The 60,948-nt window shown below is 34.1% G+C and overlaps 1 protein-coding gene across 1 annotated transcript; it reads left to right on the top strand.

Annotated features, from left to right (window-relative positions):
- The first annotated feature begins 348 nt into the window (after nucleotides 1–348).
- LOC126975897 (anosmin-1) lies at nucleotides 349–31,327 on the top strand. Its single transcript, XM_050824012.1, has 10 exons — nucleotides 349–484; nucleotides 1,819–2,004; nucleotides 10,171–10,357; nucleotides 18,437–18,635; nucleotides 25,376–25,560; nucleotides 26,326–26,468; nucleotides 27,201–27,342; nucleotides 28,725–28,869; nucleotides 29,951–30,026; nucleotides 30,918–31,327. Exons 2-10 carry the CDS (start codon nucleotides 1,855–1,857, stop codon nucleotides 31,080–31,082), a joined length of 1,392 nt encoding a protein of 463 aa, XP_050679969.1. The 5' UTR covers nucleotides 349–484; nucleotides 1,819–1,854; the 3' UTR covers nucleotides 31,083–31,327.
- Nucleotides 31,328–60,948: the final 29,621 nt, after the last annotated feature.

Here is a 60,948-nt window from a genome sequence, read left to right as displayed (position 1 = left end):
TATGTGTGCAAGTTTATTGAATGAATCTGTAATTCCGCATAAGAATGCGCCGGCCGTGTAAATGTCTAGATAAGATAAGAAACAATGATAAAATATTGTATCAATAGAACATTGTAGCGTACGACAAATCGTTGAACTTCATAAGTTCATAAGCACTGACATTAGAAAGAGTGAAGAACCGCCAGCGAATAAGGAACGTACAGGAAGCCATGCATTTTTTAATTAGGAAGTAGTCGCGGAAAAGCAACCTTATGTCATTGGCTTAGAGTGCAGACTGGACACGGGAAAGTAGTGTGATGGGTATTAATGAAGTAACACTGTCACCAGTGCGCACGCCGCATTGCGTACGCGCAACTCTGAGTCAGTCTTAGCGCGTGCTTCAGTCGGTGCATACGATACTATACTGCCTCCGAAACGTTCGGGTCGATGACTCGTTGCGAGTTTTCATTGACAAGAAAAATTATTGATGAGTGCTTATGTTGAGGTGAATGGTTTTTAATATATCGTGAACAAGTTTAATGAACCGAACGAAAATAAATACGTGCATCGGTGTATATAAATTTTATTTTATCATTTTATTGTAGATGCAAAAATAAATGACAGAAATGAATAAGTAATAAGTTTAGTAAGAATGGTTTAGTTATTGCTCATAGGCCAAATCTTATAATATGCAAAGCTATTTTATATAATTAAAGGTTGCAAGAGAGCTTTAAGAAAAAACCTTATATTTACTGAATCAAAGTTCTTGTTTTAAGTCAGAAAAGTGTGCGGCGTGCATATATAACCCATAGTCTATAAGCCCAAGGGATATATTAATATTAAATAATATGCAAATTGCAAATAAAAATATTTAAAAAAATTATGCGAATAATGAAATACCTGTTGATTTTTAATATCATTAATTTGTGAAAGATATTATTAATTTTTTTCAATATAATTAATCATTTTCGACAGTCTTATATATAAAAAATAATAATAAAGCATTCTTATTGTATGATGTAGATAATAAATTATAGTACATTCATGTTTACTTCTATACATATAATCGTAATTTTAAGTTCATACGCAGATTTTCACTAATTGACATTGTGATAGTATTAGTATGAAAATATGTGACATTTTTTCATATTAATACAGGTGTATTAATTCTGGCTAATCTTCGAAACAACTGTACTTAATTTGGATGAAAATTTCACTGACAGATATCTCATATATTAAGTATAGGTAGTTCCGGCTTCCTTATTTTAGAAAAAGAGATGATTTCGCGTAAATAAATCAAAACCCATCAAATTTACAAGAAAATCCCCTTGAAGCATAGAATGTATTATAGAAATAGAATCACTTTATTAGCAATAAAAAACACTCACACAAAAACACAACAATCTACTATATTAATTAAAATCTTATAATACTTAATTAAATAACGCAACAATAATATAAAAAATTAAAAATAAATAAATAAAAATAACAGTGTCAGCGTGATTCCCTGCTAAAAGGAGCTGACTCAGTATATAAACTTCATAAATAAGTGTATACTATTTAAATAGACAGTTAAAAATACCTGAAAGTATTATTTGTAACATAAGGAACGAATCCCTCAATATGCCAGACTCATCCTTAACCATTTTTATTAAACATTTAGAGCTTAGTTTATATTAGTACTATAACTTTCGAAGTGTAATAAAAAGTAACATCTCTGTGTTCCTCGAACACTCGTATCCTGAACCGCTACTAATCTTATTTTATCTCTCTCGGACTTGATATACCATTATTCCGTTTTTATTACCTTTCATTAAGTCTAGATTGGCAATATTGCAGATTTAACAATTACAAGCGAGTTGAAAATAGAACAAGATGAGAGCGTGTGTTTTCATCCTGCTGTTTACATTGTTGCCAGTCGTGATATCGAAGGCTGGGAGATATTCGCGGCTGCAGAGTGAACCGTTGTCTAAGACAAGATGTGATTTGCTTTGCATTGATGCCAGCAAGGAAACAAAAACTAAGGTTAGTTTGTGGTTTCTTATTATATTGATCCCTTGTAGATTTATAAAGTGAAAATAATAAAACAGTTACATAGGTTATATAAACTTATACCAGAGAATAAACTGAATATATCACATCTTAAGCAGTGCAGTCGATATTAATACTATCGTTGTGCTGCAGAAGAGGGCTAATCGCGCTATTTATAACCTAGGTGCTAAAGAATCATTGAGAGAAAAATTTGAAGAAATAAACATTTTGACTGTTGCTTCTCAATATATTTTTGATAATGTTCTATATGTTAATAAGTACATTAGGGATTTGCTAGAAACTGTGTCAAATCATAATGTTAACACGAGTAACAAACATAAACTTGTTATACCTACTACTCGGTAAGTCCACTTAGTAAGTCTGTTATTTGGCGATGTTTATGCTTTTTCAATATGATCCCAGAAAATGTACAAAACAAATGTGTTACGAAATTTAAAAGAATTGTTAAAAAACGTTTGTGTGGGAAAGGTTATTATAGCATAAATTATTTTCTTAATGATACCACAGACTGGGAATGAAGCGGACACCCTCAGGCTCTTTAATTATAAATGTATATTGTACGATATGAAATTGTAATCCATATTTTTATAAAAAAGCCGTGTTTCTTGCGCCCGTTCTTCTAAGGTCTGAGGCAGTCTATGAATAGTCTAGGCAGTGAATGGGTGGTAGTTTTTGACGATCAATAAGTCATTTTCAGTCCTATTTTGAATAATAATATTTGAATTTGATTTTATCGCTGACAGCACTGTCAAATACAATGATAATTTGGAAGTTTACCAAATATCAGAAAGCCTAGCAAATAAACGCGGGAAACGTTTTACGTCCGAATAAACCAATCATAAGCAAAATGTCTATTGGTAAGACTTTATACCAAGTTTATTTATAAGGCCGTTAGTTTATGACTCTCCACAGTACTCGAAGATAAAATAAACTCGGTTAGGTGTATATTCTTTTGGTGCTGTTTCTTCCCAAATGATTTTTTTCATTTTAGTTTTATCGTATGAAAGTGAAGTTAAAATAATTTTAAAAGAATAACTACGTTACCTTTTTATTATAAATGGGTGAACCCCTTTTAAAAAAAATATTCAGTGAAAGGATACAATATTAACACATCTTACTTTCTAATTATAAACAAACATGGTTTTAGCGTGTCCGACCATATATAAGTAGTAAACTAGTGTAATATTAATCAATCTAATTTAGCTGGTTGATAGTCGCATGGCTGAGCCTGAGAATAGGAGAGTGGTAATAAATATATGTTTTCAACAATAGAATAGGAAAGTAACTATCATTCTTTCTCAAATTTCGACTTGGAACAGAAAAATTTAGTAGTAAGTTAAGAGTTTACTTCAATCAATATTACTCGATAGAAATAGAAACATATATATTTATCACATAGAGTGACAATAACATAACATATTGCAACAACACTTGGTAAACACTTGGTCATGAAGCTACATCAGTTCTTAAAGGAGCTATGACATGATAAGAAACTACCAGTTCAAAATAATATTATTATATAGATGAAACAAAAATTTTGTATGTAAAAATATAATCACATAATATATCAGTCGAACCAAATAATGTCGTTTTTAATTTTTTTTGTTTTTAACTTTAATGATGTAATGGCAGCCTTTATTATTAGCCAGTAGGACTACGAGCGAAAGAGTTTGGGATTAAAAGACCAAAGGTTTTTTTTGGAAAATCTATTCCAATTAATCTCCTGGAATCCAAGTGGATTCTGAGATAAAACTTACCAAAGCACTACCATTGAGATAATAGTATCTGCATGAGTATCTATCTATATTGATAAGTGTTTATAATAAAAATAATCATTAAATTCTGTTCACAATTGTTGCAGAAATCAGGTAATATACACATCAAACTTAATATTTTTAGAAGCTGATCCTTTGAAAAGAGCTCTATATTTGTTTCATTATGAACACATTTTTATTATTTTCAAACACTACATGCAAAAGTTACGATGGTATGACGTAAACTTCTAAAAGTAAGAGATGTACTTAAAACTTTGCTAGACCATAATATATAAAAAACCAGTGTCGTAATGTTGGTTTCCAGTGAAACTAATGAACGGATTTTAATGGGGATTACTTCATGGAGTGCTGTTTGGTTCAACTTGAGAGATAGGATTGTTTTTATTTCGATTTGGGACCCATAATTATTTTTATTTCCAATATTAGTCTTGTATGGACATATTTTCTATGAGAAAATTTTTTGACGCACGGTTTGACAGTTAGCATATTATACGAAATAATTCTTGATATTATGAAACATCTGTTAGGTCATCTAGTTTTTCTATAGAAAACTTGTTCTAAGAATAGTATTAGTTCAGCATTAGCAATTCCTACGAGGAAACAGTTTGTAGGAACGAAGCGACCGCGAGGGCCTTGATACACCCCAGCAGGGGAATCATAATTCCTCCTGAATGACACAGTGCTTTGATCACATCTACTAGGAAAATAAAAAAGTGTGTACTTTTGTACGCACGCAAGAAGTTACACATCTTTGGCGTAAGAAAATATAAATCCTTAACAAAATAATTATCTAGTGCTATTTTACGATTGTAGAAGGAACAATATTGTAATAAAGAACGTATTAAATACAAACCAATAAAAATATTATAATACGCATAATTTTGTTAGGTGACGTTTATTAAATTATTTTTATACAATTACAAAGAAATGAATTTTTGCAACTTATTTAACAATGTATTAAAACATATTTAATTCTCACCCGTTGTTTCAGTAGACATAATTATGAGTTACAAGAGGTAAGTGGCTGAAGTATTATACAAACTATCTAATTAACGTCAGGGTGTCGAATTTGCGTGACGGTGTCCGCGCGCATCGTAAAATTCACTCTGATAATTTTTCCCTAAGTATAACTAAGGATTTTTTTTCTTTAAATAATTATAAAATTAAATTTGATCGAAAAAAGCTATTTGAAGACTATGAAAAGCATAAACGCATTTACACAAAACATATATTATATTGTAGCTGTATGTAATGGAATGTAAAAAAAAACTTTTTTTTACCTGTCACTTTCTATTGAAGCCTTTTCCGAAGTGGGGGTAAATAGGAAATTATATACCCTAACATTTAACATTCAAAAATATCACTTATCGAAATGATTAAAACAATTTTGATTTGATTTATGTCGTACTTAGAATTATAAATAGTATAGGTGCGTATTAGGTAACGAAATTATCGCATAATGACTTTCACTATTTATATAAAGACGCTTCGCAAATAATATTGTCCCAATAACTATCAAACCGTAATCACTTAATACCACAACGAATTATTCACGATAACAAACGTCACTACAAGCAATAACCCGTCGCACATAATATTATAGGGAAAGTAAAATGTCTCAAAAAATTCTAGAAATATTTGTGTTTAACTTAGCAATAACCTCAAAAGTATATTTATTAGTTATCATATCAAATATTCCGGCGATTTTGACCAGATCGTCGGTCTATCTTGTGGGGCCTACCAACACTGAATCTTCCGGTACGTGGTCGCCATTCGAGGACTTTACTGCCCGGTGGGGCATCTGTCCGTCAAACTATGTGCCCTGCCCACTGCCACTTCAGTTTCGCAATCATTTGGGTTATGTCGGTGACTTTGGTTCTCGTGGGGATCTCCTCATTTGATCTCGCAGGGAAACTCCGAGCATAGCCCTTTCCATTGCCCTCTGAGTGACCATGAGCTTCCACATCACGCCTATAGGTAGGCAGAGCTTATCACAGTTTTGTTTTTCATAAATTTTTATTCACAGTGTTTCCAGGTGATTATAGCATAGATCCCTTCAAAACTATGTACTTTGACAAGCAATGATCCTGATACATGATTGATCAAAAATTTAACAAAATAACGGGATAGACTGACGTTGAGTTATCACCGACTCCCAAGTTCTCCTGCAGGAGGTGTTGCAACACCAGAAGCATACTCGCTTTTGAAGGCGCCCATATCTTGGAAACACCGCGAAAGGATGCTCAATCCATAACGTGGCAGAAAGTTCGTTGAAAACGGCACTGTGGAGGAACGTCACACATCCTGATAGTGAGGATTATATAGTGCTTAAAACTATCAAATCCATTTATCTTGATAGTGTTAATTTGTGATTGACGCATGTATCCGCTGCGAAGAATTACGATTGAGCACATAATTGTTTGATTAATATTTTTTTATCGACGAGCGGCGGCTCGCGTACATTCGTTGGCGTGCCAATATTACCATTGAATCGAATTTTAATCACAATATTATGTTTTCTGCACAGACAATAATTTTAAATTAAACTAACCTAAGTTACTCCTTTATAACATCAGCTTTCTGCCGTAACTGTTACTGCGTAAACATTTGACCAGAATTGGCCTCACTTGAAGCCAGGTGGTAGTACCTCGAGCGATTGATATTACTATCGCATTAAAATACTCATATTTAAACGTACATTTCCCACTCCACAGACATACGATATCGGCAATTCGTTGCCCCGTATCCCGTATATCGAGTATTATTATAAAAATCTATTAAGTGAATGAAAAGGATATTTAAGTACCGAACAATCCCTCTACTATCTACTCTCATGGCAACAGTAAAGCAAGATATCAAATTTCCTCATGTCGTTAAGCCAGTGTATCGAGCTTTTATCATAATTTACCAATAACATTAAAATTATTTCGATGTGTTGATTTTTTTATAGATCGGATGCAGCTATAATCAAGAATTCTCTTGATTGTATTGGAAAAAAATAAAAAAATATGTATTTATAAACTATTTGTAGATTCAAAAATCACGATATATAAAATGAAGCCATTCTAGTACTCCAAGCAACATTTATATTATATTTTAACTCGCCTTGCGCGCTATTTATCAGCGTGAAGTTTGGTAATTTATCTTAGCCTGTTATTGAAAAACGCAACATGGTTTTTTTTATGTATGGTCTTTAGTATAACAATGTATAGCATTGCTTTGTTATCCTGTTATTGAAAAACGCAACATGGTTTTTTTTATGTATGGTCTTTAGTATAACAATGTATAGCATTGCTTTGTTATATTTTAAAAGGCATACATGCATAAAAGACATAAAAGACATTTATTTTCTCAAAATTGATTCCTTTAGAATTCTTTTTGATGTCATTCTGATAACTACTAGATACTACTACCGCTTCGGAAACAAATGGTCAAATTAAAATGATACCCCTCACTTCTGAGATTAATCACACAAATTAAATTTGAAAACCAAATTCGTTCGCTCGCGCTCCGTGCGAGCGCTCTTCCATTGAGCTAACCATTCGAGACAGGCATCGTTCATAAATTTTATCACTTATTTATAAAGGTTATCACTTAAAAAATAACAAATTGTTTACATTTAAAAAGCGACATCTCAAGTCAAATTCCTAATCGGTATGAAAATGGATATGATGTAGGTATATATGTATGGGATTGAGCAGTTTATCAAATGTAAAGTAGATCCTGAAGATGAAGCCACAACCTGAAAGTTGTCCAAGACATACAAGATTTATAAACGTCACTCGAACGGTTGGTTCAGTGGAAGAGCGCTCGCACGGAACGCGAGAGATCGTGAGTTCGAGTCCCGCATGGTTCATCAGTTTTCAAATTTAATTTGTGTAATTTATAGCATTGTTTTGGTTTTTATTGAATAAGCACAGAATATATATGATCCTATAATGATCTCTCTGTACACGATAGTACAGTAATAACCATTATCCAGTCGAATTTCCGGGAATTTGCGCGTAAAAGTTATTTGATTTCCCAATACGAACGACTGCGGTAGAAAAAGTTTCTCTTTGTGCTTCTTTAGGGTCATTACGTAATATAAGATAACCAGAAATTATAAGCAAATACATTAAAATTAATTAATTAGCTACAGACAGACGGAAGTAGATGATTTCCTAGTTTATTATGGAACCAAAAAGGGCTTCATCACGTTTTTACACGGTTTTTATAAGCTTCACCTGTATGTATGTTTGTTTGTAACCGATTCATTTGGGCATGATTTTGACCCACTTTAAACGGCCAGATTTCTTTCAAAATTCGTTGATTTATCGAGGACTGTTAATTTATTCTTCAAAAATCTTATTTTTCAATTTGCAAAATAAGATTTTTGTTAATTTATATAATTTACATCTATCGTGTATAAGGCAGGAATTGATGTTAGTTTTAATTTTTTAGTTCGGTTTTCTATAAAAAGAGTGTTTTTTAGTTTTTTTAACTACTATTATTATTAGGTGTACAGCGTTTTTAACGTATGTAACGGTGTTTGTCTGAGGTAGTTCTCGTATTGCCTAGACATATAATTAACAGAGTCATTATGCGAAACATGTACAGTTAACATTCCTATTGTCTAATTATAATAGCTATACAAATAGTTACTAATAAACGAAATTCACAAGGAGTTATTGTTGCATTCACGATGTGTTAACCAGTAGGACAGTTAGACACTTTCGTGAGTCATTTCTGTTTAGGTGGGTACATCAAAAAAATAGACGTTTTATCTATTCGCACTTTGCTTTTTATGGATAATTGCACCAATAGTACATTTTTTGCCCAGATAAATGAAGAAATATTTCTCCGAGAGTTTTCCCGCGGTAATAATATAATTTAATAAGCTATTCTACTATATAAACCTTCCGAAATTGGCAAGTGCCCTCGCGCCGCAGTATATCAAAGATTTCTTATAATTATGATTATTTGAGTGAATAAGATAAATAAATTAGAAAGCTATTGAAACAAGCTATATGACCATGTAAAATAAACAATCTTATAAACCAAATGAGGAAAAGAACAGAACAGAGTCAGCACTTGGTCAGGGCGTAGTGAGCCGTACGGCACTTTCGATTTTGGTTTACCTGAAAAATCATGCGACATATTGCACTTCACGATTTTGGAAGGTAAATCTGAAAGCTCGGTATTTACTACTTACATTTTATAACTCAAGAAAGACTTTGCTGATCCTTATGAACGTCGGAAATGATAGGCTATATGATGTTAATACATCTTAAGGTAATCATCTCAAATTTATTTTTAATACTTAGATTTTAAATGCGCTGGTATGTCAATAGCTGCTTTCAATATTTGATGTATAAGTTAAGATTATTTAGAATATAGATTTTATTTCGTCCATCAATCACTCTTGTTCGTGCCATTCAAAGTGTCAATCTTAATTTTCAAATCCATATAGCAGTCACATCCATACAAATATGAATAATGACATTATATTAATGTTTGCATCCGAGTCACGTTTATATGTGCTTAAGTATTTTTACTGCATTAAATATATTGTTATCTGGTACGCATAGCCTATGCTTATAATTCCTAATTTGGGGCTAGACAATGTGTGTGAAATGTATTAATTATAATTATATTATTCATTACAGTCATGTAATAAAATTACTAATTAATGTAATATATTATTCATTATTCATGGCGGCCTTCTTACATAGAGGTTCTGTTACTCGTGCTACAAGACCTTTTTTTCAGTAAATCCCCGATTTGGTCTTAGAATGTTCATCCATGTCGATCTTTCAACCAGGCTTGTGTTACTAATGGCACTTTTTGGTAGAGGGATTTCGTATGAGTTCGCGTCACCGACATGCTCATGACTGGCGCACTCGATAAATAATATTAAAAAAATAAATTTAAATATATATTATAGTTAGACACTTTGTAGATGGGTGAAATCTCTTGAGTTCGCATCACCTAAATGCTTTTTGCAGTATATCTGTAGCTATACAGCTGACGTATTATGCAACATTAGTGCTGTGTATATCTTATAAGTGAAATTGAATAGATTTAGTGGAAGATTCAATGTGTATATACTATGCATTGATGAAATAGTGTTTCTGTTTGATTAATACATTATTGAAAATAAATTTTAAAAATAAATTGAATTTAATAATTGTATTGTTTTTAAATTTTAAATTTTAATACTAAAAGTTCTAAGGTTTATCGGCAGTCTCTACTGCTATTTTTTTTATTGTTTGTCTCTTTCATGAGTTTATTTTAAGTCTTTTGTATTTATCTGTGCCTACTACACGTTTCAGTTAATAAATATTATTTTTTTCTTTTTTATCTTGTTTGTGTTTGTGTATAGTGTCGAACGGAATGCCGTGCCAAGGAAGTAAAACCAGGAACATGTCCCATGACGGAGAATCCAAGATGGGCAGCGGCTTGCGTGGAGGCTTGTAACAAGGACTCCCAGTGTGATGGGACCCAGCGCTGCTGCAAGCTTGGTTGCAGCTCTGCTTGCAAGGAACCTGTGGATCTTTTAAACATACCGGGTAAGAAACTTAATTAGAGTCACCATCCAATAATTGTCTAGTGCTATGTGAACGACTCGATCACCTAGCGCTGCGTACAGACATTGCTTCATTGTGTATCTTCTATCAAATTTGTTATGGGGAGTGGTCCGAAGAGCTGTTTCACCTCATTCCTACCGCCGAATTCCACCTTCGACCAACATGCCATAAATTAGGATATGATCCCCACCATCTGGATGTGTGGCGATCCTCCACAGAGCGGTTTTCAAGGATCTTTCTTTGACGTACTACAAAGCTGTGGAATTAGATCCTTGTGCGGTGTTTCCGTGACGGTACCTTCAAAGAAAGCGCGTAGACCATATATTAAGGCCGACAACGGTAATGTGATTCCTCTCGTATTGCAAGAGAATGTAGGTGGCGCTGATTTCTTAACACCAGGTTACTCGCATGCTCGTTAGTCCTACTTTTCCATAAAAAAATTCAAACCCATTCAAAACAAACCAATTCCATCGGTGATGTGCCTATTAATTTAAATAACTTTAAGTGACGGGCACAGGGGCCTAAAACGTTATCCTGATACGTGACTTTATATCAAGTTCTACTCGTACTGTCACTTATTAAGGTAAAAAACGGCTTAATAGCAAGCCGAACAAAAAGTGGAAAATAATATTTAAAAATGGAGAGTACGATCTACAACGATATAAATTCAACGAGAAATTTTAATTATAATAAACCACTTTTAGCCCTTTATTGAATTAGATATCTTCTTCTTTTTCATTACAAATCAGTACCAAAATTACTCGATTTATTGTTCTATCGTATGCGTATCTATTTTTTTTTTACTATCCTCGTGATCATGGTAAGAATGCAAAACCAAAATTTCTGTTGTCATTGGTATTCGATATGTCTTGAAGATGATGATGTGAAGATGAAGATACACATGAAGCGTGTTTAAATATACAAATTGAAGTTATCATCATAATTTATGAACCAACCGTTCGAGAGTCGCATGGATCGTAAACTTTGGTCTGTCTTGTTCAACTCTCAGGTTGTGGCTCCATCTACAGGATATAACTTTACAGTCGATAACCTGCTCAACCCCAATAATTGCATATTAGGAAATAGACTTGAAATGTCGCTAATTCAAATCTAAGCAGTTTGTTATTGTGATATATGTATCGTTTCTGGGATTAATTATACAAATTAAATTTATAACCAAAATTTATCAACGATGCGGGACTCGTGCCTCTCGGGTTCTCTCCGAGTGCTTTTACGAACTTGGCCAACCGTTCGAGTGACGCGTATTTGAAACGTATAAGAATAAACAACTCATATAGATTAATTCTCTCGAAAGCAATTTGTTAGAATATGAAGAGCATGATTCCAGGGTACTACTTATCGGTTAGTGATTCTTATCAACCCTCTTCTCATACATCAAGAACTAGAATTATATTACCGGCATGCGGGGTAGCTTCTCCCTTAATACATATACTATTTTAAGGAATCCGTGTCACTTCTACATCGGTGCGAAAGATCGTCCATTCGAAACTTTAGTTGTGTGTAAAAATGCCACTCACGAGAAACCTATGTTTTAGACTTATTGATTTTATTGGGAAATATTTGAATACAAAAGACACCAAATTATAATTGATACAAAACACCTGGCCGAGACTGCCTACGCTTTAACGTTAATTTAAATTAATAATTTAAGCGCATTATGTAAAAAATTCCATGTACCGGAAGACGTAGTGTTGGTAGGCCGATGGACCTGGCCTGGCCTACAAGATGGACCGATGATCTGCTCAAGATCGCCGGGGTAGGTTCGATGAAGGCAGCGCAGGATTGCCGATCGTCGTGGAGTTCTTTGGGGGAGGCCTTTGTCCAACAGTAGACGTCATCCGGCTGATGATGATATGAAAATTTCGTAGAGTTCCCTCACCTTTACAAAATTTCGACATAAATATATGTCTCAGACTAAATAACATAATTTCCATTTTCTGGTCTTAATAAATATCGTGAAAATCATTCGGGTTGTTTGCCTGTGAAAATTCACATTAATTCTAATATTCTAATATCTGTTTGGCTGAGTGATATTTTAAAACAAATATTTAACCTAGTCAATAGCTCTTAATAAGCGCAAACTATAGGAATTCTATGTTACGGCTCGCTGTCAATCATATTAATAAATCTTCCAAATCAAAGTCCTCACTCGTGTTCGTCATCATTTGAACAGATAACCATTCAATAATACACAAATAACGTTCGAATTATTTCACATTTCTTAAATAAAAATCAATGAAAAGCAGTCAAATGTACTATAAAAAATATAAAATATCTTTACAGGTAAGTAATAAACTCGCTAGGCAACAGTTGGGTCAGAAACATTAAACAAAACTTTTTATAATAAAACTCTGATTTCATGCATAATTTAGTGTAAAAAACATTACTAGAAATTATTAATAAATGTATCTATTCGTTTGTGATATATAAAACTTTCATGCGGTAATATTTGTTAAAGATTTCCCCGATTATTCGTTCGAATAACAAAATCTTAAAGTTTCGCAAATGTTTTATCGTTTTCTTTTTCATTCATATGAATGTAGTTAAAAAACCTATTAAGGCGACACTAAATGCCAGCGACCTTGAGCGATATAAGTTCACCGCTGCCGGCCCGCCATCTATGTAAGAAAGCCAATATTTTCAAAATTCTTGCGTGGAAAACAGTTTATATGCTTATAAATCTCGTTATTCACTACTAATCTGAATAAATGAACCTACACAAAAAAGTACAAGCTATAAGAATAACTTTTATAAGAGAAGTACCAAAAAATGCGTCACGCCAAAAGTGGTAGTTCAAAAAGGCTCGGCAGTGTTAACTATAACCAACAGCAAGCATTTGCAACCTACAAATGAGACTTAAGAATATGTGTAAAAGGATTAAGTAGTGTTCATAACTCGAAATGCTATACTTTCACCATAAAACTTGTCTAAAAACACCATGTTTGCGTGTTTTCGCCTTAATATGTCATAACAAAAGGAGGACAAAGCGCTTCCTAGCCCAAATAATTTCGATTGCATTGCAGTTAAGGACTTCGAATTTTAATGTTATATTGAAGACATTTCATACATATCACCAAAAACGATAAAGTATACAATGATCTGTAATTTTTTACACGCTTTTTATTAGCTTCACCTGTATGTATGTTTGTTTGTAACAGACTCATTTGGGCGCTATTTTGACCCACTTTAAACGGCCAGATTTCATTTTAACTTCGTAGATTTATAGGGGGCTGATGACAATACATAAATTTCATAAAATTATGCCATTTTTCAATTTGCAAAATAAGATTTTTGTTAATTTAAATAATTTTCATCTATCGTCGATAAGACAGGAATTGATGTTAATTTTAAATTTCAATTTCATTATCGTGAAACGATTTATCTAATATTATGATGTTTTCGAATACCAAAGAGAATTTTTTGCTCTTTAGCGTGTTTTTTAAGTTTTCTTAAACTAGTATATAATATTATTGTAAATATAACAGCACTCAATAAATCAGAGTAGTACGTAATATGGATTGTTGAAAGAAACTTCATGATAAAAAGCAGTTCATGCAAACGGCACTGAAAAGCAAAACCGTGAAAATTTCTTCCATATAAGTATTACAGTTCGTTACTTCATCATTATTAATTCTCTTAACCCGAAAAACTAGTACGTAATTCAAAAATAACCTAGTTATTAACTAGGTTGCCTGAAAATGTAATTACCTTTTAATATTTATGGGCACGTGAAAATAGAAGTATAAATAGTAACTCACCATATTAAAAGAGGTCTGATTTAAGGCTAGGCATCCATAATTATTATTAATATTAATTCACTGCATTGTAATGGGCAGGGCGTATCAATTACCATCAGCTGAATGTGGGGTTCATCTCGTCCCTCATTTTCATAAAAAAAAATATCTGACATTTTGACGAGTTTGTCTAAACGAAATATCCTATCAAAAAGAAATTTATATGTTTGTATCATCAAGTATTTTTCCTTAGGATGCCTAAACTGAAAATACGATTGGGAGATATTAATTGTTCGATACTTTTTTTTTTATCAAAAACGATGGTTACTTTTAAGATTATCGTTATTTGCTTGAGAACTACATATTCCATTATCGGGCCAGGGGAGCGGCATTAGAATTATTTTTGTGTAGTTTTAATATTAAAGAATTTAGATGATATAACCTGTTATTATCTGTTATTCATTTTTTGCATGCATGTACCTTAGATCACTGTGACTTGGTTGTCACAGTCTATGTAGAAGTATAAAAAAAAAGTTTGTATGTACTTATGCATGCACGCAAGAAGTTATACTTCTTTGGCCTAACAAAGTAAAAATCCTTAAAATTATTAATTCTTCGTTTATAGAAAGAACAATTATTTAATAATGAATACGACTGTATGGACTTGAACCCTTTGCCTTCCATATTAATATACGAAGAAACCAACAAAAAGAATCCAATGACGCAAACGTCATAAAAATTTTAGGAACCAACTTCTGTTACTTTTGTGTTACAGTGATGCGCGGGCATCTGAAAATGTCACTCTCATCATTTTTTCATAACGCGTCTAAAGAAGTATAGCTTCAACAAGTCTCACAGCTCAGTTCTTCTATCGTAAAGAGTTGTGAGATCCATGTAGCTCGGCCATGTAGCTAAGACGGCCAATTTATTAACCGACTTCAAAAAAGGAGGAGGTTCTCAATTTGTCAGATTTTTTTTATGTTCATGCTCAAAACTACATACGTATAGCAAATTGGATGATAAATTTACGAATAACTCAATATCGCGACAACCGATTTCGATGAATCTTTTTTTATTGGAAAGGATATACTTCAAAGATAGTTTGGTGAGAGTTTGTTTAGGTTCTGATTACGGAATCCATAGCAAAGTAACGGAACTCTTCAATTAAGCGCTTACGTTCATTGCTGCATTGAAAAATTTTGTATATCTGCACATATTAAGACAAGTTGTTAGTTAGTGTACATCAAATTCACTAAAAAACAAAAAATAAAAAACAAAAAATAACCGACTTCAAAAACACTATTCCAAAACAATACATATAATATGCAGTGAAAAGCATAAAAATAATTGCGTATTTTTATACAATCTAATTCTAGTTACGATTATTGTAATTTTTGGAGTCGGTGTAATCCAAGATAGGCTTGTAACTACTTACATAGTTATGGGTGAGATGTGCTTGAGTCGTGAGGAGGTAAGAGGCGAGAGCGGGTCGCGGCGGAAGGACACCGATTCCAAAAATAACAATAATAGTAACTAGAATTATATTTTATGAAAATTCGCAATTATTTGTATACTTTTTGTGCATATGCACAAGAAGTTATATCTATTGTTTTGGAATAGTGATTTTGAAGTCGGTTGTTTTTTTGTTAAAAATTTTTTTTAGTTCCTACTAAAGGGTCCTTCTGTATTTAGTTATAACGTAATTAGTTAACCTAACAACATCTTAGAAAATATTTAATGTTTTATATAAATAGATAGACTTGGCCATCGCAAAAAACAATCAATTTTAATATAATAATTGTGTATTATTATTATGAGATATATCGTGTTTTTAATAAAAAATACACTGTCTTTTCATGCGATGGTCAAGTTAATATATTTATTTAACACATAAAATATTTTCAATATTTATATGGTCACTAAAAGATGTTTTGTGAAGTTTATACTCATATATAACTTTATACCGAGTTTATTTGCAAGGTCGTATGTCTCGTTTTACGTCTATAAAATTAAAAATATTCAAAAATATTGTAAATTTTAATAGAATAGTTTTAATTATTAGGGCATATACTATGATAATTTATACGTCTTGATAGAGTATCTTGCTGTTAGACAACCGATAAAAACAGGCCAGGAATATTAGTTTAGTGTGCGTGACAAGCTACGTCTTACACCCGCGATTTGTATGATACTTTGTGTTAGTGTGCGTGAATTGCTTAGGTACATAGAGGTAAGTTCTAAATTCAATTTTTTTCGACGTTTTCACAGCTGTCATAGTCTATCTAGATGTATACATGATCAAAGGGTATATGTAATATACTGGAAAAGAGTTCAACGCTCCAAAGAAGTTTTATCCTCTACATACTCATAAATTATGTAATTTCACCTGCCGATATGATTTGATTGATTAGTAATACATATTCACAAGGCATTGTTTTCAATAATCGTTTTTTATCTATTAGAGACACGTCTAATTACATTCTTGGGAAAAGCGTGTGAGCTCTGATGATGAAAATGAAATCATATTAAAATGAACAAAATATATATAGCGCTCAAAAATGGTTCAAAAAATAGAGAAATAGAAATAAATAGTGTATATGAACTGCAGACTCATTGTAAACAAACAAACGGTAGTAACTAGCTGTTAAAGCGAGAAAATTCGGATTAAAATAATGTGAATATGTTTTACTTTTTAGAAATGATACTATATTGAGTTTATCGGACCGTATTAAATGAACCGGAATTTAAATGATTGAATTGTGTCCGTATTCATGCTTGAAAAACTTCATTACGGAAAAAGCAAAGTATCATTTACAGGAGACACTAGCAAAATAGTTTTGTTCACAAGTCTATGGCTGCAATTATTAGTTAAGCTGAATACTTGACCATCCTTCATAATCACCCGAACTAGCCCCCAGTGATTTCTATCTATTTTGAAGGTGTCGGTCGAGCGTTTTCGAGTTTCCATATGCGCATGATATTTGATTTTGTGATTGAAAGGATTTTGTGATTTTCTCTCATGTCCTCTCTTCACTCTTTCTCTGACATAATACGCTGCGGCGATCCTCGTCTCGTTGAAAGCGATCGTGAAAATTGTTTGCGCGCACTAAGCCGCCGCCCAGGCTTCGTCGTAACTAGCCCCCAGTGATTCCTATCTTATTCCAAGGTCGAAGTATTACTAGAAAGTACAAAATTCGAAGATGACGAAACCACACGAATATTTACAGAGAAAAATTTTAAAGAAAGGAATTCTAAGTTTAGAAAAAAAATTCAAGTGTAATATGCTAAAAGGCGTCGTTATTGAAAAATAAAATTTGATTTAATTAAAATTACCGGCAACAAACGATGAACGGATGGCACGGTCTTACATATCCATAAATTTTAACAATAGACAAAATGAAGATTTTGGCTTACAATTAAAATTAAAATAAATGTAACATAATTGTAGATTTAATTTAACAAACAGGACCAGGCATACCATACATTGGTAGAGGATGTAAGAGAGTGAGATCCTCTGAGAGTGTTTGTGTGCATGACTATGTGTTGATATTAAAAAAAAACATAATTTAATATTAATGATTGATAAAATACTAATAAAACGAAACTTGAAAATATTTTATCGAATTCAGAATATAACAAAACTTTAAACAAGCAACAAGAAAAACGGAATTTTTAAAATTAGACATCTACAATAATTGGTTAGAATAGACTTAGCCATAACGGCATAATCTTTAATGATCATTCAATATTTTGATAATCAATTAATATTTTCTTACATATTTCATTCATATCATTATAACAAATTATTTATTGGAAGAATTTACCCTTGTTATCTATAAATGTCCGGCTTCTCACAGGAGGCCATTCACGCAGTTTCATTATTCAGTAACATTCAGCAGAATTCTGGAGAGCTGGACTTAACAAACATTGCATTACATTACATACTTAACAAAGCAGTAAATTTTCGAGCAGTTTCTACTAAGTTATTTCCACGCCGGGACATTAAAAAAGTACTAAAATTTTCATCGTCTATTAATCTTTACTTTTTAAGACAGTTGAAAAAAATTTGAAAGTCTATCCTAAACTAATAATAATTCGATCCTAAAACTACTAAAACATCTTACGTAATTCAACTACTATTAGGTAACGAAATCTACGAAAAACTCAAAAGAAATTGATAACTTCCATTTATTTATACTCAGTAATATATATTTGTAATATTTTTTACTGTTCGAAGAAATATAAAATATAATTCATAATATATTTTATAATTTTCAAATTATTATACTATTTTTAATTTTTCAAGGCCTCCCTGCAATGCCGATATTGGAGGAAGCAAAAGAAAGACGTCGTTCAATTCTTATCAAATGGTCCGGAGGAGTTGGTGACTCAGCCAGAGCTGTTCCAGGCAGGGTACTTTATCTCCTCGAAGAGCAACATCACCTAGGTCCTAAATACGAAGAAGCAAGGCTTGGAGATTGGACATTGATCACAAGAACCAACAAGTAAGTATTCAATTAATCTACACTCATACAGTTTTTTTATGACAATAAGAGACGAGACGATCAGCTGATGGTATTTGATATTGCGGCACTACAGTTGCACTTGTCACCTTGAGACATAAGATGTCAAGTCTAATTTGCCCCGTAATTTCAATAGCTACGGCGCCCTTCAGACCGAAACACAATAATGCTAACACATTACTGCTTCAAGGTAGAAATAGGCCGTTGTGGTAGCCATAATCTGGCCGGCATCCTGTGCAAAGGAGCCTCTCACATGTGAAATAATCACGGCAATATTTTTTTTTTAAATTGTTGATTAATTTTGAATCGTTGAACACTGAAACTTTGTAAAATAAACTTTTATACAATTTTTATACTTCATTCATAAAAAATACGGTATTACTCGAATGGATTACATAACAATAAAACACTCAAATGGTTTTCGATAAGATAATTCCAATGTTCAAACTATACATAAATATAATTGTAATCCTCTATAAGCCTATCGATAAATTATAAATATAATGCATTTTTATTGATAAGATATATCTCAATTCCTAATCTATACTACGATATAAATCTGTAGCCGCTATCTGACACCAATGTTACGATTTTTTAAAACAATTTGTGGGTTTATCATCTGTCTGTTCTCTTACAGAGCCAACTCCCTTTTTTAGTTCCGTAATTAACTATGAAATCTCTAAGTTAGTGCGCTTTCGCACTACGTCCGATCAGAGTCCGGTCCGTATCCGTGAAAACACAGCCCGGAGTAGTCCTAGAACTATTTTTATTGTAGTTTACTCACTAGATCCGGCTTCCGTCATCAAATATCTTTCGGTCAACCTTAGAAATTGTTCTACGACTACTTCGGACCGTGTTTTCATGGATACAGATCGGACGTAGTGCGAAAGTGCTCTTACGCCATGTTCGTCCGTTTGTCTGTGGTTTTCCTCCGAGAATATTCGGACTAGACGTCCGTAACTAAACATATGATGCGCTGCACAAATAAATTACAAATAATAAATGTAACTCGATTGATAAAACATCTCTGTTCGGATTACTTATATTTAAATAATAATAAACCATAATGTGTGAATTAACATTTGCATGTCGGTCATTCTTTCCTATCCAATGTGTCTAAGATTGTGTGCAATGTAGTCATGATTTTTACCTACTTAGGCTATGTAATTCTGCCATTTAATCAGATATCTTTCGTATATTGTTGTAATACCACAATAACGATCTAATAACTAACGACAGAAATAAATATCTTTGATTAAACATATAATATTATAAAATATAATCTTAGCAAATACACATTATTGTCTACCAATGATGAAAAGCTGAATTTTGGTGATACTTCGTGTATATGGAGCGAGTGTATATTCAACACAGTATAACTATAAAAGGCGTAAAGGCATTTATTTTCTCAAAATTGATTCCTTTAGAATTCTTTTTGATGTCATTTCTAATATACTAGATACTACTACCGCTTCGGAAACAAATGGCGCTCTGAGAGAGAAGAAGCGGCGCAAGAAACTCTACCAGCCTTCTTTTTTGCGCTCTTTTCAATAAAAATATACAATATTGTACAGTCATTTCTATCGCTATAAAATAATCACAATCTAGTCCCAGGCTGTCCGATCATTTAGATACTCAGCTGTGGTGTAATAGGATTTACGACAGACCCATTTTGTTTTATAAAACCTTTACTTTTATTATAAAAGTGTAAACATTTACCCTTAAAGCTATTATGAATCTTATGAAGCTTACTAGAATTAGTTAAAGAAATCCCTTATTTCTAGTCTTATAATAATGAAAATCATTATTAAGAGCAAAAAGGTGACTATTTTTGTGAACGTATATTAAATTTTCATAAATGTACTGACTGTCTTGTGTATATATAACTATAAAACGTTATTAGAATGAAATCCAAGAGAATAGACATTTTGAAAGGTTGCACAGTACATAATGTTTTAATTCCCCGAATTTATCCAATTCCTAATAATGTCCATTTCATTTCAAATGTCTACATATTTCGCAAGCTTATGTTACTCAGTAGCCATTAAAAATGGGACAACTCTTTCAACTGCAGGTGTAGATTTGAATGTGACTTGATTAAATTGTGCTCTCACAAGTTGCGCATGTCTTGCGGCTTCGCGGACGCCTGTCATTCAACAAGTACAAAAACAATGGCTTAAATTGTCAAATTAACCGACAAAGAAAGAGATGTTGCCTTTTATCTTATACTAGCTGATACCCGCGACTTTATCCGCGTACACACACAGACTGAGCACGTCGTGCTTACTGTTTATTTATGAAAATCATTGTTTCTTAAATCTTAATCAACTTTCTATTAAATGAAGATATAACAAAAAAAATTTGATATCTATAAATTTTTCCCTTATGCTCGCACAAATGAAAACCTATATCTTTTTATTTGTATAGACTAACATGCCGAGAAAAAATTTAATACCTACACGCTGACAACGTATCGAGAAGTTTTGAAGGTATTTTTTGGTATGCTATACAAAGGAAATTATATTTCTTACGTGCGTGCGATAAGTGCACAAGCACCTTTATATTCATTTGTATGAAAAAACATCTGATAGTGGATTGATTCTGAGGAAAGGGACTACCTCTATATCTGCATTTATTATTCATATAAAATGTATACTGACAAGAAATCTGACGCCAAGTGAGTCTAGACCTTATAACATCAATGCAATACCCTCATAAAGTTAAAAGTCATCAAACGCGATCGTAATCTTTGTAAACAAAGGATGTTAAAAAATGAAACGTGTTTAGGTGAATGGATTCCGGGTTCGACCGCCGTGATTGTACCTTGAACATACTATTTTTTTTTTAATTCATATCTAGTATATAGATATAACTTCACACTATACTTGTGGGAGAGTTCTGTTCAGGTGTTACGAGTTTCTCTTTCTGCACTGAACCTTCACTGGCTGTGTGATATTACCTCCTTTGTTTTAACTAGCTACACACCATTTAAAGAACCTTCGAAATTCTTTTCTTTTCTTCCAGAGATTTCTTTCGGCTTCAATCCAGGTCAAATTCATGTGGAGCTCACTCGGGCGCTCTCAAAAATTGCGGAATAAAATATTCTACACCCTTGACCAACCCGTGTGTATGGAACTTTAAAATTATTACTTAAACAGTTCAGACTTTTGCATACTTTATTAGTTCTTTAACACCCCATTCCATTATTGTACGCGATTTAATATTAAGCTTAAAATATGTAAAATGGCCGGAAATTATATAAGTTTCTTATATATTAAACGTATTCCAAATTTGAATTCAGAAAATAAAAATTTAGAATTTTTATTTGTAGCAATATTTATGGCCAGACTAGTAATGTCATCAATGCCGATACCTCAGTTCCAATGTCTGAAATTCAAGTAAGCTTGAGATAAGTATGAGAAATTGTTCATTAACGTTAGCCCACAAATACCAAAGAGAAACAAGACGGTTAGTCGGCAATTTATTTATGAATGCAGTTTAGTTGTTACTTTAGTATTTCTTCATGAGTCTAGAGTATTTCCAGAGTTAGTTTTAACTACTACTAACTGGTTTTAATTTTTTTTTATGGAATTTCCATGTGAACAGTGCGTTTTTATCTCAATTTGCTATACTGGTAAGGCTAAAATCTTATAGAATGTAGAGTGCCACTTCAAAAAAATATTAATTATATACATACTAGCTGACCTATCTACGTTGTACGAGGGCGGCACTGAAAATTTCGAGAATCAAGGAAATGACACAACATTACTATTTACAAATGTATTTATTGCTTTTCGAAGTATTCTCCGTGAAATTTGACACATTTTTCCATACGATGGAACCAATCATTGAAGCAACCATTCCATTCGGAAGTTGGGGTCTTCAAAATGCCCGTTTTGTAGGCGTCCACAGCTTCTTCAGGTGATGAAAATCTCTGACCACGAAATTTATCCTTTATTTTAGGGAAAGTATAGAAATCATTAGGGCTTAGGTCGGGGCTAGGCTGTTTTCTTGCTCTAAGAACTCTTTTGTTCTGTGCGCGGTGTGAGAACTCGCATTGTCGTGATGGAGGATGATGCGGCGGTTGCAGTTCTCTTTACAGAGTTCAGAAACGATCTGTGGCAAACAAATACTAGCATACCATTCTGCATTAACCGTTCTTTGTCCCTCAAGAGGAATAGTCGCAACGTGGCCGGTTTTGGAGACAAACGTGGCCACATTTTTTTTGCAACACTCCGTGAACGAACAATTTTTGTTGGCTTTAACTCATTTTCCAACACCCAAACTCGTGACTGGTTTTTTGTTTCGGGTTCGTACGCATATATCCAGGATTCGTCACCTGATACGATGTTGTATACAGCATTTGAGGATCCTGCGTGGAATCTTTCGAGAGTTCTGCTCTTCACAGAGCAAATGCGGTATCCATCGGTAAACAACTTTTTTACACCTAATATTTCATGCAAGATTATTTTTATTTGACTCATGCCAATATCTAAAGTTGCCTGAATTTCGCGGTATGCCACATGTTGATCTTCCTCAATCAGCTTACGCACAGCATCAACGTTTTCTTTCTTGACTGCAGTTTTTGGGCGACCTTGACGGGGATCATCACTGAGCTTGACACGTCCACGTTGAAATTCAGCAAACCAGCGATAAATTGTGGTTTTGGATGGGGCTTCATCACCAAATGCATCATCCGGTCAACACACTGTTTTTGTGTTAAACTACTTCGAAAGTCATAAATCATCGCTCTAGAATTTTCTCGAGTCAATTCCATTTTCTCAACGACTAAACAAGTTTGAAAAGACCTTGTGACAAGACCGAGAATCTTTTTTTAAATAAATAAATGGTATAGGAGTTTTCAATATTAAAAAGATTTTAATATGACATGAACAGTGGAAATATTCCATTCCCGATACTTTTAGTGTAGCCCTCGTATTACCATATATAAAGTTATTAAAAAAATTCATCAATTAAAATTTTATATAAAATAGATGCAACCGATTCTCAGATCTACCAAGTTTATCGTACCTACTACAATTATTGTGTTTTGTGGATGGAACAGAATAATATAAAAATCGCGGTACAAAAATAGTTGTATATCGTAGAAAGGCGAAATTTGAAGTTGTATGTAATTTTTAATGCTGAATCATAAAAAATAAAAAAAATTTACAAAAAATTAAAAAAATATATTTAGGCGTGAGTCGGGACACCCTTATCATTTTGGTGTATGAAAAATAGATGTTGGCCGATTCTCAGACCTACCCGATATGCACACAAAATTTCATACAAATCGGTTCAGCCGTTTCATAATCGGAGCATGAGATCAATTTCCACTGATGTTTTTACTGATACTTTGCCTTGTTTCGCTAAGCGACTATTAAGTCCATCAGCGCCTACAAAATGCCTTAAAAAAACTAAAATTCATTCGAGCAACCGCAATATTTGTTTAGGTAAACATTCGATATCCAGTCATGTTATACAATTAAAGTGAATAAAAAATAATGTCAGTGTAATACTTTCTAATCAGTCTTCCGTAGTCATTGCGTGTTTTCATGAGTCGTGTTGCATCACGGAGTTAAGTACTCGTAAAGTCGATCACCTTTGTTGTTCGCTCGGTTCCTGGTAACGTTTTTTCTATCGGCACTTATAAAAGAGTTCAGATCGATATGTAGCTGTCAATCAAACACAATATTACGGGGGATTTGGGAACCAAGGAACAAGTAAATTCGTTTCTCGGTATTGTTTACCTGCCCACGCAGCTTAACCATAACATCATGGGAACTTCGTTTATATTAAAAAACTTTTCAAATAGTTTGAATGAGATACATTTTAAAAGTTGAAATAGCCTGTTAAATTAAATTGTAATAATGAAAGTATTTATATTATTTATTTATGACGTCTTAATAATACGCGTTTTAACTTTAAATCCTATTCAAATATTTTATTTATATATTGATTATTGACACTCTCTTTAATAAATGCATTAATAGTTTATAATATTAAATAGTAAAGATATAATAGATTTGATGTTTTAAAACATATGTCGAAATAATAATGTGCGCAAAAGAGGATACGGAGAAAGTTGCGCCGCTTCTTCCCTCTAAGACCGCGATTTTTGTTGCCGGTGGTTACTTAAACTTAATTTTATTTGTACCTATATAGTTTGAGAAAATAAATAACTTTTAATACATAAATGATTACTCATTTTCATTGTGTTGAAATTAGAACTACTTACATGAATCTTTACTAGTCTATAATACTGTTTTTTTTTATGAAAATGAGGCACGAGACGAGCAGGACTGCTCTGATGGTAATTGATAACCGCTGCCCATTACAATGCAGTACCGCTCAGGATTCTTCGAAAACCTAAATTTCTGAGCAGCACTACAATTGCGCTCGTCACCTTGAGACATAAGATGTTAAGTCTCATTTACCTAGTAATTTCACTATCTACGGCGCCCTTCAGACCAAAACACAGTACTGTTTCCACATTGCTGCTTCACGGCAGAAATAGGCGCCCTTGTAGTATCCATAATCTAGCCGGCATATTGTGCAAAGGAGCCTCTCACTGGTGGATGGATATGATGGTAAGAGATCCAGTGATATGGATGATAAGGATTCTCAGAAGAATTATACAAATGTCTATCTTCTAGTATGAAGTAAGATTCCACGCTGATATAAAATATTTAAATTTTACAATTAACATTTTTCTATTGCAGAACTAAAGTATCCCTTAAGAACCTGCTGAAGCCAGGTCGCTGGTATAGGTTTAGAGTAGCAGCAGTCAGCGCTGCTGGCACCAGGGGATACTCTGCTCCAAGTCCACCGTTTACTCCAAGGAAGGGCCCGAGACCTCCTCCACCACCCAAGAAACTCAAAGTGACCCCAGTTCGAGCACAAAATGGTAATGTGAAATTTTATTAGGAATAAGAATATTTATTATAATAAAAATATATACTTAACGAAGTAAGTATCTATACTAATAAATGGGTGGGTGGGTTTTTTCCTTCGGTTACTCTGTGAAAACTACTGAACCGATCGACCGAGTAATACGTATAAGATGCAGCGTGTTTCGAAGATGGTTTTAGTATATGTTTGTTGGTAATTACTTATCCGGAATCTATATTGTTTTACTTAGAAATACCTATTTATTCCAAATACAAATAATTCAGTCAATGACTTTTAATTACACCTGACGTATACGAGGGGGCGCAAGTAACTTAATTTATACAGATATTATATGACAAAACTTAACTTGTACTTACTAAAAAAAACCTTTCCTGTGCTTTGCAATAAACAATCGGTGCGCTACGAACAGACTTGTAGGACGTCATAATATTATCATAAACTTATACAACAATCATCAAGAAAAAAAAGGCCCATGAGAAATTACGCAACGCCTTAGGGCATTTTGTAACATGTTACGAGAATAATTATTATAGCGGGTGGTTATCGAATTTGTGTGAAGAATAGCGTAGAGGTCTCCTTGTTGATGTAGAAGGCGTTTAGAGCTTTTCTCAAAGTTGATTCCTTTAGCTCATTCTTTTTAAATACAATTTATAAGTTTTGCAGAACTACCCGCGTTTCCTCTTTTAAAATCCATTAGAAGTGACAGTTTGATAAATTCCGTAGTAACGCATTTATGCACTTGAAAGTTTTTTTTTTCTAGGTACTGTGACGGTGAGGCTAGAATGGAGAGAGCCGCGGTCTGACCTTCCAGTGATGAAGTACAAAGTGTTCTGGAGTCGTAGAGTACGCGGCTTGGGTGGAGAGTTAGATTCTGTCTTAGTCAACCACCAAACAGTACCAAAGGTAAATATCATAATGCAAGGAAGTATACATAACAAACACAGTGGAAAAAGGCGTGCCCAAATGTTTTAATCTTAGCACATATAGAAGAATATTAGCGATACCTACGACGTTGTTGGGCGTAGCCACGTGGCGAAGCCGAGAGTATCAAAACAGTTTCTCCGAGTGATACATTGTGCTGTATACTACACCAGCAAAGAAAAATATTTTAAATCTCAGAAAATAAATTGCAAATATCATTTTAGAGTTCCGTATGCGAAGCGTAACCAACGTGAACTCCATTAGTAAAACTCTGTTTCCCGACCTTCCGTCTGGCTGTCTGCGATAGTTAGACCCAGGTACCAGGTACTTCCCTTTGACGGCCTGCAACCAAGATCTGTTTGAATCTTCGACAATCAAGTCATCTCCGATCGGCCTGACTCTTTGGCTTAGGGGATCTCTGTATAACTTAACTATCGCATATATTTATCACTGAAAGCGCTTAACGGAGTTGTTGAGGTTACTACCGGCAGATAATTTTCAAACAGCTGCGCATTTTTCAATAAATAATTCGCCCTTTGCAGCCCCTGTGTTGAATGTGGAACACTATGCATGCAAAATAAATGGTGCTGTAAAAATCTTACTAAAATTCAACCACAGCAGCAGTAAAATATCTAAGAAAAACACATAACATATTAATAAACAAAACAACTGAAATAAATATTTGTATGGCAAAATGAACGATTTTTTTTTCAGGATCAAACATCTTTTGAAATAAAAGATTTACAACCGAACTCAATGTATTTCCTTCAAGTTCAAACTATAAGCTTGTTTGGACTCGGGAAACTGCGAAGTGAAAAGGCAGCCATTTTTTACAATACAACGGCCATTAACGAAGGTAAATAAATAGCAATGAGTTTTTCAACCGCTCCTTACAATGTGGGTTAACTGTTGCGGAATGTGCTATAAACTCTTTTTAAACGTGAAAAAAAATAGTTTTGTAAATTGCATAGCTTTAGGTAACTATTTAGGTTTTTAAGGCTTAAATTTTATACTATTATTTTACGATATTATTTAGATTTCAGGTACAAAAGTAAGGCTTAATCGTTAAGCTGCTTAATATACATGTACAAAAATACAAAACTATTTATTTCGCATGTTATATATACGTATGTATTTTTACTATTACACTAGGCGTTGCCTGTCTAATAATAGGAAATAGTAAAAATTAACAGAAAAAAATATACAAGTGCCTAATTACAACACGGACATGAATCTGATTACTAAAACTTAACTAAACAAGTGTGGAAAGTTTATTAACCCGCATGTTTGTAATAATAAAACCTATTGTAAATGTGAATTACATTTAAAGATGTTTGACTGAGTCTATTGATACGGGTACTGGACAAATAATTTATTATAATTCGTACAGAAGTCGGATGAATAATTTTATTTTAGGCTGTTGCTATTCGTCCGGCAACTGGACGAATGAATTTAATTAGTCGTCCGATTATCGGATTAGAGAGAAAAAGACATCATTGAATGAAATTTGGGTTAAAACTTAGTATCGCGTAGCACGAATTATGAGGTAATAAATATTTAAATTGATAGAGTTTTAGTCCACGATTATAATGCTACCACTCTAATTACAAGGTAATGCACCGTTCCAGAGAAAAAAAACATTATAACCTAACCACAAATTATGAAATTTTTAAGGGTTGGACATTTTTATGGGGTGGAAAGAAAGGGAAACGCCTAGAATTCGTTTCTGGCACTCGCCGGCCGCTACGCTCGGCTCGTGCGTTGTTCTAATATAACCTAACCTAACCAATATTTATAAATCATAGTGATAGAGATTTGGTCCACGTTTACAGTGCTACTAATCTTATTACAATACACAATTTTTAAAAAAATAACGAAAAAAAAATACACTGAACGGGTAAACACGTAAATAAAAGACAGATCATACATTTGAATAGGTAATTAAAAAATCAGACAAATGTGTTATGATAAGTTTTTTAAAACATAAAAAAGGAATCATAAAATTTAAAAATAACTACTTTCCGACTATGAATATAATATTTTATTGAACAGTATTATTCACATCCCCAAGGTCTATCCTAAAAATTATTCTCAATTATATTATATTTAATCGGATCAATACTTTCGAAAATAAGCATGCACATCCTAACTTAGAAAAAATGTAATATCATTTTGTAGATCGTTAGGGCATGAGAGGTTATAAAAATATCCTCTTGATTCTTGTTCTATTACCCACAGAGAGACCCCCAGAATCACTACAGAAAAAGAAGGAAGAAAAAAGAATTAAGGCAGTTAGACTAAATCGATTTCTGTGGGAAGATCATAAAATCAAAGCAAAGATAGCATGGCTATCAACAGCTACGAAGGACAAGCAACCGAAGAGGTACTTTTACTATTTATTTATTTTAAACATAACAAGATTAGTTGATGAAATATATCTTTTTTTAAATTCACTTATCTTGTCATTGGTCGCCTCCATTTAAGATTGTGAATTGGTGGCTCGGCTATTCCCTTGTCAAAAACCAGTTTACTTACTTACTACTGAATACATTTTTATTTAAAAAAGAAACACTTAAACCAGAATTAAAAATATGTATTCGTACGGGTGTATATATATCTGTGTATGAGGTAGGTGTATGTGTGTATATTTTATGCGACAGGTTGCAAAAAGATTATGTTATAGGTATGTGGCAGAAGAAGTTCCGTCTTGTCGTAATTTTGTTAACTACAAAAACAAGACGGTTTTCGTGCCATCTCATCATATTATACGCTTTATATTAGCTTCACTTATATGTTTGTAACTGACTCCTTTAGTCGCGATTTTGACCCACTTTAAATGGCCAGATTTCATTCAAACTTTGTATATTTATTGAGGACTGATAACAATACACTAATTTGATAAGATTATTCCATTATTCAATTTGCAAACTAAGATTTTTGTCAATTTATATAATTTTTATCTATAGTTGATAAGGCAGGAATTGATATTAAAGTACTTAATAGTTTTAAAAATGCGTTTGTATAGAAAATTTAACTAAAAAATTAAAATAAATAATAGTTAAAAAAAACTATAATGCTTTATATAAAATTCAACTAAAAAATAGAAAATAAATTTAAATTGAAAATAGTGTAACAAAAAAATATATTTTATTGTAAAAAAGCGTGGTGTGCTTTTTAATATATTATTTGAATGATAATTCTTCAAAATTTCTTTTATTATTTATTATTACTAATCTTCGTGTGAATAAATGCGTTGCAAGTACACAAATACAACTACTCAGATTTATCATTTTGTGTTTTATATCCATTGCGAAATACAATACTTACTAAGAACATTATTTGAAGCGTGTAAAAAAAAAGTTAACTCTATTATGAATAAGGCTTGACTTACACATAAATGTAAAATGGCATAGTTGTATGATATGTTTATTTATTAATATAATATGTTTATTTTTCGTTCTCAGGTTTTACATTCATTGGACCACAGTGAAATGCCATCAACCAATAAAAGATGTAAAGAGTCTGTCCGCTATCACCGAGGTAATTCAAAAAAACAAAAAAAAAAACAACATAAATTATAGTATTATAAGAGGTACCAAGAAATAACTAATATATTTCCGGCCTAAGCGTTGCTGAAGCAAGGATTCATTGATTGGATACATTTAAAACAAATACATCACATTCTAAAAAGTTTACGCCTGCCATAATGTTAGCAATTTTTGCTAAATGCAGATGCATTTTTTCGCGCAGTATCAGGGAACCCCCTGCTAGATTAAAATGTACATACGTACGTATGATCATAAATAATTATGTTTGAATTAGTATGAACAGGATTACTTAGACCCTATCTCCATCTCTATTCATGAGGGGTGACCCAACGACTGTGTGATCAAGTGACAGCGTGATCTGAGCTCATAGCACATCATAGAAAGACTTAAAATGTAGCATATTGCAAATAACCATGATTTTTTTACTCTTTATATTTTATGACCTTATTCAATCTACTGCTCGCCTGCGATAACAATATTTGGTTGGTAGGTAAACACATAAAATTGTTAGGCATGTTGCATAGCACGTAGATTAATTTATGATATGAGTTTCAGACCGTTCACTGGTTTGAGTTTAGGCTCTGAAGGTCTTAATTACTAACAAATACACAACCGTTTAGTTGTCAAGACTTAGGGCTATATTTCACTGGGATACCACGGTGGTGGTGTCCGTTACCAACCAAACGGACACCAGAGTCGTGACGCGTCCGAGCTGGTCGCGTCAGTTGAGTAACTATCTATAGAGCTGTATTTTGTTGGAAGCGGCGACTGGTTGCGTCACCGTGGTGTCCCGGTAAAATGTAGCTCTTATTTTTCCGTAGACTATGAAATGTATAACACCACATATATTTTAAACAATTATAATACGCAATTTTTTTTTCAGCAAACTTCGTTCGAGATATACGAACTAGACTACCATTGCAGTTACAAAGTGAATGTCAACACGTCAGGTGACACCCTGAACCCGGATTCTGAATATATCCTCACTGTCCCGCCATGCGAGTATTTCCAACGGAAAATCAATGCATCGATAAACTGTAAAACTTAAGTCTTAAATACACGATCGGATTTGGTACGGCCAAAACATCAGACGTGGCCCGTTACCTGGCGATGGTTCGGCCGAACCAAATCCGACCATTTGTTTAGGCTACTCTACTCCATAGTGTATCAATTAGGTATAATTTATTTATTTCTTATTTGTTTTATGAACTATAATACTCATTTTATACTACGATTACTTAAATGATATTTTTAAGATCTCTGAATAATTTTATTAAACTTTATTCGCAAATATTTGTATTTATTATTAATATACCTAATAAATTCTTAAAAAAAATTTAATGCAATTACATAAGTGTAGGTAATTGCCGTATTAACGATTATTAAAATTACCAATGTCCCACTATAAATTGATTTACAATTTAATACTGTGGAAAAAATAAACTAACAAAAAAATATATATAATTTTAGGGTTCCGATTCTCAAAACGAAAGAGCGGAACCCTTATAGGCTCACTTTGTTGTCTGTGCGTCCGACTGTCTGTCTGTTAAGATAACACTTTATCTTGCGTTGAGGTATCGAGTTGAAATTTAAACGTTATAGGTCTATACTACTATGAAGCTGTGAAAAAATTTAAAGTTCTAATTTTACGTAAACGGATACGGCCGTAAATAAAAAAAAACGTATATTTCGACACTCTCAAGGGAATCAAAATTTACCCGTTGACCTGTAGCTTTACGTACAGGAAGTAATACCATCTTAATCAAGTATAAGGAAAAATCTGAAAACTATAATTTGTCATTAAAACATTAAAAAAAATTGTACAGAATCCTCCGTGAGCGAGTCTAACTCGCACTTGGCCGATTTTGTTTTCTACTTCAGTGCCAATTAAAAATAATAAACTAAATCTAAAATTGTAAGCAGCATCTAAAATACGGTCGTTTATAGACACGCAAATTTTATGTCTAAAAATGTAGTTTAAGCAGCCTTAAAAGTTGCACCCCAAACACAATATAACTTTCATTGATTCTGCTTCACTCAGAAGAATAGCAACAAACCCAATCTTTGTTATTTTAATGTTATTTAGTTATATCTGTCTGATTTTGAGCAAACTCAAATACAACCTTTTTATCATTTCATAAGTAATATGTAATTTTTTTCATAAGTAAGTAATATAAGTGGTTGTATGTTTCAAGTTTTATCGTCATTAGATTAAATCAGAAGAATCAGTCAGCACTTCTTTTGTGCATGACATAACCTACTGCTGCTCCTGAAATTGCATTTTCTTCCACTCTACACTCTTGGTGGAGCGATAGCGTTTGTCATTTTTTTAGTAGTTGGGGAAGAGGTACTGTGCTTCACATTTCCTGTTATCTCTCTTTTTCTACTCACTGTAGATTTTAAATGGTGATCTTGTTATAGAGATGTCTCATGTAAGGTCTATAAATGAATTGAATAATTGCCTCTCCTGATAATCTGAACACCTCAAGTTGCAGGAGCTGTTCATTTTATGCTGTTACTTTTTTTATAATCCCGTTTTTATCAATATAAGTGTCCTTGTTATATTTACGTAAAGTAAATAACCTAGTAAACAAAGATTATGAATAGATTATTAGAGCCAGAATGGATTATTAGATAATAATAAAAAATAAAATTTTAATTTTTATCCGTGATATTCCTAAGATTCTTCGAGGCTTATAACGCGTTCTTCCAATTCATGTACCAGCAATACAATCGGAGCAAGCTACGACGTTTTTCTTTGAAATTTGTGTGCGGAACAAAACAATTAGGTACATACTAACAGAGAATAGTAGTATAATGAGGAGATCATTATAAACGGTTCAGCACCGGAATCAACAATAATGAAAAGTAATTTTTTTTTTGTCATAAACATGTAGGTAAGCTTTCTGTGTGTTTTGATGTTCAGACCATTGTTGCTAAATCCATGAAAATTTATTACAGCCAATCTAATCAGCTCTCTGTTAAAAATGCCAGAAGAAAGCAATCCTCTACAAAAGCTTTAATTTTATTGTAAGGCCTAAGTGTCGATTATTTTATGGAGCTTTATCACTAACAATAATTAGTCAAAGATGACATTTCCAAAAGTACCAAATAATATAGATCAAGAGTCAGAGTCAATAGGTAAACCGACTTATTGAACTTTTATAAATAAGAAATTTATACCAGATCAATAAAATTTACTTCGGGCCCTGTCCTGACTCTATTTAAACCTACCTACACGTTTTCACGTAAAAATATACAAGGCCGTGTCAACATTGCTTCATGCCGATTTACAAACGAGCGTACCGGCCACCTGATGGTAGGTTAGTGACCACTACCGAGTGCCGCCCAAACTCTCCTGCATCACCGAAGAAATCATACTAGTGCCCAGTATATTTTCCGAGCTAGTATTATTGGCAATTTATATAGTTGTTCTGACGACTAATCAGCTATTTTTACAGCCGCAAACCTCAGTTATTATGATTAGTAAACGTATACCATATATGTATACTGACACGGGAGTGGGTCAGGGATTGGAAATAATACTCCGCTTATAGGAACGAGTCTTTATTTGCGTTCACTTTTTCTGAACTTGCACTTCGCCGGTCTGCCGCTGTTCCTCTTGTGGGCGGCGGTACCTTCAACGCGTCACACTGCACCGAACGAAGTTTGACAACTCTCGTCATATACTTCGAAAGGTTGCTACGCAACAATACGTATAGGAAATGTAAGCCAGATGAAAAGCATACAGACCGTGATGGGTCCATTGTTGACGAAAATATATAAAAAAAAGTGATTTGAAATAAAATATTATAAAATAATTTGTTATTTTATTTACCCTCACTTCTGGTATTATTTACACAAATTAAATTTATAAACAAAATTTATGAACGATGGGGGGCTCGAAACCGCGACCACTCGAGTTCCATGCGAGTGCTCTTCCACTGATACAACCGTTCGAGTGACGTATCGTTGATAAGTCTTGTTCAACTCTCAGGTTGTGGCTTCATTTACAGGATCTACTTAACAGTTGATAACCTGCTCAACCCCAATATTTGCTTAGTAGGAAATTGTTATGAGATGCCGATCTTGCAAATCTAAACAATCTGGGATGGTAAAATAAATTTTACATATTTTTGTTTATTTAGTGAGTAATCCTTTTCTTTATTATTTAGACCAATAATCATTATGTAACCATTACTTGCTTTACATATTGATTTAATGTGAAATCATTAAAATTATTATGATGAAGAAATTGAGTTCAAACTTTGAAACAAGGGAATTTATTATACAGCGATGCAATGCAAGAGATGCTTGATTTTCAGAATCTTAAGAAATGTAGTTTTAGCGACAACGTGCCTAGCGACTAAAATAATTATAATTTTGTATTTTTGAATGAATATCACACAAAAATTTAGGAACGAAAGATTTGGCTGTATGACATGGTGTCATTGCTTATTTAAATAACGAAAAGGAAATATCAAAGAAATAGATCGTTGCTAACTTCACTCTGGACTGAGCGCTCAGCAGAGCTCGGTGATATTGAAATGTCAAAAGTAAATAGAAAATAGTGGAAAGTGGAAACTCTAAAGAAAATGTCTTTTTAAAAAGACGAATCTTAATTACACTGTGAATAATTCTTCTTAAGTGCACACCTAAATATTAAGAATACATATTATATAGTTTTTAAATTTATCCAGTCCTGCAGTTGTGAGTGTTCGATTTTTAAAATATTACCGAAAGACCACAATTTTTCTTGAACGGTTTACAACTAATTTTCGACAATTTACTAATTTTTCCTACCAATGATTACTGTACAAATATTTTCCCATTATTATATCAGTTAGTGTTCATGTAGTGTTTTAAGTCCTTGTGCGTTTTAATCCTTGATAAACGTCCCTGGGCGTAACCTTCTCGTTTTCGGGTCGAAGGCTGTGCGATATTATGATATTTTTAAAGTTTTTCTGAAAGATTTTTAAATTAAATTCTTGCTAAAATGGCTGAAGATGAAGTTCTCTTTGACGATGTATACGAACTCTGCGAAATTATTGGCAAGTAAGTGGACATATTCTTATATTTTTAATATATTTTTTAAAATTATATTGAAATTAAATACATATTGCAAATTATATATTTTTTTCTATGGTTCTTATCTGGTAAATTAAACCAATAAATAATAATTAAATACTGCTTAATTATAAAATACTATTTCTAATGTCCTTGTATAAACAGATTTTAAAAATAAATTTCATTTTATATAGTACTTAGTGTCAAACAACTTGATTTATAAAGTATAAGTCATAAATTTTGAAATACTCAGATCTATCCATAAATAAAAATCAGCCAGTGATAGTTTTAGGTGTCAGGTGAAGTATTTATATGTTTCCAGGGGTCCATTCAGTCTTGTTAGACGCTGTGTCCACAGGCAAACTGGACAACAATTTGCTGTGAAGATTGTTGATGTAGCTCGATTCACAGCTAGCCCAGGACTAAGCACAGCAGGTGATAAAATGAATACTTCTCTCACATAGTAATCTTGTTAATGAAAATTAATGTCATAGGGAATTCTGAGATTTTTATTAATATCCTGAAGCCTTATTGAAGTAGGTGAACACTCACTCTTATTTTAACTTACTTTATAGTAGCAGTATTTTAATTTGATAATACTGTTTAAAATTGAAACTTATCAAAGACCTATCTAAATAATTTTATAGACTATTCATTCATCTATTTCAATACATTAAGTGAATGTTTTTGAAATAAAAAAATATTGACATGTTACAGTTGACAGGTTCATTATCCAATTAATGTAGTTTATAAAAACATTACTTTTACTTAGAAATAACTTAATGTTATATACTTTATTGTACAAACTATACTATGGACTTACTTAGAGTAACTTAGTATGGATGATGGAAGGATTTGAACAGGAGTAGATTATACCCCCAATGCCTAGCCACTAATCTAAATGATTCCAATGACACATGATTCCATGTTGAACTGTCAAGTTGTGACCATGTATAATTTTGGTACCTACTAATTAAATTTATAAATCTAATCATAAAAGTGTGGGAAATCACTTAAAGTAACAAATTGTTAAGTAAAGGTAAAAAAAGTTAATATAAATGTGTCAATAATTTGAAAATAATCTAATTTTTCCTTTATTTCTGTGACCTCTCAAATTAAAAAAGCTTTATCAAGGTAATCCAAATTACAATTATAAGAATTTATAATGTTGAGATGGGGATTAGACAAAGTTTATTGAACTATTTAAAATGAATATCATCTCATATTTAAATAAAAGTGTCTAAAGTTCTGTAACATCCAAATGTTTTGAGTTGTCGAATTGTTTGAAGATAATTATTGGCGGAATTAACACTCAAGAAAACGCAAAACATTTGGATAATTATGGATTTCCGCAAAATAACGCCTACTTAAATAAAAAGTTCTGTAATACATTTTCCAGATTTGAAACGTGAAGCTACAATATGTCACATGCTGAAACATCCACATATTGTGGAGCTCTTAGAGACTTACAGCTCGGAAGGCATGCTGTACATGGTGTTTGAATAGTGAGTGTTTTTTAAAAGTCTTACTTTAATAGCTATGTATAAGGTATATTGGTTCCAATGGACATTTAAGTTGTTTTTATAGTTGGTATGGTATGGTATTGCATAGTCGGGCTATTTTCCGCAACTCGACGACTGCGCGCCTATTTTGCGTGTTTATATTTAATATATTTGTTATTCGTGCCTACCCAATTGCTCCAGAAAGCTAAGCAACATCCTTTCCTTCCTAAAGACTTCTGGGAGTGTGTTTGGGGTACCAAGATGTTGAGCCCGGTAAGTTGCTACACCTGGACAATGCAGAAGTACATGTGCAGCAGTTTCCTCTGTCTCTATGCAGGCCCTGTACAGGAGGCTGTCAGTTATGCCCATATTAAAAAGATGATTATTATAAGGACCATGCCAGGTTAGGGCCACCATTATCTGTCTAAGTTGGATTCTATTGAGCTTAATAAGGCAATTTGCCATACTGGCAGCAATGTTGGGGAGTGTCTCCCATAGTTGCTGCAACCTAATGTTTTTATAGTTTTGAAGAGTACATAATGGTAACCCTATTATATGTCTGTTGGGAAACTGTCTTATATTTTACAACTATAGATTATGTATTACTGTACATTTTTATACTACTTTGACTGATTTCATAACAGTGGACAGTGTTTTCTTGTCTCATATTTATCTTAAATCCATTTAATTTTACATTTGTACAGTTTAGCATGAGTTTGTCTTGTGCAGTAACCATAAGAAGAGTGAAGGAAGATTCTCAGAATCAGAACAACTCCATTTTCAAAATTCGACTTCATATTTTGGTTTACAAAAAAGTGTTATTGAAAATTTTTACAATTAACAAACACCATAACAATGGTGTAAATTATCATACTAAAGGACAAACAAAGCCATGTTGCGTATTATATTGTATTAAAATACTAAAATAGATATATAAGTCCACACTGAAATGATATATACAAATTATTGTTGCTTAAATTTTCGTACTTTACCCAAAGTGCTTGATTACTAGTTGTGCCTGGGTAAACCTAAGTTTACTTAACCGTCTAGCATTGTCTGTAACATATGCAATAAAAATCAAAATGGTGTATTACAATGTGGCACACATGCAAATTAAAAAAAAATTTTTTTTTCTTTACAATAAATACTTAGAAAGTATAAATTGTTTAACTATGTGCCCTACTCACATCTTCACATGTTTGTCATAGTCATCTATCTCAATATTTTATTTTTATTTTTATGTGTATGATAAAATAATGTTTAATTTTCAGCATGGATGGCTCTGACCTGTGCTTTGAAGTAGTTCGGAGAGCAACAGCTGGATTTGTGTACAGTGAAGCTGTTGCTTGGTGAGATTTTATCTATATTTTAGCAAAAGATAGATGCAGGTGACACCCACTTATTAATTCGTGACCACTTCCACCGATAACTTCAATGCAGTATCTTAATACTCATTTGTGGATGTCATTTTATTTCAACATAGTCGTAGTAGTGTCATAAATATTTTATTTGAATGTTTATTACAAAATTTTTTTTATATTATTGATACAATTAATTGTGTTTTTCGTTGTTAAAAAGTTAATAATGCTACTTCAAGTCTAGGTACAAAGTATTATTTTTAACCAGCTTGAAAAAAGTAGCAAATTCTTAATTCATCTGTGTGTATGTTACCTGATGTGGCGGCTTTAGTGAGCGGACTTTAATAATCAGGCATATAATACGCGTTAACTGTGTGAGTTCTTTGTCATATATCTGTTCCTAAATCTCGATATTTCTTATGAAATAAACCTTTCTTGAATCCTATCCGATCCTAGATTTGAAGCATGGATCTTTTCTTTTTATGTTTTTTTTATTTTATTTTTTATGAAATAGCAGGACAAACTAGCATACGGGTTAAACGGGTACCTGGTGTTAAGCGATCACTCCCGCCCACATTCTCTTGCAACACCAGAGAAATCACATGAGTATTGCCGGCCTTTAAGGAAGGTGGAAGGAAGGTTTACATGCAAACTGGTTTTAAATCTATTTATTTTCTTCCACCAAGTGTATGCTGTTCCAGGATGGTAATTCAAAAAATATATCTTGACATTTTTAATCGGGTTTTTACTATTTGTGAACTAAATAATATATATAACTGTAGTCGGTTTTTTAATTAAAAAGTATGTTCATGTAAAACTGATTTATTGCAGTCACTACATGCGTCAGATTCTCGAAGCACTACGCTATTGCCACGAGAATGATATCGTGCACCGTGACGTCAGACCACACTGTGTGCTGCTTGCCGGTCGAGATAACTGCGCTCCAGTCAAACTTGGTGGCTTCGGTGTTGCTGCCCAGCTACCAACCCCTACTGCTAATCAGGCGCCTCCAGGTATCATATCTACTTTAATACAGTTATAATAGCATCCATGAGATTGAAAAACATTTTCTAGTTTTAATAATATTGTGGTCTTCCGAAAATTTGGTATCTGGAGGCTTACTACCATCAATTATTTGTGGAATAGTAATTCATTTCTAGCCGTAAAGGGTGAAAATAAATGTAAGACCTAGTTTTTATAATGTTAGCACATATGTGTTATTTTGTTGGGAACATAATGTAATATTTATTAATTGTGAAAGTTTTAATATCACTCATCAAATAAGTTCATTAAATAATTATTAAGGTTGGGAGACATATGAGTATTGAAGGGAATGCCATTCAATAATAAGAATTCATAAAACATTGCATTCGTTTAAATTTTATTTTTTGCATTGTTAATTTTGACTGATACTGTGTTGCACAGAACTGGTGATGGACAATCGGCCCCTAATGGGTCCAATGGGCCAAGCCTATCTGAAATCAGATGAGTATGGTAAGAGTGGAACAAACAATATTGTGCCCTAACTGCATGTACAATTGTGTGCAATTTTCGTTGGCACAAGTAACATGTTTCAGAAAACGACCTTGATTGGCCAACATTTTTGAGTCAACAACTTTATTGAGACCATTTCTCTGAGATCATTTTGTCACTTTAAAAAGTAAACTCGTTTGAGGGCAACACATCAAAAATAACATTTACAGACAAATAATATATCTATGTTATTTGATATTTTGATTATAGGACAATTATTAATGATATGTAATTAGCTTTAGATACTAAATTTAATAATTTTATCTTCTTTCCAGTTTGAATCAGTATTTTGAATTTGTATTTATTTAAGATTCTTACTTGCATTCTGCAGTGTTACCTTCAATCTTTTCTAAATTGTTGGCCAGTTAAAGTTTCTGAAAATGTCATTCATTTCACCATCACTATTATGTGTCTATTACAGTACCTAGACAACTAAGTAACATTACACTTTAAATGACTACAGAATTAACTATAAAAAAAATATCTTTTTATTATTTTAAAATATGTAGTAAGTAAAAAGGTTAATTTCTAAGTATCCTCAACTAAACTTTCAAAGAATCAGAATATAGTTGAATTATCTTGTTTTATAGTCGAATCGATTTAAGTATTTAATTGGTTTTACAAATATACTGACTTGACTGAATTTGTTTGGTAAATCTGCGTTAATATGTGGGCTGGTGCCTCCTTTTTATATTACCAATGAACTCCATTGCATACCTTGCTTCGGCGTCAAAGGCCTACAAAGGCAAAGTTTTTACAGAAAGCTGTAGGGCTAGTTCATGCTTGCGTGGAGGATCAGAGGTCCAGAGAGTAGATTGAATTCTTCAAAGTGTTCTCATAACAGGGTAAATTGACCGTAAAAGTAGTACAGGGTATGCACCATATAAGAACATTTTATGTATTTTGTTGAAAAAAAAACGTTCTTCAGACCCGAATGGTATCGCAGGTCAAATGCCATTACCGCCATGTGTCATGAGTATCATTAATTATTTTCTTTCAGTTCTTACTGAGATTCTTTGCCATGGTCTTAAGGCAGAATGGAGAAATATTTCCATATCCCACATCTTACAGCAACCGCACAAGCAGTGCTTAAAATGTTTGCAAAATTGCTTTGTGAACACCTGGATGATTTGATAGCCATTCAAAGTAGTACTGTCTTTATCATCTGGATTTGTAGCAGTAATTAAAGTGTTATTATCACACAAATCGCTATAGAAATGGTTAGCATTCTGTGTGCTCTCGCAACGTACAAAAATCATAAGAAACGTAATGACATTTTTACAAGGTACCTATATTTGAGGCAAGGAATCATTCCAAGAATAGGGTATGGTGTTACATAGCATGGTTAGCTTGTACACGGTCATTAAGATTGCCAGATAGGTTTACTCTGGAGTTTGTTGACGTCTGATTCTCGGACCAATCATATTTTGACACAAATAAAAATGCCGGTATATACCCAGAACTGGGGAAAGCGGTTCAAAATAAAAATAGTTTCAATCACTTTCAAATCCTGTGAATTTCTATTGTGGTGCGAGGTGGAAGTGTATTGCTGAGTTTTTTAATATTCACGAAGTGTAGGCAGACGTGTGAGCATATCTCAAAGTATTTCTGTGATACCAATGAATTTCCTTCTACGTGCCTCTAAATAATTATCGATGGAACTTTTTGGATTTATGATTCTTACCAGTCCCGGCTTCTTTGCCCAGGATTATCCGGGTAGGTCAGGATTGTCCGCAACAGCGCGTTTCTCTGCCGTGTAACAGTATTACACATGCATAATTGCGTTTCGGTGTGAAGAGCGCCGTAGCTAGTGTAATTACTCGGCCCATAGGACTTAAACATCTTATGTCTCAAAGTGAACAGCGCAATTGCGATGACGCTCAGAATATTGGGTAAAATCAATAATCCAACGCGGCTCTAGATTGTGATAGGACGTATTACTTACCATACATAAGGGATTTCTATAGTAAAAAAAAAACTTCGATTAACGTTCTTTTTATTATAAATAGAACCTTGTTCTATCTAACTCTTAAGTTACACAACACAATTTGACACTTATTGTTTTATATAAACAAAGCTTAAAATTAATAATTTCGGATGTTCACTACACCATTTCATTTTCCAATTGCTTATAATTTACATAGTCACCTAATGTTTATGTCAATCCCTCATACAAATGAGCAAACTACGCACAATATTTTGCTTACTTTAGTATTTAAGTTTATTGTGAGATTTAAGTTTATTTGTGAGATTTATAAAGCAACCGAGACTCCTCACATTCAATTACGTAACTTAATGTCATATTTTAAACAACTTCTATTTGATTAGAAAATAATATAATATTTATAGAATAAAGTGAGGATTGCTTTACATATTTCACTTTCTGCAATTCATTATAACAATATTATCAATTGTTTAAAAATTATTCGTGTGTTTAAAATAAATAATAATTAGTAAAAGTATTGATTAATAAAATAAGAGACACGCATGGACACTGTACACGCTTTGAATAGTCAGATTTCCCAAAAAAAAAAAATTTTTGCTTTATATATAAATCTTCGAATAAAAACTAGACTGTATACTATATTATAATAAGTAATAAAATGTGTTATTAGAGCAAATATTAAGATAGAAAATCACTTTTTAGGCTTCTATATAACGATGTTATTTCACAATGCAAATATATGATTAGAATTATAGACTACACAAGCTTTTATAACGAGTGAAATATTAGGTATTTAAAATTCGTTAATTTTTGTTGCTAGGAAACCAAGAAAATAGTTTAGTGTCTCCTTATTTATATCTTAAAACTTATTATTTGAATCCAATGACGTGTAAAATATTCACTCCCAATTATTATTGATATTTTAAACAATAATTTTGGCTTAATAGTTTCCTATCTACAAGAATGAACGCAACGCAAATATCAAATAATTATCTATCAACCGAAGCTTTATAAAAGAATTAGGTTGTGTTGTATTCTGAAAGGATCTTTGATTTATTGCAGATTTAAAATAAATTAAATGGCTTGGAGATTGTAAAAATAGATGTAGGTAATGTGTATGTTTCGATAATGTGTACCTTAATTTATGCTATGACTTGCTGCTACATCATACAATTTCATATAGGAGAGAACATCAAACATTTGCGGCCTTCGAAATGAACTTGGCATAATGTTATACCTGATAATAAACCAAGAATATAGGCAAAATATATACAAATATAAATATTTCTTTCTTTATTCGGACGTATAACTTGACATTCGGAAAACTTCAGAATTGTCATTGTATTGACAGTGTTGTCAGCGATATAGTCAACATATTGCATATTCTTGGTTTGTTCTCAAATTATAACTTTATGCCAAGGTTATTTTTAAGGCCGAGAGTGTTAAGAGATCTTATATAACCATGGCTAGATTGTCAGCCCTCAGATTTAATGGTAGTAATTGGATAAAAATATTGCCATCTTTTTCTCTTCTGTATGTCACCCAGTCTGTTTGTTTGTAGGGCGTATCGGTACACCACATTACATGGCCCCGGAGGTGGTTTCGAGCCAGTTGTACGGTAAACCTGTGGACGTGTGGGCGGCTGGAATACTACTGCACGTTCTCCTGGTCGGATACTTGCCCTTTACTGGTACAAGAGAACGATTGTTTGAAGCAATTTGCCGAGGTCGACTACGGGTATGTAAAGCATTTTTTCTACTCTATTTTTATCTGTCATTTATATACAGCCGTTTTCAATAACGTATCTCTAATTACGGACACATTGCTGTCACCGTTTAATGACAATATCTTATCTACCCATAATTATGTCCAATATAGTTATAGTCCAATGCGATATTTCAATGATTTATTGAAATGTTAGTAAGCGTAAAAGGATAGATTTGTCTTCCTCTAGTAAGTTAAACTAAGGATGGATAGGTTATTGAAAACGGCCGATAGCCACGATCATATAAGTATATTATACTTTATTGAGTCTTTGATAAAGTCTATACTCTATCACCTAAAAAGCATTGTTTACCGTATTATAATGTCGCCAAAAAGCACAGTTGTTTTGGTGCCACAGAAAACTGAGTCTAGAATAGGTATGGCTCAATATTAGGTAATACGTACTATATTACATACATAATATTTTCGTGTGTAAATCATTGAACTAAACATTTTAATGTCAACTTAAAAAAAAATATTAGAATTTGCCAAGATGCTGCTAGGTATATTTTGTAATTTTAAATTTTCCCGCGTTGGCTGTATGGGTGTACCTTTGTCATTCCTTGAAAGAAAAGTGGAACCACTCACCAGAGATAAGTATGTATATAATATATTTCCGGCCTATTTAAGCGACAACTTGAAAACTTGTGATATTTGTATGTTTAATTTTTGTTTTATTTAATATTACCTAGTCTGGTAGAAAAAAATTAGTATGCGACATGTTGTATATCTAGGTCCCCACGCCACAAGTGTTTTTGACCTTCATCATACAACGGTTGCATAAAATACTATTATTGCCTGTTTTGAGTATTGAGCCTATTTATTGGTAAATGATTTAAATAAGTGAATGAGTGTGTGTGGACAAGTCGGTCGCGGGAGACCTCGTATAGGACATTCGTCGGCCAAATTGAGGACGTTTTGAGAAGAGGAAAGGTCCGAAGCACCCGCAACCGGCGAGCATGTATGAAAAGAGTAATGAATGTACAGGAAGCGCCTGATGTTTGTAAGGATAGAAGCGAGTGGCATTCTATTGTTTTTGCCTGCCACGACGGGAATAATGCGTGAATATATGTATGTGTGACTTAAATAATCATATTTACAGTTTGACGCGCCGCTCTGGGATGACATAAGCGACGCTGCAAAGGATTTAGTTCAGCGGATGCTAACCGTAGATCACACACAGAGAATTAACATCCAAGAAGTCCTCAACCATCGGTGGATAAGGGTATGCGAAATATAAAATATAAAGTGAAAATCTAAGCCTAAAGAAATATCTCCAATAGATAATAGGGCTAGTATCTACACTTGCCCAACAGGTAGAGCTGAAATGGTTGTCACTTAATCAAAATACAAATACCCAAACTTTGTGTTCGTTTGTGTCTCATTTCGATATTATTATTAATATACAATTTGTACAATGGAATCATTCACATTATCGTTGATCAATATTAAGAAAATTCTTTTATTGATTACATATAGTGCAAAGGAGGCTCCTGTGCACTATATGCCGGTAGGATTATGGGTACCACATCGGCGCCTATTCTACCGTGCAGCAGTAATGTGTAAGCATTGCGTTTCGGTCTGAAGGTCGCCGTATGTCTCAAGGTGATGAGAGCAAATGAGGTGCCGCTCAAAATTTTTGGGTTTTTCAAGAATCCTGAGCGTCACTGAATTGTAATGAGCAAGGCATATCAATTACCATTAGCTGAACGTCCTGCTCGTCGCGTCCCGTATTGTCATGAAAATAAATGTGTGAATGTCTGGTACTGTCAATACATTTTTGCCGATAACTGAATCTACTCTTTATATGAGATTACACCATCGGAAGTGGACTAAGGAGTAGTGCCTTTGGAGTGAGAATAAGTAGTGATCAGCTCCCTTTTCCTTAATTCAATAGGGTTAGGTATATTTAAGATCCTACACGTACATGATACAGGACCGTGACAAGCAGAATCGCATTCACTTGGCCAGTACCGTAGAGGAGTTGAAGAAGTTCAACAGTCGTCGGCGACTGCGAGCCGCGACGCTGGCGGCCGCGTCGCACGATGATGATGAAGAGGAACAGCTCCCTCCTAGAACCCACCTGCTACTTGAAGAAGCTAATGCAGCAGGTGACACTATAATTTTTATATATTACTCGAAACACCGAAATCTCTTACTTAAATAAAAAACAGATCCGACCAGTTGTGATCTGTTTTTGTGCAATCACAGAAATAATGTGGCTTTAATGTTATACGGCCGAAACGCATTTAGCAATAAGAAAAGCAAGACAGCATTTTGAATCATTTTAGAATACATTTAAAAACGAATATAATTGCGTATAGACAACCTGACAGCTAGATAATGTGTAACCAACTTTTATTTCTGAATGTGTGTGTTACCTATTGGTTTAATACAGATAATATTAAGGAGCTAATGTCAAAAGTGGCTGACTGTTTACAACTTCGTTTTCCTTTTATATTTTGCTGTATGTCCGTTAGAGAAGTTCTCACACGCAAGCTTTGTTAGAATATGCGATAGTTTATTGTAAGTCTATGGGCTCTGCAGACATAGTTGTTTCAAAACTCTTCTATATAACATCGCTGTTCGCGCCCGGGTCGCTGGGCGAATTATAAAAAGAAATAAATTAAACAATAGAAAAATAAGTAGCCATAAACCATCTAGGATAAATTTCGCATCGCATGGTGGTAGTTTCATGTCGATACGATCAGTGGTTTCGGCGTGAAAGAGCCTCAAACAAAGACCATTTTCATTATATATATAGATTATTCTTAGAGATGCGCGTACATAGAGCCTGTTTCAACTATACTTAAATAATAACAAACAATGACAAACATTTTTTTGCATATAAATGTGAGTGAATGCAGGAAAAGTAATTAAAATTTCAGAGATACAAAAATAAAATCTCACATCAGAAAGTAAAATACTTTTTTTATTTCCTCACGTAAGTTTCCACAAATAACGACGAAAAAATCTAGATGTACTATGTTACTCTATGTTATTTATTTTCTTATTTAACTAATCGTTTTCCCTCACAGCCGTGAATCTCATAGTGGAATCTCTGGACGATGTGGCGGTACTTCAAGATGGACCATCCTTCATGGACCCAGATCTGTTTCATAGTGTGCTGGATGATCTGCAATTGCGAGCTCTATTAGAGGTAAAAATATTGTATCATTATCTTATGATAACTATAATCGTATGGGATCCTCTAGTGGGAGGCTCCTTGCCGGCTATGCATCCTGTGCAACATTATTACGGATACCAAAACGGCGCCTTTTTCTGCCGTGAAGCAGTAATGTGTAAGCATTATTGTGTTTTGATCTGAAGGGCGCCGTAGCTAGTAAATTTACTGAGCAAATGAGACTTAACATCTTATATCTCTAGGTGACGAGCACAATTGTTCGAGTGCCGTTCAGAATTTTTGGATTCTGCAATCCTGGGCGGCACTGCATTGTTATGGGCAGAGCGTATCAATTACCATCAGCTGAACGTCCTGCTCGTCTCGTCCCTTAATGTCATAAAAAAATATTTAAAGTATATCTCTATGGAACATTTCATCATACTTAATTCTAGTTGTATAAATAAAAAAGCACTTTTTCCTCTTTAAATAAAAAAATAGTTTGAATTATTTACTTGAATTGTATTAACCTTGTTCTACTCTGTACTAGAATATTAGTGGATACTAGAAATTAAAAAAAAATAAGAAATGAAAAAAAAAACATTCTTAACTCTACAGGCTTAAATATAGAAATTCAACGTATACCGGAGTTGATATGTCGGAGGTGATTAGCGGTGATTATCTTTGATAATTGTAACCCTTGCAAATAGGTTTAATGCGTACCTAAGCCAATACAGGAAGCAAACGGGCAGCTTAAGAAGAGAAAATAAAGTTTTCAATGAGTTCTGTTTTCAAAAACTTTTCACGTGTTGTACAAACAAAAAGTGTTGTACAAATTGCTTTGTTTTTTAAATCAAATACGTTTAATTTTAAATTTGGATTGAAATATGGAAGAGCTTGATCAAAATGAACAGCGTATGTGTCAAAATTACACAAATGTAGAATACGCCTATATTGTGTTTTGTTACGGATTTCGAAACGTGACAGTGAAGCTGATTAAAACATGTATCGTGTATATATTTAGTGTATGTGGATGATGCAGCTACTATACTCAATAACTTTTGTATTAATTTACATTAATTTTTTTGACTTACTCGTGTAAGACATTGACTATTTGACGTTTAAGTGTGTTTGTTGCATCATTTTACATTTTACATATTATATTGTAATTGAAATGATTTGTAAATCGATGTAAATGTAAATCTTGATATAAAAGAGTGGCAATGAGTTTCTTGCTACTTCTTCTCATTAGCTCAATCCTTTACGAAGTAGCGGTAGATTCAATAAGAAAAATATTATTTTTTTTTGACATTCATAAGTGTCATTTCCGTGACCTACGTGAATAAACTGATTTTGATTTGATTTGATTTGATTTATCACTTTTTAACGGATTGTATAAGTGAATCCGAAAAACTGGTGGAGTTCAGAGACAACAAATTGTTAAGTTAGTCTTGTCCGTGTTGTTAATTACGAAGAGGATATTCTGCAAGAATTTATCGATGAATCAATAATTTTGACAAACACCGTCGCCAACCACTCTATAACATAATGGAAAGTGTGTTTTACAGTGAATAATGGACGATACTATCCTTACCATTATACTCCTGTGCAAGTTATTTTCGAAGAGGACCCTGAAAGGAGAGTTGGTTTCTGTAGATTTATGTTAAATACGGCTTATGAAGACGCGTCTACTTTTTATTGAAATCCTATGGACAGACGAATCCAAATGCGATCAAAATGGGATTAGCACCACTTACTACCACAATGAATATTATTCTAGTGATCACTTTAAATTGTCCCCCTGAAAGCCTGATCATTTGCGTTTGTAATAGAAAGCGATGTAGTAAGATGCACATTGCGGGTAAGGGCAATTAAATTGTAATGTATATTTTATTAAAAAGAGCGCAAAAAAAAGACTGCTGGGTGAATTTTTTGCGCCGCTGCTTCTCTCTCAGAGCGCCATTTGTTTCCAAAGTGATAGTAGTATCTAGTATATTAGAAATGACATCAAAAAAAATTCTGAGGGAATCAAGTTTGAGAAAATAAATGCCTTTTATGCTTTTAATGTAAAAGCGATGTACGGCCGTTCCCAATATTCAGTGTATGTCTTACTTGCGATAAAAATTGTAACTATCGTTGACTTTTCCGGCCCAATAAACTTATCGACGGTAACTCACCTTATCCGTACACGCTGTCTGTCAATGGGACGACGTATAGCTTACCAGAGATAGAAGTTGGTACGGAAATTGCAATTCACGCGTCCCAATATAAGGCGATAAGAATGACTTATCGGGTTTATTGGGACAGCTTCAGATTATTGACAGTAGAAGGTAGTAATTTATCTCTATCTGTAGATAGTATACTGGGAACGGCCGAAGACTATTTCTATAGCCTCCGTGCAAATGCAAGAAATAACATAGCAAAGTTCCATTTCGATAGGATGAAGGGAATGACAGCGCATTAAATACGAATAAACAAACATTATTTATTTATTTATTTTTGTTATTGGAGAGTCTACAGCTGAACACTTCACAGATACAGGATAAAGTAACAGAAAGCCATTAACAGGTTCTCACGAGTAGATTTATTTTTTATTTTATACCATTCAAAATATTATGCCTCAGACCTGAGAAGAACAGGCGCAAGAAATACAGCAGGTTTTTTAAAATTTCGCTACAATATAAGTAATATCGTTTAAAAAAATTGAGTATCTTGTCGGAGTTCGCTCCATTCCCAGTCTGTGGTATTAAGAAAGTCATTTATGTTATAATAACCTTTACCACACAAACGAACTCCATTTACAACGTCGACTTAACCGAGTAGTAGGCATATAATAGATAACTGTAAATATAAAAATGTAAGATCCACGTTGCGGGCAAAGGCGTTGAAATTGTAATGTAAACGTATACGTGCAGGTGTATGACCGCATAGCGTGCACAGTGGTAGTGCGGACCGGTCGTGCGCCCGCTGCAGAGGGGCGCTCCCGAGCACGCGCTGCGCTCGAGTGTTCAACACGCCGCGCGACTCCCGCACCTGACGTCGCCTCGCAGCTGCATGACCTACGGCGCCTGCTCGCCTCCTCACACCTCAAGGTACGTACACAATGTGACTCGTGCACAGGGGCGTGGATTGGTTTTCTAGCAAGGTCGATACTGTAGTTCTAACAAGTCGTAGTTGCGCTTTAGTCCGACAGTAAGACATAAATTGTATAAACTTCCTTGTGCTATGATTCCGGGACGCGCGAACAACTTACATAAAGGCCGGCAACGCTCGTGTGATTCCTCTGGTGTTGCAAGAGAACGTGGGCGGCGGTGATCACTTAACACCACGCTGACCCGTCCGCTCGTTTGTCCTCCTTTTTCCATAAAAAAAAAAATGAAACGCTGCTTGCTTTGTATATGCAATCTGTAGATTGCCTACTGTAGGTAGTAAATTAACTTTAACACTAGTGCTATGTTTATTTAGGTTCATAACGAGGTAGGCACTGCCTAATTGCCTATACGACATGCACACCCCTTCGTGCACGACACCTAAGCTCTGGTACAGATGCACTTTCAAATAATTTAAGACCTATGGCGTACACCTATTTAAAGGATCGACAATACTCCTGTTATTACTCCGGTGTTGCATGAGATTATGGGTGCAGTGATCCTGGGACTTGGACGTATTATACCGTAGCACGAATTAGGAGGTAAAAATTTGTAGTTGATAGAGCTTTAGTCTACGATTATAATGATGCCACTCTTATTATAAGGTAATGCATCTAACCTCAAATTATGACATTTTTATGGGGAGGAAATAAAGAGAAACGTCTACATTTCGTTTCTAACACTCGCCTGCCGCTACTGCTCTTTCAATTATAATATGTTTTACCTCAGAATTCGTGCTACGGGATATTAAGTTTTAACCGTGATACTTTGTGAGGACAATAGGCTTTCATTATGAAATAGGAGGTTATCTCCATAAAGAAGACCTATTACAGTATTACCTAGCTACCCTTACTAATATTTTATAAATGTTGACCTAGTTTATGGATCGTTTATAAGATTCTTCATCATAATTAACAATGTTAAAGCAGTCCTTGAAATTTTCTGTGATTTGCTTAAGGCTTTGTGTTCTATTCAACAAATTAAGGTCAGTTCAGGAAAGATGTAAGCCGCTGTTGTAATAAGCCTACATCAGATCTTTTGACTGCATATTAAAATGATATTATTCAAAATTGCGATGTGAATAGCAATAGATTATCTGGGAATCCACTTTATATGTGTGCATTCTTAGACTGTTCATGTAGGTATAACGTGTATATATTGGTAAAAAAAAATTGCTTGTGAAAAAATTTAGTTATATTTAAACTAAAAAGAAACCAACAATAGTATAACGAAGCAAATAATGCTCTCTCCAACATTAATCATTGATTTTTGAAGTGAAAACTTCTTTAGCGCCGTTGAGCACTTTTCTTGGGATGGGTATAAAATGTTCAACTCGCGTCATGACGCGTGTACTGATTGAAAATTCGTAAGACAATTTTATGCAGTGTTTTGGTACCACGCAATCATAGTTGAAGAAGAGATTGTCTTATGCTTAGAATAATAACGCTTGGAACATGAGTAGGCCCAAGCGAAATGAAGCAGTTTCCGTATCCCGCCGCGTCAGTGTCATTCTGTCAACTTCCAGGACAATCAGAGCGCGAAATTTAATTGAAAAATAACTTACTGTGCAGTGAAAGGATGCCACAAAGCGTCTTATAATAAAAATTATGATAAGAAAATCACATTTCACACCTTAATACTATTTCACAACTTTGAGCCGGCCCTACTCTTCTTAACCGAGACACAGATATCCTCCCTGACTGATTCATCTTACCTTTCATACCCGGGGTATAATTTGGAACACTCCTTTAACGGGCTGGCGTGTGCGTTTATGTCAGGGAGGATGTCAGTTCTCGACGCCTGAGTTTTCTTGAAGGACAGGAACTATCCATCATCTGGCTGCGTGTAGACTGCGATGACCATCCGCGAATGCATGCCTGTATAGGTCCCATAGCGCTAACGCAGAAACTGACCGGCTCCTCGAACACATCCAAACGGCTACAGATTCCGTGTTGGAGCAGATCCCCACTGGAGAGATCGTGAGTCTTGGCGATTTTAACGCCCACCACGCCGAATGGCTAGGCTCACGCACCACCGATCATGCAGGGAGATCTGTTCACGACTTCGCCTTACCATATGGTCTGATGCAACTGGTTATTGCGCCAACACGAATCCCAGATGTGGAAGATCAAGCACCGGAGCACCGTGCCGATCACGCGCCTAACACGGCCCCGCTTCTTAGGCTGTCGCCGCGTGTGGCACTATAGGTCAGCAGAGTGGGACGAGATGCGGTATTTTTTTGCATCCTACCCGTGCAGGCAGATCTGGTTTTCGCTGGGTGATCCAGATGCCGCTGCTGACGATGTTGCTAATATGGTACTGCAAGGTATGGAACTCTTCATTCCATCCTCCTCTGTACCTATCAGTGGCAGGTCCCAACCATGGTTTGACCGCTCCTGCAAAATGGCCTCTCGCCGAAAGCAGGCGCAGTGCTATCAGGCTTTGGTCAATGCGTTGGTATCTAAGGATGTGAATTCCAGCTAACTTAAAATACACTTAATCATGCCTCCAGGTCCTTCAAAAGAGTTATTGCTGACGCGAAGTCGAAGCACATTGGCAGAATTGACGAGAGGCTTGCACGCCTTCCCTCGGGAACTCGTGCGTTCTGGTCGCTCGCCAAGGCTGTCCAAGGAAACTTCTGCCAGCCAGCCATTCCGCCACTGCACAGGGATGAAGACTCACTGGCCCGTGACGCGAAAGAGAAAGCTGATCTCCTGGGCTCCCTCCTCGCGTCCAACTCGACTCTGGATGACCAAGGTGCACCACCGCAGCATATTCCGCGGTGCGAGTTATACATGCCGGACTTAAAAATCCGGCATGGCGCCGTGCTTAAGGCGCTTCTCACCTTGGACATTCATAAATCGAGCGGGCCCGATGGCATTCCCCCGATAGTGCTGCGGACATGTGCTCCGGAACTGGCGCCGGTCATTACCCGTCTTTTCCGGCTCTCCTTCTCATCAGGCCGTAGTCCTAAAATTATGGAAGGCGGCTTTAGTGCACCCGATCCCTAAGAAAGGTGTACGCTCGGATCCGTCCAACTACCGCCCAATTGCCATTATCTCCATTTTTTCATAAAGCGCTTATAGCGAAACTGCCATCCTATGGGCTTTCCGGGAAGTTGTGCAAATGGGTCGCTAGCTTTTTTTCTGATCGGAGCATCAAGGTTGTCATCAACGGTGCATGCTCCGACTTAAAACCCATAAACGCTGGTGCTATCCCGCAAGGCTGCGTGCTATCCCCTACACTGTTTCTTCTGCATATCAATGATATGCTGCAAAACAGCAGTATTCATTGCTACGACAGCACAGGGTATGCTTCCTACACCGGCCGTGCCAACATGTCCCGGGATAGCGTCGACGAGAACCGGAACATACTTGTGTCTGAAATCGAGACTATGCTTTGCGAAGTCTCGGAATGGGGCCGACAAAATTTAGTCCAATTCAACCCCAAGAAGACTCAAGCTTGTGCGTTCACCACTAAAAAGTCTCCCTTTGTCGTATTCCCTCCATTCGATATCACTCCTCTAACTGCCACAGCCTGTATTGGCATACTTGGCGTCGATATATCGAGCGACGTTTAGTTCCGTGGTCACTTGGAAGAGATGGCCAAACTAGATTCTAAAAAGCTTGGTGTACTCAGTAAGGCGAGGCAGTACTTCACTAAAAGCCACCGCCTGCAACTTTATAAGGCGCAAATTCGGCCTCACATGGAGTACTGTTCTCACCTCTGGGCGGGTGCTCCCCATTACCAGCTTCTTCCATTTGACCGCATACAACGAAGAGCGGCTCGAATCATCGACGATGAAGTCATCTCCGATCGGCTTGATTCTTTAGCATTGCGTAGAGATGTGGGTTCTCTCTACCGCATTTATCACGGGGAGTGCTCAGAGGAGCTGTTCGGGTTGATTCCAGTGGCCGGATTCCGCCACCGGACATTACGTGCAAAGTACCATCCGCATCACGTAGACGTCTGGCATTCCACAACCCCGCGTTTTGTTCGAAATTTCTTGCCTCGCACAGCCACTTTGTCGAATCAACTACCGGCGGCGGTCTTCCCGAACAGATACGACTTAGGGACCTTCAAGAAAAAAGCATACTCCCACCTTAAAGGCCGGCAACGCATTTCTTGACACACCTGTTGTTGCGGATGTCCATGGGCGGTTTCCTCACCTCTCCCCATCCCGTAAGCCTCTTGCCCGTATGCCCCCTCTCATATAAAAAAAACATAACACACGTATTATACAAGTGCTGACCCGTTGTTGTTGTTCGTTGGTGTTCTTGAAAAATGCACTGTGGAAGAACCCCACACATCTTGGTGGGGATGATATTGTAATTTGTGGCGTGTCAAATTGTTCGTGCTTGATTGGTTGAAAGGTGTTGGAGTGAAACGACCACAAATATACAAACAACCAGTTTTTAAATATATTTAAATTGTTATAAACCTGCGAGATAGTGTTGCATTTTTGCATTGCGCCATATTTTTCTCTCAAATTGCTACCATTACCGAGCTAAGGTAATTGTTTCGGTGAATTTTGTAACAATATATTCTTTATTATCCGTTCATCGTCTCTTGTTTTTATACAATATCTATTAAAAATTGTAACAAAATCTTCTATATTCGTTCATCGCTTATTTTTCAACAATATCTATACAAATGTGTTAGAAAAACTTCTATACTATCCATTAATATATTCTAATTTTGGCATGTCTTGTGAAACAGCAAAAGCTCATTCGTTTTCGTTTTTATTGATGTTACCTTATACATAGAAATAAGGAATAAAGTAGAAAACTAAAATTAATGGCCACAGAATTGCTCTAATCTACCTCTACACCGTCTTGTCGGGAAAACTCAGTAACTTTTATATTTTTTAAAGTTGTCTTAAGTCATTTAAAAATTGAACTTTTTTTAAGAGTGCATGGCGATCTGATTAATCTGAGGGTACCTTAACACTTGAAGACAAAAGAGAAAATCTCTTATAACATCATTTTGCTGTCTGCCTGAATGTCAAGACCATTGCGTTCAGGATCGCGTGTGGTAGATACTTATGTTTTCAGTCTCTTGAATACTTGAGTCCTCGTAGAAACTTATCCCCAGTCACTTTACTGGTAAATAAAAACTATTAAGGAGTTCCCTTGATTTTGGGAGTAAATAGCTCTCATGTGCCATGAGATCTTTCTCGTATAAGATAATAAAAATAGTTTTTTGTTGCTTTAATAAAACTTTGTTGGATTATCTGTATTGATAGCAATATAGCGAAGAAACTAGGTAAAATATTACGGACCGCTCTAAAGGACCAGTTTATATAACATAAACATTTTATGTTACGTCCATCTGTAGACTTGTTCAGAAGTAATTTTGTTATTATTAAAAAGTTTATTTATGCATGACACTCTTGATTTTTGGTTATTAAATCTTATAGCTGGTCTATAAGCTGAAGCCTTTCAAAATGATAAAAAGCGAAAAAATAATAATAGTAGGATGACACTTATTGGAAAAGGAATAGAATATAACAAAAATGAAAGGAAATTATAAATTAATAAATAGTTTTGCCGAAAATCGAGAAAAACTGTTTTTTACCCTAAAACACCCCCCTTTTCCACTTACCTTACTTACTTATTTTTCCTTTCATTTTTGTTATATTCTCGTCCCTTTCCAATGGGTTTCGTCCTACTATTATTTTTTTTTTATTAAAAAAATTATCGACCCTGCTCTATAAGGATAATAAATAAATATGTAATTTCAGTAGGTACTTTTCACTGTGTATATGTTTATTTTCTCAAATCGACATCGTTAATTTTATCATCTTAGTCATCACTTGCGAGCATTACTATGATGATGAATCGAGATGCTATTTTAATTAAATTTATTTAATTATATAAATTTATATTTTATTACACTGAACAAAGGTTCAGTAGCAAAGGCTAAGCCAACTTGACATTCTAATGTTAGCTTTATACTATACGACTCTTACATATGTATATGCTCGTGTTGCTCGAGTGGTATTAGTGTCTTATATATTTTCTTACGTCTGGAAGAGAAGCATATGTTTTAAGAACGTTTAATTATTAAATTGAAAGGTGAAAAACAAAACTTTGATCTAATCGAAGTTAAATAAAAATATTCATCGGCGGTATATCATTTATAGTCACATAAAGAAGGGGTGATCAGGAGATAGATAATCTAGGTCCTAAAGAATCATTAAGAGAAAAATTTAAAGAAATAAACATATTGACTGTTGCATCTCAATATATTCTTAATAGTGTTAACAACAATCATAATGTTAACACGAGGAACAAACATAAACTTACTATGCCTACTAGTCGGTTAAGCAGAGTTAGTAAGTATTCTATTGGGAGATAATGTACAATATACATGTGTTTCGAAATTTAAACAAAATGTTAAAAAACGTTTGTGTGGAAAAGGTTATTATAACATAAATTATTTTCTTAACAATACCACCGACTAGGAATGAAGCGGACACCCTTTAATTATAAATGTTTATTGTACGATATTACATTGTATTCCATATTTTTATTTAAAAAAAAAGCTCGCTGAGTTTCTTGCGCCCGTTCTTCTCAGGTCTGAGGATTTGAATAGAAATAATATATGATAAGTGATTTAAAAATAGAAATGTTTGAATTTAAATTTCAATAGTGGGTCCTATCAAATGAACCCTTTGACGACTTATATAAAAAATAACGAAAGTTTTCCTACGTAAAAGCATCAGTAAACTACGAATTATCAATATACATTGTAGGGTACTTTAGTTTTGAAGCAACGTTATTCAAGTTGAAACGTTGATAACACCCGGCCTTATCTAATATTGCGACTCTAGGGTGCTCTCAAAGTGTTAATATGTATTTGCATAATGCTTTACTGGTGAATTACTGTGTTGTATTTTAATTTCTCCTCAAGAAGTGTTTCGTTCTTGAGCTATAAAGTCTGTTAATATTATGTAAATTATGTGCTAAATAGATCATGCTAACATTGTATTTAAAACTTTCGTTTATTATTATAACTCGCATCGTAACAATTGAGCTTTATAATTAATTTTGTAACCAATGAACGATGCGGGACTCGAACCCGCGACCTCTCGGGTTCCGTCCGTGCGCTCTTCCAACTGAGCCAACCGTTCGAGTGACAATCAGTTGAAACACGCATTTTCGGCATGTGAAAATTCTTCACTGCCAATCTCATGGATTGTTTAAGGGACTCCACATCGATACCTCAGTCCCAAAGAGTAACAATTCAGAAAAGGGTTCTCAACAATTAATTAATTAAAAAAACAACTCGAGTTGTTACTGTATATAACGATAGTATCCTAGACTTATGATGATGTATTGGCAGTAACTTAATGACTTGTTTCTCTTTGGTAATGGTGGGTAAACGTTTATGGCACGATTTCTTATACTTTGGAACTGAGGTATCGAAATTAGCTTGGTGTTTAGAGCATACCATACTCTCTTAAACTGATCATAAATAATAAATAAGCGGATTAAGATCGAGACTAGATGACGGCAATCTTTTGATACATTTTCACAAAAATATGGCTCATTCAGTTCTTGATAGCTAACACTCGCCAAACTATGACTGAACTCGGATAGTGTCCACATTGTACTCTGCTGACAAATTCGGTCATTCTGCTGTTTAAAATCTTACTCGATAGTAAAGTTTTGATGCCCAACTTCATGAGCTTAATTTTTTTTAATTCTTAACATTAAAGTAATAAGAAATGGATGTTACAGTAGTAAATGTTCTATACAATTATATATAAGACCTTTTTCAATCGTAGCATTGTTTATGGGAAGAATATGATGGGACGAAGTAACTTGAGTAGAGTGACAAGTGACAAGAGTGGAAAAAGTACTGGACTGAATGACCGAGACCTACGTCTTTTTACCATCCCAAAGGTACCGATCGTACTTAAAGAAGTTTTCACTTCAAGAACATCAAAAGGTTCTATTCCATTCGATACATACAACACCAAAAAATAAAATGTAATAAGTTACTAGAGGCGAAGTAATTTCTTTTAAAGACCACGTAGAAAAGACCGTGATGCATTTATCGATGTGGACTATTTGTACTATATGCATATTATACTATACAAAATCCAGAGATCACAAACCCTAAGCATAAACTTCGAAATACCACTCAACATAACTAAATCTTTGTCTAAAATTAACGCCTCGTTGAAATCCCGCGAAACATTTTGTGATTACTTAAACAATGTTATTATTAATGAGTAGGAGTCGCAGCAATATAATAATTTATACCCGTTGAGTTCGTAAAGTGTCAACCCTCTTTAATGTAAGGGTCGGAGGAGTCTGCTTGCGATGCTGTGTTTTATTACGTGTTTCACAATAATGCCAGCATGTAAAGCTAGTCTAGTGGTATTGATTTCTGTGAATATTCATGCGATTCTAAACCGTAATCTTATTTAAAAAACGGTGCCTGCTTGAGATACGACAGAAGTGAAAATTTTGTAAAGACGGGGATAATACGAAATGCATAACATTAATAATATATATCATTAAAATTGTATATACAAAGCTCGAGTCTCCTAAAGCCTAAGGCTTTACCCGAACGAGCGTAAGATAGCCCATTATAAAATCAATGACGAATCCAAAAAAGCCCCCATAAAAATATAAAAAAATGTTTCGCTTACAAAAGCAAGAGATTTTTTTTACAATTGAGCAACATTTTGACAAACAAAATGATCGTTTTTATACTCAAAGCTCTAAGGAAGCTTCCCAATTAGTCGACAGAGTGCAACGTGGGCACTATCCGACTTGAGTGATTGTTTGCTGGAGTACAAGCTGTAAAGGAGTGACTGAGCCACACTTTTGTGAAAAAGGTATCAATACATCGGCACAAGTGTATCTATATATATTCTTGAGAAGGTAGTGAAGCCCCTAAACAACACCATGTTCAATAACCAAGGATGGTCTTACCAGCAAGACTCGGATGGACTTCCCACGTAAAGAGTGCGTGATTCTATTGATAACTGGCCTCAAAAATGACCTTTTTATATTCATTATTAAAGTAACACACTGTAAAAGTAATAAATGTTATTTGCAATAGATTTTTTTTCTTATTTGATTCAGTATTTATGGTATCACTAGGTATTGTAAGTTGTAGGATGGTGCGGAACCCTCGTTTGCTTGTTCGATTTGGACTTGACTTTATATTTCTTACGTTGTCCCTAAGGTTTTAACATTTTAGTTTCTATTTGATGGTATTTGGTAGGTATCGTCATGTTTATTAGAAAATATGGTTTTTTCATTTAGACGTGCAGAAACCGTACGTTGTTGTTAAATCGACAATAATTTTTCTTATTTATTTAAAATAATTGACAAAATAATATAGAACCAATTGTTGGTAATGAAATATAATATCATTGTAAAGCAATTTAGTAATAAACACATAAGACAAAATTGTGAACGGTTTTTCTTTCATTTCATTCTAATATGCACTATTTGTTAAAAAGATAAAACTTTCGGATGCGCCTGTGGATTATATACTACTATTCAGTATTTTTTTTGTATAGTTCACATATGTACATTAAATACTAAATGCTTTCTAAAACCCGCAAGTAATATCCACTTTTAAACTAGATGTAGGTATATAAGAGTAATTATAACCAGAGCTTAGAATAGAACCAACAGAGTATTCTCTCTGTGTGTCTAAACAATCGAATAATCAATAACAATATATCATTCAGTCTATTCACAACACGAAAATCTATGCTACAGACTCACCTCAGCGAAATGAGATGAAGTTGGAAATCCTATTACATGCAATATTTGATGTTTCCCGCGTCTTTCAATTGTCTTAACTTAGTTTGGGGTGTGATATATTGGTTTATAGTTTATATTTTGATATTTATAACTTTGTGTGAATTTTATACGGTTTTCTTATAAGATATTTACATTGTAGTTTGGATTTACTAAGTAACTACTACCTGCTTGATATACAATTCACCCACACGTTTTACTTTTTGGTGTCATTTATGAAATGATAAAGAAGTCATTGCGTTTTTGATTTCGTTATAAAATTGTGTAGATTTATTGTTTAGGTTATGTATCATACCGCAAAGTCTATTTTATAAGTTATCTCTGCGTTCAAATATAAGATAATGCACAACTTTTATAATATTATGTATGTTATGCAGACGAACACGTAAATCTACAATAAGATCATACAAATATACAATCTTCAAAAGAATTGTTAAAAGACGTTTATGTGGTTAAGGTTTATTATAACATAAATTACTTTCTTAATGATACCTCAGATTGGGAATGGAACGACAGCCGTCAAGCTATTAAAATTATAAATTTAATTGTATCGAAATATTATTAAAAAAAAAAAAAACAAAGATAAAGCCTGCTAGTTTCATGCGCCCGTACTTCTCAGGTCTGAGGCATTCATTTCCGAATGGGTGGTAGTTTTGCCTTTCAATAAGTGATTTTATATCCAATTTTGATTAAAAATTTAAATTTGAGTACGTCATGCCACAATAATCCGAATAGAATAAAACTAGAATTTTGTGCGTGGCGAGTAATGAAGAACATTATATACATATAAACAACATTATATACATATAAACAGGTTTGATTGGAAAGGGGCTTCATTAAAAAATTTACAGCGTTGATGATAACCATCATTATCACCAGTGGGAGGTTCCTTTGCACAGGATGGCGGCTAGTTTATGGGAACAACAACGGCGCCTATTTCTGCCGTGAAGCAGTATTGTGTAAACATTAGGTACTGTGTTTCGGTCTGAAGGGCGCCGTAAGCTAATGAAATTACTGGGCAATTGAGACTCAACATCTCTGTCTGTCTCAAGGTGACGATCGCAATTGTAGTTCCACTCAGAATTTTTGGGTGTTTCAAGAATCCTGAGCGGTACTGCATTGTAACGGGCAAGGCGTATTAATTACCATCAGTTGAACGTCCTGCTCGTCCCGTATTGGCATAAAAAAGATGGCATAAAAGCTAAGTTCAACTGATCACTCGGAAACCATTTGCGAATGAAATAAAAAATTGACTCCTACAAGAAAAGCATACTTTATCATTAACATCTTTGAAAGAGTACAAAAGCATATTTTCAAAGCGGTAAGTTTGTTGATATCGTTGCCATATTTTTCTTGTAATTAGGTGCGGTTGTATATCTTGGTATTCTCGGAGCGAAGATCGTTAATTTAGCCACGTATAATTATCTCGAGTACACGTACTCTAGCTAACTTTTGTTTGCACAACAAAAGCTGTGAAAACTTACATTTCATTTCGGTCGTAGCGGTGTCACGTTCGTTGGGGTGTGGAATATTCAAGAGATAGCGTAAAAACTCCGGCGGTTGTCACATGCCGAGTATTCCTATGTAGGCGGTGAAAAATTGATTCAGTTCCCAGTTGATAACTTTATAACTAAACAGCTGTTTGTATTCCATTTGCAATTCTGTGTTCCATTGTATCCAC

The sequence above is a fragment of the Leptidea sinapis genome, chromosome 38, assembly GCF_905404315.1.
Source record: "Leptidea sinapis chromosome 38, ilLepSina1.1, whole genome shotgun sequence".
In the NCBI taxonomy this organism is placed as follows: Eukaryota; Metazoa; Arthropoda; class Insecta; order Lepidoptera; family Pieridae; genus Leptidea; species Leptidea sinapis.
This window is presented reverse-complemented; position numbering and strand designations above follow the sequence as displayed.

Coding starts and splice junctions, on each gene's coding strand:
- LOC126975897 (XM_050824012.1), top strand. CDS start 1,855: ATGAGAGCGTGTGTTTTCATCCTGCTGTTTACATTGTTGCCAGTCGTG. Junction 18,636..25,375: donor TTGATCACAAGAACCAACAA/GTAAGTATTCAA, acceptor TTTCTATTGCAG/AACTAAAGTATCCCTTAAGA. Junction 30,027..30,917: donor GTCTGTCCGCTATCACCGAG/GTAATTCAAAAA, acceptor TTTTTTTTTCAG/CAAACTTCGTTCGAGATATA.